Consider the following 62883-nt stretch of genomic DNA (forward strand, 5'->3'; position numbering starts at 1 on the left):
GCCTCTCGCCCTGCCCGCCGGCCCCGCACAGCTCCCGGGTTCGCCCGCTGCCCCGACGCTGCTCAGCCTCCTCTCCAGCACGCTCTCCGGCCTCGCGCGCTTCTTCGCTCTCCTCCTTCGGCGACCCGCTCCTGAGGCTCCCTTGCGGCGCCGGGACTTCTCCGCCCTGATCCCCGCCCTGCCAGCCGCCGGGTTCTCGCCCGGGCACGAGGAGCGGTCGGGTCGCCTCTCGCTCCTGCTCAGGGCAGCTCTAGTACTGCCTGGCCGACGCTCAGGGGGACGCCTGCCCCGGGAAGTGGACGCCAGCGCCGAGCAAAGCTCGCCCATACCCGTGAGTACTGTGGTCTCCTCACAGTCCGCGACCTCACCAGGACGCCAGTATCCCGGGTTCCTCCCTAACTCGGACTGACCCACTCCACGTGGGGCCAGCAAGGGGAGAGCGGGAGGGCAAGCGGGAAGGTCAGACCCGGCGGCGCACGTTCAAGGAAAAGACGCAGGCTGCCCGCCTCAGACCCCTCCCCCCAGGAGACCCTCGAGGCTACTTTTCCCGGACCACTTCCCTCCAGAGTCTAGGGAAGAGGGAGGGGGTCCCCGCCCTCCGCGAGGCGGCTTCTCAAACTCTCCATCTTTACGCGTCGCTCTCCTCCGGCTACTCCAAGCCAACCCGGGGCAAGCTTCCGCCCCCTCCTCGCGCTCCCACTCCCCAGCCCCAGGCTACAGCGGGCTGGGGTGGCCAGGGAGGAAATGACGTGATGTTATTTTAGTGTCAGGTCGGCTTCCAACTTCAGTTTAGCTCTCCGCGCTCGGGCGCACGGCCCCGGCCGTCAGACTGCGTCTCGATCCCGAGGGAGCGCCGGGGTCTTAGGGCCTCCGCACCCACAGAGCCGGGCGGCGGGTTCCCCCCACCCTCCAGGTCTCCTCCTTCCTCGGATTCCAAAAGGAGTTATCTCCCGCTCCTCCCCCCCACCCTCACCCCCGCGCCATCCGGCCAGGTGGGGCCTTCGACTCTCTCGGGCGGGTGGGGAGGGGGTAAGGAACCCCATTTCAGTATCGGGCCGTTGGAGGCTGAGGCTGCAGCCTGAGGGGGTGGAGGGCGAGCTGCGAGAAGCACTCGGGGGAAAGGAGACGGTGGGGACTGCCCTGCCGAGGCGGACAGTCGGCGGCCGGACTCTCCCGGCAGCAGCACCTGGGCGCGCGGCCCACTCCCGCGCGCACACTGGCTCCTCCTTCCCAGCGCTCCATTCACAAGGTCCCACGCTTTTTCTCCGCACGCCGGAGTCCCACTCAGTCCTCGCGAACCCCAGCGTAAGGAATAGCCGAGGGGGTTCTTCGGCGCCCACACTCTCCATACGTCCTAATCAGGGCCTGGAGAAGGGGACCACTGTCCGGGCATGGATGAGGACCTCCAGCTCTCGCCGCAGAGCAGCGCGCCGCCGCAGGAGGGAGGCGAGCCCTGGGATCGCGGAGCCAGGGAGAGGGAGAGAGGGGCGGGGAGAGGCAGAGCCAAGGGAGGGAAAGAGCAGGAGAAGAGGGCGACTGGAAAGGCCGAGAGCCAAAGGCAGAGGAGAGCCAGGGAGGGCGATCGCGGGCTTAACGAGGGCTGCACTTGGAATTATAATAAAAATAAGGCACTCTCGGGACGCATGCGCATAGCGGACGGAGGCGAGCTGGCCTTAGCCACCCCTCCAGCTCGCCCGGTGGACGGAGGAACCGTGAGTACCCGCTAGCTCAGCGGCTCCTTCTCCCTTCCGGACTCGCGCTCAGACCTCGGATCCCGGGGCGGCGGGGGCCGCGTGGGGAACGCACGGGGGGCAGGACCGCGGTGGCGGGAGCAGGCCTGAGTCAGTGCGCAGCGGGTGCCGGGCTTGGACTGTGACCGCGTTTCCAGGGGGCTCCGCCGAGGAGTCCGCAGGATTCGACCCAGGTGGCCGGGCGTCAGTGAGTGGGTGGGCTACTGACACCCCAAGCGGATTTGGGAAACACCGGGCGCCGGAGGCGGGCAGTGAGCCCAGGTGGAGAGGAAGTGGAGACTTCCACTCCCGCGGGCGCCCGCCATGGAGCCGCGGGGGTCTGACTCTGTGTCGGCCCTGAAGCTCTTGAAAACCTACTGGACAGAACTGTCGGCACCCTCTGCCCGCGCCGAGGAGGTGGAGGCGGCGCGGCAGGTGTTTTACTTGCAGGAACCGAGCGGTTAGTCGTCCGCTCTCTCGGGGCTGCGCTCGGAAGTTTGAACGAGTCTGGAGCCCGGGTTACGGAGATCTGACTTGGCCGGGAGCTGGAGTGGACCCCTGGGGCGGCGGCGCGCGGCAGGGAGTGGGCTTTGGGGGGTCGGTGGGCGCCGCGACTCCCCTCCTCGGATTGTGGGGGAGTGGGCAAGGGAGGGGTCGTGGAGGAGGCGGGGCGCAGGCGGGATTGGATTGTGCTCCCGGGGCCCTCCAGCGGTGGGGGCAGCGGGCTGGAAGGAGTGGGCAGCGAGTGTGGGGAAATGGTCTCGGCGCTGCCGGAGCCGACTGCGGTAGGGTCTGGGGACCCGAATGGCTTGCGAGCCCCCGGGACTGGCCAGCGGGCGGGAAAAGCCTGGGCGGCGGGCAGAGGGCGAGGCCGGGATTGCAGCTCTGTCCCCGCGCTCCCCGCGGTTGACCGGCTGCAGGAGAGGGCGCCGAGGCCGAGCTTCAGTCCATGAGGAGGAGGGCGCTCCGGGGGAACTCACCCCGACTTCCCTTCCTCCAGAGAATCCGGCCGAGGCCGAGCGCTCTTTGTCTGCCCCCGCCGAGCCGATTGGCCAGAGGGCGCGGGGAGTCCCGACCGCAGCGGATGCCTGTGGCGCCGGCGGAACGCCCCTCCGCCACCAGCGGGCCGAAGCAGTCATTCACCCGTGGAGCTCGCGCTTTCCCCGGTGGCGGGGGCACCTTCTCGTCACCCTCTGGCGTCAGCTCCCCTCTTCTGGAGCGCAGGGCCCCTGTGTGGCTGGGCTTCAGTTCCCTTCTGGCGGTTCCAGATCGTGGAGCTGACCAAAGGTCCGAGTTGACGAAATGGGTATGACTTTTTCCCCAAGACTTGGCAAAGGAAATTTGTAATGAAACGGATCTGTCTGTAAACTCTTAGCTTTCTTTTCCTTTTGCTCACGACCTGATTTTCTACTGGGCCTCGTCCTGTAAATTTAGTGTCATCTTTTGTATCAGGTATCAGTATTGCGTAGGAGGCACAATATTTCGTAATAGGTAGAAGTCCTGGACTCAAGAACTGTCTAGATTCAGATCTCCCCTTAGCTGTGTGACCTCAGGCAAGTTACTCAACCTCCCTGTGCCATAGTTTTTATCGTCTGTAAAATAGAGATAAGAAGAGTAGGTATGCCATGGGTTGACTGCCAGCATTCAGTAAATTCCCTGGAGAAGCAAACGGCAACCCACTCCAGTATTCTTGCCTGGAAGATGCCATGGACAGAGGAGCCTGGCGGGCTACAGTCCATGGGGTCGCAAAGAGTCCCACACGACTGAAGAGACTTAGCACACATTCAGTAAATTAATGCAGTAGAGCCCTGTTACATACCAACAAAAGCTAGTATTACTCTTGTTGTTATATTGATGCTAAATTGGCCAAGTAGACTTCAAATTATAAAAAGATCAAGAACAAAGTGCACCTCTTATTTGTTAAAAAGAGTATACATAATGAAAGAGAAGATGTCCATCAAAATTAGGAAAATAGAAAATGTTTTCTGTCAGTATCTAAATTTAAAAACAATACATTTCTACATTATATGGACCCTTTTATTTCAAATAATTATTTTGTTTATTTATAAACATCAAATAGCATTTTAAGAATATTATCTCAGGACCTCCCTGGTGTGGTCCAGTGTCTAAGACTCTGTGCTCCCAGTGCAGGGCGTGGAGTTTCAATTCCTAGTCAGGGAACTAGATCCCACATACCACAGCTAAGAGTTCCAACAGCTCAACTAAGACCCGGTGCAGCCAAATAAATAAATAAAATTATTTTTAAAAAGAAGAAAAGATTATCTCTAAACTTCAAAATATTTCACTTCATAAATCAAATATGCATTAAAACTATGTTTTAGGTCATGCTATATTTGGAAAATCCAATGTCTGCATTAAAATACTACACTGAGTCCATTTTACTTAAAAGAATGTGGAAACTTGGGAGCTAGAAATGCTAACTTTCCTAAAATCCAATCAGTCGCTCAGTGTGTCTGACTCTTTTCGACCCTATGAACTATACAGTCTATGGAATTCTCCAGGCCAGAATACTGGAGAGAGTAGCCTTTCCCTTCTCCAGGGGATCTTCTCAACCCAGGGACTGAACCCAGGTCTCTTGCATTGCAGGTGGATTCTTTACCAGCTGAGCTACCAGGGAAGCCCGATATCACAAAGATAGAATGATAAAACTCAGATTACTCACTTACCTCCTTCACTTTACAGATGTGGAAACATTCAGAGAGGTTAAGGGCCCTGTCAGACATCTCCAGCTAAACAGAGGCCAAAATGGGATTGGAATTAGATCTGACTCGATGCCCAGGGCTCTTATACACCAAGCAGATGATTTTCTGTTGACTGCAGATTGATGTATGCGGGTCCTCAGTCCCTCAGTCATGTCCAGCTCTTGCAGACCCCAGGACTGCCAGGCTCCTCTGTTCATGGGATTTCCCCAGGAAAGTACTGGAGTGGGTTGCCATTTCCTTCTCCAAGGGATCTTCCCAACTCTGGGTTCAAATCTGAGTCTCCTGTATTGGCAGGTGGATTCTTTACCACTGAGCCACCTGGGAAACCCTTGCAGATTCATGAACCTCTAACAAATAGGAAACCAGAAGGAAGAAATATACAAGCATGCATTATCTTCAACATAAGAAGGCCCAGGCAGTAATGTTGTTACTATTGTCAGACCCCTTAATCGTGGTCCCTCACCCCAGAAGATATGACCATGTGACTTGCTCGAGGTACGGAAAGGTGTCAGATCAAAGCAGAGACAGCATTAGAATTTCATATCCCACATTTTTTTGAAGCAGTCCGAGCACGGGTTGGAAAAGAATTTCCAGACACAGAGCATTTCAGAAGGGAGAAGTTTATTAAGAACAAAGAGCAGAGATAAAGTGGACACTGTGAGCACAGCGGTCCAACCACCATTAGGGAAAACCAGGGAAAACCGACAGTGTTAGTGGGTTAATAGTAAATTTTTACAGCCTCAGAAAAAATTCCTGCTGGAAGGTTGGCATTAGGTGATTGGTTGGGGTGCTATAGGGTGTTTACTGGAGTGGGCATCTTTGCCTAATTGGGAGTCAGGAAGCTTGTCAGTGATGATCAAGGGGCTTTTGGCAAGGTTACAAAGTGGCTCAGTCAGCTTCAGAGGTGACCTTGATTCTGGGCTTCGCTTCTGTGGCCTTGGTGCGAGGCCTTGCCCCTGTGGCCTTCGGGCCAGGACTCAACATATTTGATTGAATCTTCTGTTAATCCCTTGTAGCAGTTTTACATTCGAAAACATTTTTGACCTTTTCATAGATTTTTAATCTCCTTTCTCCTGGCTTTGAAGGTCTTTAGCCTGTAAGAGAGCTTTTTGGAAAGTCTTCCAAGATTGGGCTGTCCAGGTGGCTCAGTAGTAAAGAACCCACCTGCCAGTGCAGGAGACTCAGGTTCAATCCCTGGATTGGGAAGATCCTCTGGAGAAGGAAGTGGAAACCCACTCTAGTATTCTTGCCTGGGCAATCTCATGGATCCAGAGGAGTTTGGTGGACTACAGTCCATGGGGTTGCAAAAGAGTCATACACAACTTAGATTATATACAAGGAGATTTTATGATTCCAGATTAAGAGTGAGAGAGGTAAAGAAGCTTTCTTATTTCAATGCAGTGGCCCAGGTGGCTGGTTTCATTTCAGACACTTGAACAGTTCCAAAAGTCCTGGTGTTCTGTCAGTTCTGCATGGAGCCGGCTCATGACGTTCACCTTTCACTAACAGATGCAGCTTAAAGGTCCAGACTTCACATAAGTGGTTTAGAAATGACATAACGTGTGTGCATGCTAAGTCACTTCAGTCATGTCTGACTCTTCGTGACCCCTTAAACTGTAGCCTGCCAGGCTCCTCTGTCCATGGGATTCTCCAGGCAAGAATACTAGAGTGGGTTGCTGGGCCCTCCTCCAGGGGATCTTCTCGACCCAGGGATCGAACCCTCATCTCTTAAGTCTACTTGCATTGGCAGGTGGTTTCTTTACCACTAGTGCTACCTGAAAAGCCCCCAGACTTCACATAAGTGGTCTGACGTGGCAGAGCCTTTCAAGTGAGTGGTCTTGCAAAGTTATTCACAGGAATGATGTATCTACCACGGAAAGTACTTCTAGGAACTGCACCTGCATCCTTGAAGAAGGAGACCATGGTTCTGTCCAATTGTGAACTGGATATCTTACCGTCAGTTTTGCATTTCCGTACACTTGTTCATAGATGGAAATCCAGGGCACTAAGGAGTGACTTTCTAGCAGGCTCCAAAGTCAGTTCAGCAGAACTGAGTTTTGAAACCACATGTATCAAGTCAGATCCCCTTATGATTATCATGTGAATCACGGGCCAACTGGGAATACAGCAGATTGGTTTGCTACAGCACCAGGTGACTCACAGGATGAGCTTCTATTCAGATTCGTATAGTGTCAGCAGCAGCTAATAGGGGTCAGAGTCAGAGCCTAGCATTCAGTACATTACACGTGAGTCACTGACTCCCCAGCACTTCTGAGATGGTCCCTGAATGTTGCCTTGAGCAGCCACTTTAAGAGACAGCCCTGCACTGCATGAGTCAGTTCACAGTACGACTGAATGGGCTTCTGCTGCAGCTGTTCACAGTCAAGTCTGATGTGACTGAGTGCTCAAGGTGGTGTTCCGCAATTACGGATTCACAGAACCCAGCTGATTTCCTTCTAGCTGTTTGTGTGGGGAGTTATTTGTGAAAAGTGAGCAATATGCTCTATTACCCGGCAGTGATATTTCACTGGAGTTATTTCAATGATTATTACAGCTGATTGACCTTGCTAGCTTGGGAGTGCTCAATTTCCAGTTATTAATAAACTTTACACTGTAAAATCCTTCTCAAGTACGTATCAGTGTTTGGATTTTAGACAAGGCATCTCATGCAAAGTCACCTTGCAGTTGGACTTCCTAACATCCTGGGTTGACTGTGTGCATCTCAGTCCCACAGTGAAGTGGAGGAAAGCACCTTATTTTCTTGGTTTTCCTGTTTGTGCGCCTGTCGCCTCTGATGCTAACTGGATGCTGTTTGCTCCAGAGCCAGAACACGAGTTTGTGGTACCCATCCATCCTTCTAAGGCAGCAACACATGCAGTGCTCCCAAGCCTTCTGGGGCTGTTTGGCTAGATCCATGCAAGCTTGTATAGCTGTTCCGATGCAAGTTGGTGGAAAGAATTGTTCAACCCACACCCTACCCAACCCTTGTAGATGACTTTCATGTCTGGGGGGAGGAGGTTGATAACGAGATTTAAGGGACCAGTAGGTTTCGTATTTATTTGGCTGTGTTGCGTCTTAGTTGTGGCACATGGAATATTCGTTGCATCATGTGGGAACCTTCCTTCCCACCTACAGATTCTTTAGTTGTGGCACCTAGGCTCAGTAGTTGCAGCCCTTGGGCTTAGTTGCTCTGCGGCATGTGGGGTCTTAGTTCCCTGATCAGGGATCAAACCTATATCCCCTGCATGGCAAGGCAGATTCTTAACCACTGGACCACTAGGGAAGTCCCAAAATACAAATAATTTTTACATTAAGTTTCCTGTTTGGGCTTCCCAGGTGACTCAGTGATAAAGAATCTGCTTGCTGATGCATGAGACACAGGAGATATGGGTTCAATCCCTGGGTCAGAAAGATCCCCTAGAGAAGGAAATGGCAACCCACTCCAGGATTCTATCCTGAGAATCCCATGGACAGAGGAGCCTGGTGGGCTACAGTTCATGGGGTCGCAAAAAGTCAGGCATGGCTGAGTGACTGAGCTTAAGATGGAAATAGTAGTCCTGGGGGGTGGTTGGGCAGTTCCGGAGTTGCCGGCCTCTTAAGCCGCTGGCCAGGGGGATAGCGCTGTGGGCCTGCATTCCTGGGGACAAAGACCCTGCTCAGAGTTTGGTTGTTCAGCGTGATAGGGGCCACTGGAGCTGGCTTTGCTGGTCTAGCCTCCAGACTCCGAGATGTCTGCCCTCCTTACAGCAGTGAAGGCACAAGAGCTGGGGGGGTCTCAGGACTTCCCTGGTGGTCCAGGGTTAAGACTTTGCCTTCCACTGCAGAGGGCACAGTTCTGATCGCTGGTCAGAAAACCAAGATCCACATGCTGTGCAGTGCAGCCAAAAAAAAAAAAAAAAGAATTATGGGATCTAGTTTTACAACAACCTAGAATTTATCAAATTCTCATTTGAGCTAAGTCTCTGCTACAGCAAATAAGGCATTTCTAGACCTTTAAATGACCTGGAAGTTCTGTACTGTACTTGTGGCAAAATGAAGTACTTGCTTATGAACAAAAATATCTGAACAGCATACCAGACCAGGTGGAATAAATGTGGGTTAAGTAAGGGTGAAGAAAATGGTACAAGAGTTATGAAAAACATTCACAAAATCTAATAACATGAACAGCTTGCATCGTTAACTAACCTCCAAAAGATATCTCTTCGTTATCTTCTAGTGAGGTATTCAAAATCCTGAGGGCATTAAGCTCTAAGTTCTAATTGTGATAGAGCACTTATTTGTTAAAATATATCAAATGTAGCCTGAGAATGAGGCAACTGCATAGAGATTATCTTTTAATGGAAATTGTTTCTTTATGAGCCTTTTATGCATCCTTTAGGATGGGGTTTTATTCCTAGTTCCCTATATCTGACTGCTTTATGTGGTCACACAAAAAATAGATGAATGGCTATGGTTCCCTACAAAAAGTCTAAAATGCATAAGCATTAAACATTCCAATTCACTGAGAATTTTTTCAATTTTGGATCTGCTTGTTCAGCATATCTAGCCATCTAATACTTCATGCTGGCAGGGTGTGGGGTGATGGGGAACCTAAAATTCAGGAGATATTTTGGTGCAAATTGTAGAAAACCAAAACAGAGATTCTGTCACACACGTCCTAGGAACAGCAGACAAAAAAATCCCAACACCTCAGCCCCTGGAGAACTGTCTTGGGAACAGGAAGGCAGTGTGGAACCGAGGTGAAGGTGTGCTGGTATGTCTGTTAGCCCGACCTGCAGCCGACCTGCTGGAAAAGGACTCCGGAGGCATCCACTGATGGGCATCAAAAAGCAATCCCAGTCTGTCTAAAGGTGGCCTGCATATAGCTGTGGGGTGAAGAGCGAGACTGTGGGTGGATGGTGTTGATCTGAGTCAGTGTGGAGACTGCCCCATGGGGCAAACAGAAGTAAGGTGTGCTTACTACTCCATCTGCTCGTTCAGACCAAGGGAAACCTGCACATAGGTTGGAAATTATTGAGAGAAAGCAGGCCCTGATTTAGAGTTAAGATTTGATTCTGGTGTCAAGGATTAACATTAATGGCCACAGGAGGGGGACTAACAAAGACTGGATTCTAGATAAAAAGAGTAAATATTTTGGGCTTTGAGGGCCACGTGGTCTCCATTGCAACTACTGAACTCTGTCACTGTCCCTAAAAATCTGTGGGGGAGAGAACTGGAGATGGACTGCTCACCGGCCACCGTACTTACTCTCTAGTCCTTTTCAGACAAAGGGTTACTTCTGATCCATAATCTAAATGTCAGTGTGGAGTACCACTACCAGGTTCTTGTAGGAAACGGCCTCTCAAAAAGTAAGTTCAACCAATAACAGTGACATTTCTTAGAGTGATAAGGCACTCTCAAGAAAAAAAAAAAAATTCAGAAGGACACACCACGAATCCAGTGAAAGACAATCTCCTCTAGGAGATAAAATCAAAGGCTCTAATTTAAGTTTCCTTTTGGTATCCACCATTTCAACATTCAGCATTTTCATATGAATGGGAAAACTTAATGACTGTTAGCAAGTCCCAAAAGTACTAACACAGTGACCTAAATGGGAAGGAAATCCAAAAGGAGTGTGGATGTATGAACACACATGGCGGAGTCACTTTGTTATACAGCAAAACTGACACCACATTGTAAACTATATGCCCTAAATCAATAAATAATTTTTAAAATTGATGCATAAAAAAATGACACTGGAGGCAGGAAATAATTAAGTACAAATATTTTATTAAATTTGGTATAAAATATTTTTTAAAAGTCATAATGAAGAAAGGAGAGAGAAATGATCCACACAAAGATTTTGTGGATGGGTGCTCAGACTGTGAAGGCTCTTAGGGATTCAAGTTACAGCCTAAAAGCTTTAGCTGAATATTTCATATCATTTATAATAGGATTATCATCACAGGTGAAAATTCTAACTGATGATGTGCAAGAGGCCAAGTCTGACTAGCCAACCCTACCATCCAGTCACAGATCGTGGAGAATTTCCTATGGCAACAAGTAGAATTTGTGGGGGGGTGGGGGGAAGAGAAAATTTGCCCAGACAGACCTGAAAGTAGAAAAGCCTGCTTTCCTGACTTACGAACACACCTTTTTGTAACTTTTTATTATCCTTGGTCTGCATGTACATTTCATAACCCATATGCTGAAACTGGTGGAAAAGAAGTTCTTCAACCTGCAAGTATTCCTCCAAGCCTGTTGTGTATGAGGTTTGCGCTCAGTAAACACAGAATGGGTCAGGAGAGCCCGCAGACTGGACCAGACTCCAAGACTGCAGGGAGCTTCGGGAGGACCCTCTGGGTTTCCCTGGTAATCACCATTTGTCTGTTTTTACAGATTGAACTTTTTTTAGATTCCACATGTAAGCAATACAATCTAGTACTTGTCTTTCTGTCTGTCTTACCTCACTTAACACCATGTTCTCAAGGTCCATCCATGTTTTTCCCAAATGGGAGAATATCTTCCTTTCTTGTGGCTGAATAATATTCTGTCCTGTGTATATAGCACCTCTTTATAATTCACTCATCCTTAACGGGCACTTGGGTTGTTTCAACATCTTGGCTACTGTGAATAATGCTGCAGTAAACATGGGTGCAGATAAGATATCCAAATCTTGTCTTCATGTCCTCTGGGTATCTACCGGAGTCGAATCGTTGGATCATCTGGGAGTTCTATTTTTAGTTTTTTGAGGAACTTACATATCGTTCTCCATAGTGGCCACACCATTTACAGTCCCACTAACGATGTGTAAAGTTTCCTTTTTCACCACCTCGGCAATGTCTGTTGTCTCTTGTCTTCTTGATGAAACTGGTTTCTCTCTCAATGCTCTTCTGCTTTCATCAGTATTTCAGGCACTTTCATAGAAGTATGGACTTGTAAAGGCTTTAAATTCACATGGAATTTCTATTCACATTCTCAGGGTTTCATTGAAGCACATGTAATCCATGATACCCTCCAGGCTCTAGTTTTATTTAGATTTTAAAGCCAGAGGTAGAGATGAAATATGTATGAGACTAAACAGAATCAGGACTTAGGAGGCATTCATTGCATTTACCCATTGTCTTCCCTATTAAGTAAAATCTGAAGTGTAATTAGTTACATTCTGTGCATTTCTGTTTCTCAGGGTGCACTTTGGGAACCCACTTCTTCCCTGTTGATTGTAGGAAAGGCTATAAATATCGAAATTCTCTGGGCCAAAGAGCACTCAAGTGCTTTTAACTGGGAAAGAGCTTGCATTCCTGACCTTGGTGCTAACCTGTGTGGATAAAGGAGAGCACAGGGATGCTATGTCACCGACCCAGCATGCCCATCTGGACTCCCCACTGTAACATGACATGCAGGGAAAGGATTTCCATGGCACTTCCCCCCAAATACACACTTAAAGATTTGTGATAAATACCATGGTTCTGGACTGTGATGTAGCATTTACCTCCGGAGCCAGGCTCTGGTCCCCAGAGGGACCAGGCCCCAGTGCCGTGGGATGCTACATTTCTGTCTCCCCAGCATCACCTTCGTTCTTGGCATCACCACTACCCTCCACCGCAGCAGCATAGCACGGGCACTAGTCCCCACCATCTTCTGTCTCCCTTCATCCCTGGATATTTTTCTTTGCTTTTCTGATGTGTCTCAACTTTCAGTCATGGGATGGCTTTATCATTTCCAACCAAATGAACACTGTCCAGTTAGTTATCGTTGTCGTTGTTCAGTCACTAAGTTGTGTCTGACTATTTGCGACCCCATGGACTGTAGCCCTCCAGGCTCCTCTGTCCATGGCATTTTCCAGGCAAGAATACTGGAGTGGGTAGCCACTTCTTCCTCCAGGGGATCTTCCCAGACTAGGGATTGAACCCACATCTCCTGCACTGGCAGGTAGATTCTTTACCACTGAGCCACCAGGGAAGCCCAGGTAGTTACTATACCTGAGTCAAGAGAACTTGATGAAACAGGAAGCAGGGATGACAGCCACCAGAAGCACAGTGCAGGCAAGTGGCTTATGTCAGATGACACCCATTAGACACGTGCAGTTTAAGGACTGTTAGTAGATTCAGAGTGGGTAACTATCGCTGTTATCCACTTGAGAACATTTTCACATTTGCATCATTCCAAGAAGAAAGCCACCTCTGTCAGCTGTCACCCACCAAGTCCCTTTCTTTTGCAACCCCCTTTGATTTTAGACATTCATTTGTGTTGAAAATATTTCCTCCTGTTTTTTTCTGTAATTTGCAATGATTGCTCAGATATTCTTAGAGAGCCAGGTGGCTCAGTGGTAAAGAATCCACCTGCCAATGCAGGAGATGCATGAGATTTGGGTTTGATCCTTGGGTCAGGAAGATCCCCTGGAGGAGGAACTGGGAACCCACTCCAGTATTCTTGCCTGGGAAATCCCATGGACAGAGGAGTCTGGCGGGTTACAGTCCACAGGATCGCAAAGAGTTGGATGCAACCAAACACATGTTCCTTGCTTTGAAAGAAAGCAGTAAAAGTTGGCAGAAATTCTTACCCAAACCTGGCACGTTCTTTACCAGTTTGAAGATTGCCTGAAACAGCCATAGAGACAAAGATTTAGTAAATGCTGAATACTTTCAGAGGTGCCCTGGGCTAAGCAGTCATCTACAGTCTCCTTGAGAAAGTCCCATGGCCTCATGGGGTAAGGAATGCCCACAGTCAACATTTCAATCAGTACTTGCAAAATACACTGTAACTGTTGATTGATATTAAGAAAGAACAAGTAAAAACATGTATAATTCGTTTATTTTCTTCTGATAATACTTTAATTTCCCAAAGGCAGTTGCAAAAGTTGAGTTATACAATATGTTCATTTAATGACAGAAGAAAAGCACATCACTATCATGGTCTTAAAAACCTTCAGTGTGGTTCAAGTTACAAACTTGGTGACAACCAGTTAAACAAGAGAGTAAAGATTTCCATTCAAAGTTACTGAAAAACAGATGGTCACTTAAGTAGTTCTTTTAGAAGGTAAGGACAGATGTAATCATCCATCTGGAAGTAATTATAATTCTAAAAAGTCTATTCTTATTAAACTCTCAGTTGATTTCCCCTAGTAAAATAATGAACCAACTTTTCCTTACAGTAGACCCGAAATTATTTAGGCAATAAAACCAAAAGGCAGAAAAATTTGAAAACTAGAGGACACATTAAGATCTCTTGCTAAAACTGGTAGGTTACTAAACATTGATAGCTTTCTGTGTCCTCTGAAGTGGAAGACACAGATTTGATTTGACTTTTGGTCTATTAACTGTGCTGAAGTCAATGCAAGTAACTCTAACTCTTCATTAATATTTCATGAGCCAGAGTGAGTCGGACTTTTTTCTGGTGATGACTAGACCACAGGCTTCTCACACTTAAAATCAGCTGACTTCAAGATCCCACGAAACAGTAGAAACATCATTGTTGTCAGGATTCTTCTTATTTCTCAGCTGCTAATAATAACAGGTGGGAGCCCTGGGCAGGCAGAGCGCCTGTTTGTGACTTAATTGGCACCAGGTGATTGGTGTTTATGCCTGGAGTATGTGATTTAGAGAAAGCCACGATCACCTGTTGCTATTTTCAGAGTAGGTAGCTAACTCCAAGGAGAGTTGTGCACTGTGATCCACCCTCTAATATCAGTTGGTCTGTTTTTCAAACCCCCCTGTGTAAATTCTCTTTTTCAGTTGATTTACTATATTGTGTTAATTCGAACTGTACAGCATAGTGAATCTTTTGCATATTCTTTTCCATTATGGTTTATCCCAGGATATTGAAGATAGTTCCTTGTGCTCCACAGTAGGACCTTGTTGGTTATCCATTGTGTATATTCTTTCTTCCTCCTTCCTTCCTTCCCTGGGTCTTCATTGCTACGCGAGGGTTTTCTCTAGTTACAGTGAACAGGGGCTACTCTCTGCTTGTGGGGCACAGACTTCTCTTTTCAGGGGCTTCTCTTGTGGAGCTCTAGCAGGTACAGGCTCAGCAGTTGGGGCACACTGGGCTTCGTTACTCCAGGGCATGTGGAATCTTCCTGCACCAGGGATCAAACCCGGGTGGTAGTCGGATTCTTAACCACCGAGCTACGAGGGAAGTCCCATTGTGTAGATTCTTCAATGAAAGACAAGACGAAGCCAAAAAAGACTTCTTGCCAGATTCATCAGCCTCAGAGCCACTCATCCTTAGAAACAGCTCCTCTGGGTTGGCTTACCAGACTGCTCTCTCCTCCCTCAAGAGTAAGGAGGTCTAACAGTTCCTTTTCCCAGCCTGTGCCTTAGATTTCTTCCAGTTCTGCCAGGAGTGAGGGGCTTGGGCTAAGAGGGTCCTGGATCACAGCTTCCTCCACCCCACCCTGGGGTGAGTGCCAGACCCCAAGGAGAACCTGTAGGAGCCCTACCCTGCCCTCCACCAGGTACCACCACTGAGCATTCCCTGGATGCACTCGCCCTGCAGGCGGGGCCGGAGCAGAACCTAGAACTGACACACATCTGCGAAAAATCATCCTGCATCTGGGGGAAGGATGTTATTAATAGAAAGAGCTTTCCCAGGCTGGGAAGACTTAGAAGGCAGAAAGACCGAAAGGAGGCTAAAATTAGGAGCAAATGGGGCTAAGTCTTCAGAAATGTTACTGCAGAGAACAAGGGAAAGCGTGTCTCAGGAGGATGCAGAGAATGTTCCTGGAAGACTGTTCTCTTGATGATGTTACCCCTCGAGGGGAGCTCAGGAAACAGCCAAAGGGAAATGAGCAGGTGTGGCCATGGAGGCGAGGAGCTGTTCTGAATTCAGAGAAGCGACAAAAACCTGGTCCTTTGAACAGGCTCCAAGAAATATTGGGGGAGACTTAAGACTTCCTCTTGCAGTGCAGGGGGTGTGGTCGGGGAGCTAAGATCTCACACCCTACCTCCGGGCCAAAAAACCCCAAACATAAAACAGAAGCAGTGCTGTAACAAATTCAATGAAGACTTTCAAAAATGATCCACTTAAAAAAATCTTTAAAAAATTATTTGTTGTTAAGTAGCTCAGTCTTGTCTGACTCTTTGAGATCCCATGGATTCCAGCATGCCAGGCTTCCCTGTCCTTCACAATCTCCCAGAGTTTGGTCAAACTCATGTCCATTGACTCGGTGATGCCATCCAACCATCTCATCCTCTGTCACCCCCTTCTCCCTTCATTCTTCCCTAGCATCACGTAAAATACTAGGAGAGCTCTTTGAGGGCGAGATAGAGGAAATCAAGCCAAGTTAATGCCCTAGCATAATGTGTGTGCTGCTGCTGCTCACTGTTGTGTCTGACTCTTTTGCAACCCCATGGACTGTAGCCCATCAGGCTCCTCTGTCCTTGGGATTTCCCAGCCAAGAATATTGGAGTGGGTTGCCGTGACCTCCTCAAAGAGATCTTCCCTACCCAGGGATCAAACCCATGTCTCTTATGTCTCCTGCGTTGGGAGGCAGGTTCTTTACCACGTAGCTACCAGGGAAGCCCCATAATGTGTGTGAGAGGTGGTCAGATATTATGGCCTAGGCGGGAGCATCTCCATTTATTAGCTAGTAAACTTTTGTAAGGGACTTCCTTAGTGCTTCAGTGGTAAAGACTCAGCCTGCTAATTCAGGAGACTCAGGTTCTATCCCTAGGTCGGGAAGATCCTGGAGAAGGAAATGGCAGCTCACTCCAGTATTCTTGCCTGGGAAATCTCATGGACAGAGGAACCTGGCAGGCTACAGTCCATGGGCTTGCAAAGATTTGGACACGACTGAGCAACAACAAGCAAATTTTTGTAAAGAGAAATTTCTCCGTATCAACTCTTAGGTTACCCTGGAGTCATGTTTGTGTTGGAAAAGACAGGATAAAACCTTGATTCTCTGTCAGTATTTACCAGTTTTCAAAACCAGTTGGTTCCCTAACATTTTCTAAAAAAACAGTGAGTGTTTTTGCATCACTGTGAAATCACAGATTCACACACATCTGATGTTTTTTTCATTGCAGTTAAGATTTTCTTTCTGATACTTAAACTTTCCCACACTTGGCAGGCGCAGCCTTGTTTATATTAGCTCATGGCTCCCAAGTTTAGAATTTTTATATAGTCAAATCTGCCAATCTTTTATGGTCTCTAGGGGGAAGAGTAATTGTGTCATGATATGTCGAAGCATCTAAACTATGAGAGCCTAGTCACCTACTAAATGAAGGAGTCAGAGCTACATGTCCCATCCAGTAAGATTTCTGATATATTTTTAAAGCAAAAAACATAAGGCACAGAGTCATATATAGCATCCGAGGCTGTTTAGATACTAAACTAAGATACTAAGCATTACTAAGACTGTGTTTTAAACTAAAGTTAATTATGTGTTCTTATCTTCATAGCAATGGTGCTGGAGGGACTTCCCTGGCACTCCAGTGGTTAAGATTCCTCACTTCCAATGTAGGGGCTGAGGGTTCAATCTCTGGTTGGGAAACTAAGATCCCAGATGCTTCGTGGCACAACCAAAAAAGAAATAAAGAAATGGTTCTGGAAAGAATCACATTGAAATCTTAACACTGGTTATTTCTGGGGCTGGGAGAAGGATTGAAGAGTTCAGCGGAACTCTGATTTCTCTGTGTGCCTCTGTGCTCAGCATGGAAGCCTGGTTGAGGGTTCACCAGCATGTATTCCTTTTTTACTGGGGATTTTCATTTTTTAAAAAATTGGTTTTATTGGAACTTCCCTGGTGGTCCAGTAGTTGAGACTCCATGCGGTCGCAGAACTAAGATCCCATATACCGCCCAGCAAGGCAAAAAAAAAAGTTTTGTTTTCAAGTTTGGATTTAAAGTTTTGCCTTTGATGAAATCTTATATCTGCAATTATATTTGCAAATGGTTTCTGCATTTGGGGCCAAAAGAAATGAAAAACTGATGGAAATATCTAAATACCTGCTGCTGCTGCTGCTAAGTCTCTTCAGTCGTGTCCGACTCTGTGTGACCCCATAGATGGCATCCCACCAGGCTCCCCCATCCCTGGGATTCTCCAGGCAAGAACACTGGAGTGGGTTGCCATTTCCTTCTCCAATGGGTATATATTAATGTTTATAAAAATATCATATTAAGTCAGACAGAGAAAGACAAATATCATATGATATCACTTACATGCAGAATCTTAAAAAATGATACAAATGAACTTATTTACAAACAGAAATAGAGTCACAGATGTAGAAAACAAACTTATGGTTACCAGAGGGATCGGGAGAGGGATAAATTACGAGTTTGGGATGAACATATACACAGTACTGTATATAAAATGCACTCCCCTGGTGGCTCAGATGGAAAGAATCTGTATATAAAATAGGAAAAAAGGACGTACTGTATAGCACAGAGAACAATATTCAATATCTTATAGTAACCTACAATGGAAAAGAGTCTGGAAAAGATTATTCAAAGTAACCGAATCACTGTTGGGCACCTGAAACCAACACAACATTGTAAATCAACTATATTTCAATTTAAAAAATGGTTCAAGTTTTTTAAGAAGATGTAAATATGTACAGTCTGAAGGGAAGCAGCATAATGTATCTGAGAGAACATGAGTCATGTGTGTGTGCGAGCAGTTTGTAGAGTCTAGTCACTTACACACTATCAACTAGCCAAGGGGCCGTGGAAAAGTCACTTAGCTCCCTTGGCCTAAAAATTAAGTAGATTAGATCACGTACAGGTCAAAGTAAACGTCATAACTGGAAATATTGTCACATTAGTGTGTTATAAAATGCAGACATCTGAAAAAAATAAAATGCATGTGTCTGTGCTGAGCTGTCAAATTTCTGCAGAAGGCCCTTGGATTGACAAACTGACATGAAGAAAGACAATGGGCTTGGCCACCCAGGCTACAGGTCATCAGAGGCACCTCAGGGATGAGGTAAGCCTCTTTGAGCCTTGGTTTCTTCACCTGAGAAACGGAACTAATAACTGTCTTTCTTGGCTCACGGAAATGTGGGGAAAAATACAAATGAGGTAATACATATGAAAGTCTCCTGTAATCTATGAAGCCCCATAAAAATATGAAGCATTGTTCTCTTAATTATCCTTGAATACTATTCACACTTGTAAATGTGGCCTTATTTGGGAAAAGGGCCTTTGCAGATGTAATCAAGTGCAGATGAGGTCACACTGGACCAGAGTCTCCTTATAAAGACCAGGGTGTCCTTGTAAAGGGTGTCCTTATAAAGAGAGAGCACTCCCGACTCGAGGGGGAGTTTGTCTCTCAAATTTCCTTATGTTCTGGCTTAACTCTTTCAGGGCCCATCACTTCCTACTGATGGTAAGATCATCCTGGGGATGGTTTTAATGTTATGTCCTTGAAGGTTCTTGGTTCTCCTTCATCGGGACCTTGTCTATGATTCTACATAGAATCAGGCCCTTTTAAGAGAGATTTTTTTTTTTCCCGCGCAATGCTTGTTCTTTCATCATATTCCCTACGTGTAATTGAATAATGGCCATTTTCAGAATTTGGAAACCATAATGAAAATAAATAGCTATTCATGGAATCCAACTGCCAAGTTTAAGTTTACAAGAAAATAACTTTTCTGAGAGAATCACTGTTAGGCTAAATTTTTTTAGACCTAGTTACTCCTTTCAATTCCAAATTACCAAAGATTTTGATCAAGATTAAGAATTTACATTTTTTTTAACTTGATCTTGAAAAGAGTTCTCTTAAATGTTGTGTTCCTGGGAATGGAAAAGCCATGTTTGAGTAGGATGATCTCTTAGTTAAGATCTAAATATTTAATAGGGCTTCCCAGGTGGCTCAGGGGTAAAGAATCTGCCTGCCAAGCAGGAGACACGGGCTCGATCACTAGGTTGGGAAGATCCCCTGGAGAAGGAAATGGCAACCCACTCCAGTATTCTTGCCTGGAAAATCCCATGGACAGAGGAGCCGAGTGGACTACAGAACATTTAATAAACTGCCAACATGTTTTTTACCATTTCCTCGGGCTGCCATAAATTATAGAAACAGTTTCTGAGGTCACTGACATTGATTTTACATTCATCTAACTTCTAAGCCTCTGGACCCTTAAACAAAGGCTAGTTGCTGGGGCCTCATGCTTAGATCATGCCAACAGACACTGAAATTATGGCCAGTAGTCTGCGCCACACATAGCCCACAAGAAGAATAGAATGGCAGTGTCAAAGGAGTACTGATTCTGTGTTGCTTAGAGCAGATGGAAATGAAATGTATTCAGAGTTCTCCCACACATGATGGAGGCCAAAAAAAAAGATGCACAAAGCTCATTTGGCAAATCAGACCACATATCAGTGTCTGAAAGGATGAGCTGAACTAACCCATATGACAATGGCATGTTTTTTAAAATCTTGTATATAGGCAGGTATTTAATATATGTTGTTAGCCTTCATATTAATTAACTATGAAATTTGAAAAATTAATTCTCTACAAATACTTAGTGACACTTACACAACTCTCCCATAAGTTACTACATGTTTGCCTGTTGAACAGGCCTGCAGTAATTTAAAGCGTCTCGATCAAACAATTAAGATAACCTATAATGGTAAGTTCCAGTAAATTTGAAAACACAATGAAAGGGATGGCTTATATTTCAGGAAATGAAAAATACCCATACTGACTCAAAGAGAGGAAGAAAGTATGAAGAGAACAGAAATCAAATTTTAAGAGCCAGTCTTGCAAACATATTGAAACAGGAGTCTCTTGAAGCCTGCTGACATGACCATGTCACAATCCTTTTTTTTTTTTTTTTGAGAAACAACTGATTTTTAAAAAAAAAAATTTATTTATTTGTTTTTGGCAATGCAGGGTCTTTGTTGCTGCTCAGGGTTTTCTCTAGTTGCAGCGCTCAGGTTTCTCATTTGGTGGCTTCTCTTGTTGCAGAGCACGGGCTCTAGGACACATGGGCTCAGTAACTGCAGCTCCTGGGCTCCGGGGCCCGGGCTCAGTAGTTGTGGCGCACTGGCTTCGTTGCTCCGCGGCATGTGGGATCTCCCCAGACCAGGGACTGAACCTGTGTCTCCTGCACTGGCAGGTGGATTCTTGACCAGTGAGCCACCAGCGAAGGCCTGGGATTTTGTTTTTAATGAGGCAAGTTGCATCAGTATCTTTGAGAAAATAACAGTTACCTAGAGCATCCGCGGTTCAAAGCTGATTAGTCTGGAGATTGTGCTGGCTTGTCTTTGCCCCTCCACGTCCTAAATGAAGTGAGAGCGTCGTCTGTCTCTGACGCCACTGAAATGCCACTGATGCGATGAGGACTGGGTCCACCTGGGAGGATGGACTGCCCAGGCTGGGTGCTCTGGACAGGTGTTGTGAGCGTCGTTCTGCCTGCGGATGAGGGACAGAATGCCCCTCTGATGGGTCTCTCGTTCTGTCCTGGAACTTACATCCCTGTGTAATCAAAAGACAAGGGCTAATCCAAAGCTGTTGTTAATGAGTCCAGGCTCAGCCTGCTCATGACCAGGACAGGCCAGTCAATTGAAAGACCAATTTTGGGGGCAAAGAATAGTGACTTTATTCAGAAAGCCAGCAGGGGCTTCCCAGTGGCCCAGTGGTTAAGAATGCACCTTGTAATGCAGGGGACACCGGTTCGATCCCTGGTGAGGGAAGATCCCACATGCCATGGGGCAGAAGATCTCACATGCCATGGGGCAGAAGATCCCACATGCCATGGGGCAGAAGATCTCACATGCCATGGGGCAGATTAGCCTTCAAGCTGCAACTACCAAGCCTGTGAGCCGTAACTGCTGAAGCTTGTGCTCCTAGAGCCTGTGCTTCACATCAAGAGAAGCCACAGCAATAAGAAGAGCAGCAACAAAGACGCAGCACAGCCAAAAATAAATACGTAAAACTAAAAACAAACAAAAAGCCAGCACACTAAGATGATTGACTCTGTTGCAAAGAGGGTGGGCCAGGTCAAGATGTTTCCTGTGAGCAGAACAAAGGTATTTTAGCTTAATGCTCATTACCTAGGGGGCAGGGTGCCCAGAGGTGGGCCATCGCATATAATTAAAGCTTACAGACTACACGGTTTTAATGATGAACTTGTAATAGAACAAAGTCTATGACGCGGTCATCCTCTATAGGTGCTGGAACAGGTGGCATTTCTCACAAATATTTCTTGTAAATTCAACATGGTCTTAACCAGAATTCCAAGTGGGATTGACAAGCTGATTCCCCTGAAAGAACAAACAGGCAAGAACAGTCAAAAACCTTTTTTGGTTTTAATTCATAAAGAGAATTTAGCCTACTCAATATGAAAACATGTAATAGAACTATGATAATTAAAACAAAGTCCAATAACACAAAAAGATAAGTAGTAGTAAGAATAGATAAATCTAATGTTGGAGTGGAATAACAAATACAAAATTTAGTTCCAAAGACCTATTTAAGGTTCTTTAATGGGGCTTTGAATCTTTTTTCCTTTTACTCTGCCAACAATTTTTTAACCACTGTATCAAAAGTTAAAAATGGATTCAGCAATTTCTCTTTCTTATGCTGCTTTTATAGTTCTCTCCTCCAGCCATTCCTGTAGTTCTCAGGAAATGGGAGGGTTGAAGGGGTTTCCGGGGGCGCCATATCCGGGGAGGAAGGCCAGGGCATCACAGGTGGCAGCACATTTGTGGGCGGGGGGTCACTGTCTCCTGGGTGTGCCCAGGGCATCACTGAGCAGAACACAGGTGCGGCTCCAAGAGCTTTGCCACTGTGATCCAGTCAGTGCAGTTGCCCCCACATGCCCCGCGATATTGGTCCAGCAGGGGTGGGGTTGGGGGGACTCAAAGTGGGAAATGCACCTGTGGGAGGTCCTCACTGTGATGTCAAGGGATGTCCTATCAGCATCTACCTCCTTGACCGAACTGTGAGCAACTTAGCCCAGGGACCTCCATTCATTGTTTCGCTCCTAGAATTTATCACAGCACATGGCAGATTCTAGACAGTGAATAAATGGTAAATGAATGGATTCTAAGGGTTTCCCAGGTGGCGCTAATGGTAAAGAACCCACCTGCCAATGCAGGAGACGTAGGAGACATGATTCGATCCCTGGGTTGGGAAGTTCCCCTGGAGGAGGGCATCACAAACCACTCCAGTACTCTTGCCTGGAGAATCCCATGGACAGAGGAGTCTGGCGGGCCCAGTCCATGGGGTCACAAAGAGTTGGACATGACTGAAGTGACTTAGCACACACACACGAATGGGTTCTAAGGACCAACTTTTACCAGAATTAGCAGAGATGGTGGGATAGAGTCACACTGCATCTTCTCAGTGACGCAAACAGTGGAATCTCCAGCTTACCTGATGCTAACTCTGCCCCCCACCTCACTTCTGTTGCAGCCAATGGGGTCAGAATGGATGGAGATGCGGAAGCGGCCGGTGTGCGCAGCCCAGGAGCCTGCAGCCTGTGCCCCCGGCCAGCCTGGAGTGGAGAACCAGGGGTCCAACGCTTGCTGCTTCTGCTGGTGCTGCTGCTGCAGCTGTTCCTGGTAAGCTGGTGGCTTTGTTATGACCATGCTCCTGATAAGAAAACGGTACCTTGATCAGTGCCAGCTTATGATGATTCAATAAGTGCTTTTTAAGCAAATGCTATATGGCTGACACTGATATGGGTTTTATAAAGGACCACAAAAACAACAAAACAGATAAAAAACCAAGATGAGGGCTTCCCTGGGAGTCCAGTGGCTGGGGCTCTGTGCTCCCAATGTGGGGGCTGGGATTCAATCCCTGTTCTGGGAACTAGATCTCACATGCCGCAGCTAAAAGATCCCACCTCCCCCAGCTAAGGCTGGGGTCAGCCAAGTGAGTAAAAACACAAGGCCTTCCCTGGTGGTCCAGTGGTTATGAATCTGCCTGCCAGTGCTGGAGACATGGGTTTGTTCCCTGGTCTGGGAAGATTCCCACATGCCATGGGGCAGCTGAGCCCGAGAACCACAATTACTGAAGCCCATGGACTCTAGGGTCCCCATCAGGCAACTACTGAGCCTGTGTGCCTCAACTACTGAAGCCAGTGCACCTAGAGCCCACGCTCCACAAGAGAAACCACCACAATGAGAAGCCCGCACACCGCAGCTAGAGAGTAGCCTCCACTTGCTGCAACTAGAGAAAAAGCCAGCGTCGCGACGAAGACCCAGCACAGGCAAAAATTAATTAATTTAAAAAAATAAATATTGGAAAAAAAACCCGAGACAAGACTGCATCCTAGCTCTGAAGGGACATAGTCAAGTCCCTGAAATCAGGCTAACTAATGTATATCAAGTGTCTAAAGAACAATATAAGCCAGCTGATGATTGAATATTAATATCTGGGCAAAAATGGTGCCTAGATTGTCAAAAAACAGTGAATTCAAGGCCCTCTACTTGGGGATAAAGACTTATTGGAGGAGTTACAATTTAATCTGGGTCCTAAAGATTAGGGTTATGAAAGAGCATGAGCCTGCATTTTATATTCTCCTGCTTCTATTCTATTAATATTGCTTTTGATAAAGAAAAGTATTAAAATTTATGCTGGACAGAGAGAGGAAAAGCTTAAAATACAGGCTAACTTACTTGGAGAGGAAGATATACATTCATTGCTTAAAAAAAGAGATACAACTTGACTGAGTCACTGCTGAAAATCTGGAGAAAGGGTATGATTTACCCTCAGAAATCACATGGGCATTAGATTGCATCTCTGAAGTCTTGTATATGAAACATGCCTCGTGCCAACCAAATGTGCGTGTAGCTTTAGTCAATAAAACCATTGTAATGTACTTGGGCTTGACTGCGAGTTAGACCCAGACCGTGGAGAAGAAACCCTGGAATAGATCAGTGACAGAATCACATGAGGCGATGAGGGGAGCTGAAGGTTGAAAATGAAATGTCCAGGACAGTTTGTTTGGTTTGCTCCTGCTTGCCTCGGGCTGGCATTAATTTCCAAGAAGTTCCACTCCAGTGAGTGTGACCCTCTGAGGACTGATGGAACCCAATGCTGGGAGGTCTGTCCATTTGGGACAGAACCCCAGACTCTGGTGGGAATACAGGGCTGAGCAGCCTGTCATTCGAGGCAAGCCTTCAGCCCTGAGTAGGAGTCTAGAGGACCCAGTAGGGGACTAGAGGAAAGGGTGTGTTGGCAGCCCCTACACCATGAGTGTCCAGGATGCCCTAGTGGGAAGGAGACCCACCAATGGAGAAGAGACCACATTTAAGCCCCTTTTTCTGCACTTTTCACTCTGCTCATCAGGCTCAGTGAGATGGTGCCTGAAAGATGCTCAGAGATGTCCCCATGATTGTGGGATGCTGCTGGCATTTATCCTATCTACCCAGTCCTCGATCTGCTGCCTTGAGAGGCATAGGAGGCAGGATCATGGCCTGAACAAAGTCTGGGACTGATGGTGTGTTGGGGGGCAGGTGGTGGCAGGCCCCAGAGCAGGCTCCTCCTACTAATAACAGCTATGGTGAGTAAAATATAAATCTATGCCTGGATGTCATCATCACAGTCAGAAAGCAAGTATCATGTGGTATGTGCATCTGTGAAAGATGAGAGCAGTGTCTTCAAAGTATGAAAGCAAAGTAACAGAGAATTTAGTCAAACTATAACTCAAGAAGGTGTCTCCAAAGAAGATGGACAAATAGCTGATAAATACTTGAAAAGAGGCTCAGTGTCATGGGTCATTAGCAAAATGCAAATCAGACACACAGCATGATACCCTTCGTAGCCACCTACAAGACTAGAATTAGAAAGACAGACAATAGTAAGGGCTGGTCTGGGTGTGGAGGAACAGGAGCCCGCCAACATTGCTGGTGGGAACGTGACATGGTGCAGCTGCTTTGGAGGAGAACAGTGTGGGACTTCCTCAATATGTTAAAAATAGAGTCATCATGTGACAGTATTTCCACTCCTGAGTGTCTACTCAGGAGAAGTAAAAACAGACATCCACACAAAATGACTACAAATAGCCCCAAAGTACAGACAACCTAACTGTTCATTTGTTTTATGAAAAGAATTATTATTCTAAATGTAAACTGTCCCTCATTCGTGTAGACCAGAGTATTATATGTAGAATTTATTTTGCTAATACTTGCTTGTCATACTTTTGGTTTTCTTAAGAAAACAAAGCAGAGTCAGTTGTGTCAAGAAAACAAGGAACTTGTTACTTGATACAGAGTGATCTCAACCCTCACGTGTACATCTCCTTTCATGCAGTCTCACTGTAAGAAACCAGGAGGAACAGAGACTTAGAAGGACTTCCTATGAAGTCAGAACCGAAGACCTTCCCACCTGTGAAGAAAGGTAAAATCTCATAGTGTTTAGCTCACTGAACTGACAGAAATGCCAGCCTTGCTATTTTTAATTCCTTATTATTTTTTCTTTTCTTCCAATTATTTTTTTTGAGATATAGTTGACATCCAGTGCTGTATAATCATAAAGTATACCACGTAAATATTTAACTTGCACATGTTCACGTAAGTTAAGTGAACATCCATCATCCTATGGATGCCCAGCTGTAATTTTTTGGTGTTTTGCATTACATGTGTCACTAGAATAGCTTCTCTAACTGCAGTTTAATATCAGATCATAATGTTGTATCACATTTTCACTCAGCAGAATTCCTTTTAATTATTTTTTTTAATTTTAAAAAAATGTTTTGACCACATTGCATGTGGGATCTTAGTCCCCTGACCAGGGATTGAACCTGTACCTGTGCTCCCTGCATTGGGAGTTTGGAGTCTTAACCACTGGACCACCAGGGAAATTCCAGCAGGTTCCTTTCAATTTATTGTGTGACAGGGAGAAAAGTTAGTTCCATTATTAATCTAATGCCTGTTAATCACAAATATAAATTGATGCTTCTTGGCAAAACATGTGATATATTTTATTTTTATGTGATTCACCTTTTTAAATAAAAGAATATAATGAAATACACATTATGTTGAGGTTCAGGAAAATTTTAAAGGTCCATTTTTTCTTAACTCTTCTTTTATACTTTAGCTAATATGTTATTTTTTGAAGTGTTTTTTTAAAAAAGTTGAGAAAAACATATAAATTACTTTCCATAATGCCAAATTTAAAAGTGTCTTTTTCTTTCTGTATTATCAATGGACTTATTTTCACTTATCGACTCATACCTTTTCTGCATGTGTCTGTCTGTATCCAAATCCCCCTTTTTATAAGAATACCAGTTATACTGAATGAGGACCCTCCCTAACAACCGCATCTTAACTTGGTTAAACCTGCAGAGGTCTTACTTCTAACGCAAGGTCCAGGGTCAGGACTTCAGCATCTCTTTTTTAGGAGACACAATTCAATCCATGCTCATATTTTTGCTGAAGGCTTGAGGAATGAGGACAACTCTTTCTCGGCCTGAAAGGGCCTGGGTGCACGTTTTCATTCTCAGAGGGAAAAGGACATCTGTCCAGGGCTGAATTCCCATCAGCCCCCCAATCCCTCAGCTCCCCACACCCGTTCCTCCCGCCCCCAGCCCGGGTCCCACCCTGGAGGAGGCCAGCGCCTGGGCTCAGTCCTTTGACAAGCTCATGCTCACGCCCGCGGGCAGGAACGCCTTCCGGGAGTTTCTGCGGACCGAGTTCAGCGAGGAGAACATGCTCTTCTGGATGGCATGCGAGGAGCTGAAGAAAGAAGTGAATAAAGCCATGATTGAAGAGAAAGCGAGGGTCATATATGAAGACTACATTTCTATTCTCTCTCCTAAGGAGGTAGGTGCCCGCCAGAGGTTGAGGCCATGGGCAAAAAGGACCCCTTCAGTGTCTGGTCCCCTGGCCCGGTTACTGCTGCTCCAGAATATGGAACCCCCCTGCCCCCACTCATCATAGACTTGAGCAGTGGTCCCACCAATGGGTGCCAAGTACCCTCGAAAATCTGTGAAAGATCGTGAGCATTTTCCTGGGGAAAGTGTGTATAACTTTCATCAGATTCTCCAGAAGGAGGTGTCTTTGTGTCTGGCTGTAAACACTGTTACAGGGGGAAGGAGAGGGGGGTGGGACAAATCGAGGGAGTAGCATGGAAACATATGTATATTACCGTTTGTAATAGATAGCCAGTGGGAATTTGCTGTGTGGCACAGGGAGCGCAACCCAGTGCTCTGTGACCACCTAGAGGGATGGGATGGGGAGGGAGGTGGGAGGAGGTTCAAGAGGGAAGGGACACAGGTATACCTGTGGCTGATTCATGTTGATGTTTGGCAGAAACCAACACGATACCATAAGGCAATTATCCTTCAATTAAAAATAAATAAATTTAAAACAAAAAGAAATGCAACACCCATAAGTATTGCCGAGAACTCTTGGGAGATGCAGATTCTCACTCACCTGCACCCAGATACACTGAGCCAGAAGCTCTGCAGGGGCCCCACTCGGTTTAACCAACCCACCAGGGGCTTCCAACGCCTCTGAAGTTTGGGACCCCTGTTCTGTGTTCAATTCCTCCTTTGGCAGCTTAGCACTGGGGACAACCTTGCTTGGTTGGGCTTTTTAAAAAGTCGAACAAGCTGTGGGAGTCGGGGGTGGATGTCCAGAGAGGACCATGTCTGATGAGCCTGGTGTTTCCCCCGCCTCCGCCAGGTCAGCCTGGACTCGCGCGTGCGGGAGGCCATCAACAGGAGCATGGCCGAGCCCTCCCAGAACATCTTTGACGATGCCCAGCTGCAGATCTACACGCTGATGCACAGGGACTCATACCCCCGCTTCATGAACTCCGCTCTCTACAAAGACCTGCTCCGCTCTTTATCCGAGAAAGCAGTGGAAGCCTAGGATATCAAAGATATTTATTATGAATAAAATAATCCAAGAACTCGTGGGCTCCGTCTAGGACAGGGACTTTAGAGGCGGTAGTGTCTTCTGCTGGTCGTACTCGGGCTGTTTTAATAACAGATGCTTTCTTCTGCAGAAAACTGATACATTCATCAAGAAAACTGCAGCCACCTTTCCTGATCCTTTTGGAAAGACTGGGGTATGGCTCTGTAGAGAGGTTGTGTAGTTACATTTACAGTGACAGTAGTTTGTTCTCAAGTGACAAAGGATACACAAGACGCCACATTGCCTTCAAAGGGTACATCATGGGAACAAAAGGACCCAGATTCCCATGTTATAAAAATGTGACCTCTACTTGTAAAATTGGTATCCCACTGTATCTTAGGATACATCTATGTATTGCTAAATGCATATATGTGCATTTGTATCTTACATAGTTGATGTAAAGCACCGTGCTCTTAACTGGATCAGCATCAAAAGTTTGGTAAGAGTAGCAGTGTTTAGAAAATCCTTTTGTTGACAAGTTACCTTTATTTTTTATTACCAGAGCCTGCCAACCTAAAGAATGAATTTTCAACTTAGTGGCATTCATCAAAAACATTCAAATAAGTATATTTCCTTTTTTAGTACTGAAAGAAACATGGGCATTTTCACCCTAAAAAAATAAAGCACAAGAGTTTTATCTCAGCCTTTTTTTTTTTTGCACATATAACTATTTGGGAAATATAAGATTAAGTAAGTACAGACACACTCAAGATTCTCTTTTAGTTCCCAGACCAGGATTTCATTTTTAGATCCCACTGTTGTTTATCACAGGTGAACAGAATAAATTCATAGCTCACAGGTGAAAATACAGCCTTACAGATCTAAACCATCACTATAATGAGTGGGGAAGAAATGCATCCAGAACAAAATTTGCATGAAGCTCAGTCAGGAAAGAACCCGGATGCAATGCAGGAGAGCCAGGTTCAAGCCCTGGGTCAGGAAGATTCCCTGGGGAAGGAAATGGCAACCCACTCCAGTATTCTTCCTGCCTGGAGAATCCGATGGACAGAGAAGCCTGAGGTCACAAAGGGTCGGACACAACTGAGAGACTGAACCACACTTGTGCCTCAGCCTTCACAGGACGGCCTTCCTCTTGGTCACCCGCTCCCTGGCCCTTCAGTCTGAAGATTTCATTATACTCTTCAAGCCCCTGGTCTTCATTCTCAGCAAACACCTCTTCTCGTCCTTTACTGTGACCAAGGTGCCCCTCAGCCTCCATCTTCCTGATGACCTATACATCTGCGTGGACCAGCATCCATGCTCTCTCCTGAGCCCAGCTCCTGTGAAGGTGCTCCTTCCTCCTTTCCAAGACGTTAAACCCTCTCATGTACTTTGTTGTTGTTAAAGTATAGTTGGTTTACAGTGTTGATTGATTTCTGCGGTACAGCAGTGATTCAGTTGTACCTATGTATATTCTTTCTCACTATGGTTTATCCGGATGTGAGAAGTGGACCATAAAGAAGGCTGAGCACCAAAGAATTGATGCTTTCAAACTGTGCTGGAGAAGACTCTTGAGAGTCCCTTGGGTAGCAAGGAGGTCAAACCAGTAAATTCTAAAGAAAATCAACCCTGAATATTCATTGGAAACACTGAGGCTATGCTGAAGCTGAAGCTTCAGTACTTTGGCCACCTGATGTGAAGAGCTGACTCACTGGAAAAGACCGATGCTGGGAAAGATTGAGGGCAGGAGAAGGGGACGGCAGAGGATGAGATGGTTGGATGGCATCACTGACTCAGTGGACATGAGTTTGAGCAAGCTCTGGGAGATGGTGAAGGACAGGGAAGCCTGGCATACATGGGGTCACAAAGAGTTGGACAGGACTTAGCGACTGAACAACAAATGGTTTATCCCAGGATATTGAAGAGTTCCCTGTGCTCTACAATGGGATCTCATTGCTTATCCTTCCTATATAATGATAGTTTGGATCTTGATTCTGACTCCATCTCCTAGGGTCTCATGTTTTCCCTTAGACAAAGAGGATGTCTTCGGGATTGAGGCATCGATGCTGCCCTGCTGTCGCTTACACCTGAGTAAGGACGACAGATGTGTGGGGTGGATACAGCAATAGCCGTGAGTACTGGTCCAGAGAGGAGCTGAGCTCTGGAAGCCCTCTAGGTGACGGGGAGCTTGTGAAGATGACCCCAGAGCTCCCACCAGGCTCTGGTCCACCCCTTCTCACCTGGGAACCTGGTACTGGCTGACATCACCCGAGAATCCCCAGGGGAGCAAGCTCATGTCCAAGTGCTACCTGCCTGCTCTGAGCCCGCCCACCTGGCCCTCATGATCTGTGTGCCGCCCCCCACACTCTTCCCTGGGTTCACTTGAGCTCCCTTTCCATTTCTCCCAAAAGTGTCAGTCGTGTCCGACTCTTTGTGACCGCATGGACTGTAGCCCACCAGGCTCTCCTATTCATGGGGCTCTCCAGGCAAGAATACTGGAGTGGGTTGCCATGCCCTCCTCCAGGGGATCTTGCTGACCCAGGGATTGAATGCCCATCTCCTGCATTGCAAGCAGATTCTTTACCATCTGCATCAACAGGGAAGCCCACCATGAACAAATCCAATGTGTGAATCTGTAGGGCCATCTGTGTATATGAAACAATCCTGAGATAAATCAGCCTGCTATTCCCCTGGGACTTCAATGCTTCTCTGGAGCAAAAACACTTCTGTAATTAACTGGAAATCTTAGCAGTGTTCCCACAGGTTTTGATGTTGTATTATCTCACTTTTACTTAGAATCATGCATTTACTTTGAACTCAAGAATTCATCCGAAACCATTTAAAATGAAAACACTTCTTTTTCCAGTTGCTTGTTATAGAAATCTATCTTAAACTAGCATAAACAGAAAGTAAATGGACTGGCTTCCATTAGCAGAAGTCCAGGGTAGTTGCAGTGTCTGCAGGGCAGGACCCTGACCTCCCTTCCCCATCCCAACTTCCCTCGGCTCATCACACACAGAGGGTCTCTGCACACATCGGGTACAAAGTACAGGGAGCCCGGGGGGCAGCTCCTCCTGGTGCAGCTTGTCCAGTGGAAGCACTTATCTATCATCCCACCTTTCATACAGTAACCCCACGGAGGAGCACAGGTGGGGTGGGACAGGACCCTGAGCGACAGACCCAGCAGGGTCACATGGGGATGAGGTATCCCCTAAATGAATCAGATGTTTGGGAACTAGTCCCAGAGAGACGAGATACAGCAATGCCCTCCCTTCCCAGGGCTTTCACAATTCTGCTTTTCTATCAGCTACACTTTCTAACAGCACTATTACAAAGGTAACTTGGATGCATACTGTCAGCCACATATAAGAATGGAAAAGCCCTTTTGTGTCAAAGCAGCTCAGTCTTCCAATTATGGAAACACCTGGGCTAATTTGCCCGGACTCTATGGCACATCGCATATGAAATGTTGTTTCTCTCTGCAGTTGGGGCCATTAAGGAAAAAAAAAATAATTAGTTGTCTTTTTATAGCACTGGGGAGATGAATCAGAGCAAGTCATTGGAGGCAGTCATCTGTGCTTTCATCTTCCCTCCACCACTTAGATAAACAAGTACCAGAGTACACAGGTTGATTTGAATAAAATTTTTAATTAATAATAAACCTGTTGCATCACTTTACAGAACCGAAGTATCAGAAGAGACCTCCCAAGGCTGGAGCTTGTTACTTCTTCCTGGAACCGAGTCCACAGCATTGCCGGCACTGGTCACCTGCCCTCCTCCCCCAGATCCACAGTCGTGGGACAGCCTTCATGGCTCAGCTCCCCCAGTCGAGATATGACACAAACAGAAGCAAGAAAACTATTCCATGAGCCCCCACTGGGTGCACCCATTCTCCGAGGTGCTGAACATAGCAGTGAACAAGTTTCTCATAGAAACGCATGGGCTCCGCCTTCCCTAACAGCTACTCGTCACAGCTGTTGCACTGGACTGGTTTCACTTGTGTCATGCATCTTAGGAACTATGTTGGGGGTGAAGGGAGCCCCCACCACCAGTTTGACCTAGGAACTCATCAGGCAGTACCTCTGTCCTACTCATTGTGAAGTAGTGTCTTCAATGTTGGCACTTTGCTTATTTCTGAAACTTGGAGAAACACGTGGATTTTTACATCAGTGACTATTCACCTTACGTTTCCTGGTGGGACATTCTTGTTTCACTTTTTGGCTGTATCCTACAGCATATGGGATCTTAACTTTCTTACCAGGGACCAAACCTACATCTCCTGCAGTGGAAGGTAGAGGCTTAACCACTGGACCACCAGGGAAGTCCCTCAATTCTTCTTGAATGGCTAATTTTCTACAGCTAAATGGGGTGGAGGTGGGGGGCTGCAGGGGGCAGGAAAGAGTAACTGTTGATTTAAAACACCTTAAATCTCACCACTTTTGTTGTTTTTGATACCTCAAATCCCCAAACTATACTTTGAACTGGAGGCAATCATTGTGGAAGTCTAGTGTTAATACTTTAAACATTGTTCCATCTGTGAGGCATGTAGATTTTGATGCACGTATGTTTGTGTGTTGAGAACTCTTGCCATGGCTTCCCAACACTTACATGAACGCTCATCACTCTCAGGAGAGCTGGAAAACCAAGGTGGTGATTTTCTGCCCTCTGGGGATGGTTCTTCATTAACTGTCACTACATCTAACTTTATGATCCAACTCTCACATCTGTACATGACTACTGGAAAAAACATAGCTTTGACTCTATGGGACTTTTGCCAGAAAAGTGATGTCTCAGCTTTCAATAATATGCTGTTTAGGTTTGTCATAGCTTTCCTGTGAGAGTTGGACCATGAAGAAGGCTGAGCTCCAAAGAATTGATGTTTTGGAATTGTGCTGGAGAAGACTCTTGAGAGTCCCTTGAACAGCAAGGAGATCAAACCAGTCAATCTAAAGGAAATCAACCCTGAATATTCATTAGAAGAACTGACATTGAAGCTGCAATACTTTGGCCGCCTAATACGAAGAGCCAACTCATTGGAAAAGACCCTGATGCTGGGAAAGACTGAAGGCAGGAGAAGGGGGTGACAGAGGATGAAATGGTTGGATTGCATCACCGACTCAATGGACATAAATTTGTGCAAACTCTGGGAGATGGTGAAGGACAGGGAAGTCTGGCGTGTTGCAGTCCATGGGGTCACAAGGAATTGGACACAACTTAGCAACTGAGCAACATCTTGGTTCCTCCATGTTAACACAGTTGCTTTGTCCTAGAAATAGACATTATAAGATATTACCCTTGAGAACTGTTTACTTCCAGTTACTTTATAACTGGCTGACGTTTTCCAATCTAAGACTCCCTGTTTGGTTTCTCATATCACACTGAGTGCACACACAAGGATGTACGCATGTACTCTGCTCTGAACCAGCCTGAATCCCTCACCGGGGTCCAGGGAGGAGACTACAAACGTGCTCTGCACCGCTGCTCGATACTAGTCCCTTCATACCCACAGCCAGGCAACCATTAGTTAAAACTGCACTTTAAAAACACCTTAATAGTTGGGAAAGGAGAACTTTTTAAACAAAAAATAAAGCAAGTATAGATATCCAAACAAAATGACAAAATGTGATACATGTTTAATAACAAGAAACTTTATTGAATTACAAATTTAAAAATGGCTCACTTAGAAGTGGGACTATTTTATTCTCACACTCACTCTTTCAAAAATTCATGTTATTTTCCAAGTGATAAAAGGTTACTCTGTGACCTGACAAAGTGGAGGTGGGACGGCACCAGTGGCCAATTCTTACATGTGGGGTCTTCAGGTGGACTCCTGGAAGTTTTCTCTACTGCATCAAACTGACCTGCGGTGAGCAGTGGGGAAGGGGCGGTGGGGGTGGGGGCGTGCAAGCTGGTGCTGAAGTCTTTCCATAGGGGTGGGAAAGTGGAGATGGAGCAGGATGAGATGTGGTCCTCGTAACTGGGGACTCAAGATATGCGACAGCCAGTGTGAGATCATTCTTCCTTATTCCCAACCAAGCAGATGGCACACACTTAACTGCAAGGTCCGTCCCATAAACATGGGCCATGTTACAGCCCACGCACTTGTCTGTCCCTCAGCCTTACTCCTGTGTAACAGAGGCAGCAAGTCAGTCAGGACAGAAATGTACCCTGTCAGTCTCCATATGGAAAGACCACAGCTTAATGATCTCTATAAGCCTTAAAGTCCTCAGTCAGGACAGATTTCCAAATCAAAGTCAAGTCAGGAACTGTTCACAGGAACCACACTATTCTAAAATGCTAACATCTTCCTCCCAGTGTGTCTTCCTACAAAAGGAAAAATGGTCCAAACTTTCCACTCTTTGCCTGTCTGGGATTTATGAAAAGCATACCAAATTACAAGGGTGTTCTGAAAAACTAAAATACACTACAAAGTCAAACAGGTAAATAAACAACAAACCAAACTGATTTCAACAAAGTCAAGTCATATTTCCAAAAGCCAAAATCTATTAAGAACAAGTAATACACATGTACAAGAAATTACAAGAAATGAGGATCACAGTTAGTTACAAATGCAAAATAATATCTAATTATCCCAGACTTGTGAACAGAATAATTAAAATCAATTTCATATGCTAGTTCAAATATTATATACAATTTAGATAAGCTGGTCAAGTATTACTTGAATACACACCATGTCTGATAAACTTATAATTACACTGCCTCTTATCCTCTTTTAATATTTGTAGGTACATGCCAATATAGGAAAAAAAAATGTAATTTCCACTTGTGTGTTTACTGAGAAGAGTAACATTCTACTGTGTATGTTTCATATTGTAAAAAAGTTGTTATATTTTCTTTTAAGAAGAAAAAAAAAAGGTAAAAATTAACTGCCAAAAGTTTAATATCAACTTATAAAACTGAAAAAAAAAAGTTTTGAAACAGATACCATTATGTGGTCTCCCTACTGACCTGAAACTACAGAAGGCGTTTAAGAAAGGGACACTATGTCAAAACCAGAGACTAACCCAAGGGAGGCAAGTTACTTTAAAAATCTGATTTGCAGGAAAACTAGCTAGTTGACCTAGTCTTAAAGCTAATTACAAAATCCATCTTCTTAATGGTCCAGATGTTGTGCCAATGCTTCCAACTCAACAGAACTGTCAAAAAAGAGGAAATATTTTGTGAGACCTTTAAATACAGACAATGGGGTGTATCTCCTTGCCCTGTTCAACATAGCATACAACATGACACTGCTAAAGAAAGAAGCATTTTTGAAAAATATGCTGTATTTTCCAGACATGAACAATCACCTATATTGTGTTTGACTCTTCCAACTTAGGACTGCTAAGCATACATAAAGAAATAGTATCAAATATTTTCTTATTAAGCACTTCTCTCCATAATTCTTAGGTTAAAAAAATTAATTCCAAATTTGAACTTCCAGAGTAAGCCACCATAGGCATCAGCTTTCTACATTACACTGAATTTTCTTAAATCCAACAGGAACTATGTCAGCACTTTGCAGAAAACTGCCTGTATTCAATACAAACTGTTATATACCCAGTCTTCCTCCTCCTCATGATGCTAAACAAATCCAGGAGAGTGCTGGAAAAACCAGGTTTGCCCAACAGGATTGAATAGCATGAACATCCCTCCTGTAGACCAGTTAAAGAACCTGCCAGCTCTGGACAGGAGACACTGCTTCAAGCCATGAAGACACTGTCAGCACCATACCTCCAGGCCCAAGAACAGAATCTCTGTGTGTAACAAAATGGGCACTGGCCTCACACCTGGAACACTGCTAGAGCCCTCCTCCCACTGTCTTTTTTGTTCACTTCTGATCTCAGGAAATGCTTTAACCTCTGTGATTGTTTCAAAGTAAGGAAAAGTCTAAGGTAAGAATAATTTGAAAAGAAGCTTGTAGAATTTTCACACACACACACACACAACTAATCATAAATCGAAAGCATTTTGGGAGCATTAACAATGACCAAAGGCAGTTTTAAATTTATCATTTCTACTACTCAGCATGACCTGTAATATGGGTCTTATTTATATTTATCTGTGAGGATATTACAGTTCAGCAACAGTAAGGGGCAAAGGAGCCCAAAGCATGTCTGGCTCCAAAGCCCACCTTCCTCCCATGGGAGCCCCCAGTCACACGCTCCTAGTGTCCCCACTTCTGTTTTAGGTGTGATGTTTCTGTGACTCACAGAAATCACTGAAGAATGAATCATTCATGTAACATAATTTGCCTGTGTGGGGCTAATTTAGGAGAACACAGGCAACACAAAAAAAGGCTTTGTGAGCCTACCAGATCATGGCGGTACTCATCTGGATTTCCTAGAATAAACACTAAAACCAGTGGGCTGGATTTCAACGATGTACAATAGTTTTTCCAGAAAAAAAGTTTACGCAGACAATCATGCACACGTGCAGGTGTTCTGGAAGAAGCAGCATGGGAGCACCTGGGTGGACACAGGAGCTGCACCTCTAAGATCCAGCCTTGTGACTGCTGCGCCAAGACCCGGCGGGGGGCGGCGTGCGAAGTCACCGCTCTAGTTCTAGCAGGGCACCAGTGTGACCCACGGCAGACGCCAGCCTCGGCCTCCCCAGTGTGGGGCAGTGTGGGCATGGGACACAGCACAGCCCCCAGAGAAGGGCCGGGGGAACCACCCCAGGGAGAAGCCACCCCACAGAGCCGGGGGAACGGGAAACCCGCGGGGCGCCCCACCTTCCACCGGTTTCCACACTCGTTGCAGACGACAAACGTTGTCATGGGTTCATCAGCACTCCGCGTTTGTACCTATGGCAAAGTTGGGTGAAAAACACTGCTTTTCACAATACTACAGAAAATCCAACCTCAACCAGAATATCCTACATGAACTACAATGGTAGCACAATAAAATGTGTAACAGTCCAAAACAAGCTATTAATAAATTAGCGAAATAATAAGGAAAGAACACACATTTCCAAACAAAAGTCCTTGTCTTCTCATCTTTATCCCAGATAAGTGGGAAAATCATCTAAACTCACACATTATACTACTGATAAATGGCTAACAAATATGAAAAATTTTCATCATAACTAAGAAGCACAGAAATGCTAATTAAAAGAACTCTCAATTTTCTTACAAATTCGCAAAAACATAAAAATTACAAATACTTCATTCTGACAAAAACTGCCAAAACCTTTCTCAAAGTCAGACAGCAACAAGAGCCTTAAATACCCATCCGCTGTGACTGAGGAACTTGACATCTGCTCTAATATAAGACCGTAACTAGAAACACAAAGTTCTCTTGATATGTTTTGAGAGAGATCTCAAGTATAAGGATACATTCTTAATACTAACAAATCCAGCTAACTGAAAGTAAGTTGGTATTTGTCTTGTAACAGGAGCTGTAAGCCTCTAGTCTGAGTGAGCCTATAATAGCCACACACCTGTGTGTAGGTGCAGTTCTTCTTCTTACACTTGCCGCACGTGAACAAGTCCGTCTGGGTCCCACCCGTCTTGGCCATCTGATGCTCTCTGATGGCTTCTTTGGTCAAGTTTTTCCGCATCTCTTTGAGCTCATCACTAGCCATCTCCTGTCACAAGGACAGCAATACCACCCAGTTATAGGCACCTTCTATACACATGCATAAATGCTCCAAGAGTTTAACAGTAATAGGATTAAAATCAACTTTTAAAGTTTTGAAAGTGAAACATCATATTCTTCCTCAAAGGACTCATCAGTTTGCTTAATCTTACATTTCCCCAAACACTCTGAAGTCTATATGTGAAAACAGCATTTAATGCAATCCTATGGTGATGAGGGTATCCAGACCACGGTCTCTACTACTGCACCCACCTCCTCTGCCGGAAAAGGAACCAGGGCCCTCAGAGGAACGTCTGGTTCCAGTTTTGAGTCAAGAAATGCACAAGACAGGCAGGGTATCTCCTTATGCCAGGAAGCGGGGGAGCTGCCTGACCACTGTGAGCACATCACTGGACAGAGGGGCTACGTGACAGAGCTCCACTGACCAGACAGAGGATGATTTCTTCAGCCATCATGATAAATCATTGAAAAGACCAACCCCACTGGATAAATAAAGTCACAAGTCTGTGACGACACTTAAAAAAGTAGAGAACACACACATGCAAAAATGGCAACAAAAGCCCCCATTGGCGGTTAGTGGGGTGCCAACCACTCCTTCTGACAACTGTTAACCAAAGGGAAGAATTACACACTCACCTGCCTTTCCTATCCTAACCAACAGCCTTAAACTCAGGGCAAGTGCTCCTTTATCAAAGAAATCTAGCTAAGAAAGGTGAAAGGACTTTCAGAATTCTAGAAATCTCTGTTTTGCAACTCCTAATGGCAACACCAGTTCAGGCAAGGATCATCAGAGGGTGAACACGCAGATGAAAGGCCAGTGGAGAACCTCACAGAGAAGTGATGAGACTGTCCGTACAAATCCCTGATAAATTTCCACATCCGAAGAGGAGAACAAGATTCGTGTCTCCTGAGGTGATGCAGTATGAAGTAAGAAGGACCACTGATGAAGCATTTGTGCAGGGAAAGTTAACCTATACGTAATCTAAGCCTACAAAACTAGCTTCCAGTTCACAGAAAAGAATGGAGACAGAAAAGTTAGCATAATGAGGAAGAAACGGGCAATTCAGTGTGAGATACACAAGAGATAACCCAGTTTCTTCAATAGGTCAATGTCATGGAAGAAAAGGGGGCTGGAAAAGGAGACTTAACTATGTTCATACAGTCTTAAGAGACCAAGCTTAAGATGATATCTAGACTTCGGATCCTGATACAAAGTAAATGCGCAACCAGGAACATACAATGACTATAAACCAGATATTGGATACACCAAGGAATCATCATCATTAGACTTGCTGGATGCAGTGATGACAGTGTAGTTACATAAGAAGAATGTCAGATTTTTAGAGATTTCTCTCAAGGATAGAGAGGTGGAAAGATATAATGTCTGGAATTTGCTTGAAAATAATTCAGGGGAAAAGAAAGAAAATAAAGAAGGGATAGATGATAAACAAGTGGTGATGGGTAGATAGGACTTCATTACACTATGCTCTGTACCTTGTGAAAGTTTACAATTATTCTAATGAGGTTTTAAAAAATGAATCTTAAAAATATAACAGTTTTTATTATATAGAAAGATAAATTCACTTGGATGCTCAGTAAGACAGTGAGACTGTAGACACACTTCAGCTTATATCTATAAACAGTGACATCTAAAAACAGCAAACAATGAATTTCATTTTCTGCATCACTTTCTAAATAAATATAAGGATAGTCAATAAGATGTAGACAATCTTATAATATTTAACCAAGAAAAGAGCTTAGAGGTTACAAAGTCTGTTTGCAATTAGAGATTTAATTCTGATTATACATGAATCTATAATAAATAACATTTTTATTTTTGACAATAATTTAATAAGGCAACCACTCAGATAACGGTACAGTTATGAAAGGGACAAAGTACTGATGCTAACAGATTCAATCACCTTAAGTTCTTGTCTAGTATACTGTATATACTGTGTATAAAAGCATATTAGGATAGTTATTACATATGTAGTATTTATACAGTACTTCATAATTTAAACAGACTTTACACTTGACATCATGGAATACCATCACAGAAATGTTCTATTCAAATACACTCACCTCTGCTGTCATTCTAGCAAACAAGTCAGGAGGAATGTTCCCACACAGCACGTTTTTCCTTAAATTTGGATTTTTGGCATCCTTAAGATTTGATATCCTACTTCGTACTCTATTTTTGTATTTCATGTCTGTATTCCTTATTTCTTGATAGATAGGTACTAGGCCGTTAAAGAAAAAGGTTAAATTATAAAGGTCCTAAGATCATTTTTTTCCTATTCTGCTACGATAAGAATTTCTGAAATATTTATGCAGTATTTCCAATTCAGATTAAATTAATAAGGCACTATTTCTGCCTGATTTCCTGATCAGTCCTGGCAAAAAATAGTGATTGTATGCTATGTCATTTTATGCTAAGAATGAGCAATACTTTCTCAATGTTTAATGCCAAGTGACACAGATTAAAAGGGTTTAAAAATGTTAACTCAGGTATTCAATCTGAGTGAGAAAACTTTAGGAAAAGAGCTTGAACTTGTACATGCTTTCCCTGGTCCAAATCTGCATTCTGCCAAGGATCCTAAAAGCCTCAAAAAGACCACACAGCTCCCTGGAGGGCCTCCTGAGAGAAGACAGTTCACAGTGGCCTGGAGGTTCATCTCCTTCCGGCTCAGCAAGAAGCCAGGTTAGCATGTGGTTTTTCTCAATGGGACAGGCTCCAACAGGGGCCCAGCCCTAGGGCAGCCACCCCTCAGCCAGGACAGGCCCGTGGTACACTGTCATCTGTCACCAAACGGTCCCTGCTCCCCGGACCCATGTGTAAGACTCCCTCGACTCCACCAGAGCTCTTTCTGAGGCACCCAGTGTGAACGCACAGGACGACGAACTCAGGGGATTTCTATGCTTTGCTGAGGGCCCCCCCTCCACAAGGTGAGACCCCACTTTACACTTGCTAGCATGTGTCCATGAGAAGTTACAGTCTCAATTTGCAAGGTGGAAAAATAAAAACACTATCACTATTATGTGTCTTACTTTTGCATAACAGAAAAACAAGAATAACATGTTCAGACAGCCCTCCCCTTTCCCACCAAAACAATCAAGACAGAAACTGTAGAATAAGATTTTCTATTCTTTACAGGAATAAAAAATAATCTAGTGGATTCCTGACACCATTATGAATATACATGCAAAGGATATCTTCCTCGATCTGAGAACCCAATTCTTCCTCGTCAGCTCCAATGGCGATGTAGTCATCTAAACACAGACACAGAGAAGTGTCATGAATGAATGATTACAACATATTAAAAGAAAATTTCAGTACAGAGCCAATTAAACTGTATTCCTATTTCTTCAACCCCACTTGCCCTGTACAAAGAATCCTTTCAGTATAGCTTCCTTAGAATCTGGTCTCCTTTGTGACCCCTTCAGCTCCTCCTCTGGATTCACCTAGTGTCCACAGGGCTCCTGCATGGATGATGCCTTATCCCTCAGGAGTCGGGGAGTCATGAATCCAGCAGGCAACCCCTCATTGCACAACTCCAGAAATTCTGGCTACTCCCACAGAGAGCAGAGAAACTTATGCAAAGAACTGTCTTGTCTCCTTCCCGCCTCAGGCTTCCATGCAAAGAAACCATTCATTTCATCTGCCAATCACATATATGGACACATTCAGAAGACTACTAGGCAAATGTTCAAAGTGACAGAAGGAAACAAAAAGAAACTAGGAAGAAACAAGAAAACATATATAAAAAGATAGTAAAGGAATCAGAGTAAAGAAAAGGCAGAGTAAGATGAGAAATAGGTCATACTAACCAGGGCTCAGTATAATAGAAAAGGATGAAGTTTTAGTAGACAATAAATACATGTTCCTATATATGAAACTTTAAAGCCAAAATTTTACATAGGAATGAATAACTCCAAATTAAATTAAAGCTCCCATATATAAACCAAGATCTCTTTCCCTTTTAAAAAAAGTAGGAAACGAAATTATGAATATAAAACTTATTATATGTCATAGTAACATTTAACAACAGGACAATAATACAATATCATTAACTCTCAGTATGAGGGGGGGGATACTGAGTTTGCAGACTAAATGTGAGGGGAAAAAGGATTGTGAAAAAGAGTTTAAATAACTGTGACTCGGGGGAACATTCACCACAAGGAGGAACCTATTGTTTCTGAGAATCACATGTAATAAGCAGAGCCCTGGATGCCTGCGCCTTTCTGCTCTCAGTAGTGCCCGTCGCAACACCCTCTCCCTGGGCTGGGTGGTGGGGGGCAGCGACCATCGGGATTCCACCTGGAGGATGGCACAAGGTGGGCAGGGCAGCGGCGGCCTTGCTCAAAGGACTGAGCGGCGACACTTACCTCCCGTTCGTAGAGCAGCAGCGAGCATCTCCCTGCACTTTAACCGCACAGAATCTGAAGTGCTCGGCGCCCGAGGAAAAGATGAGACGTACGTGTCCCGGGCATTGGTCTCGTCCTTTCTGCTGCTCATGTTGCCGCTAGAGCTGCTAGAATATACACACACACACAGACACACAGAAAAAGAAGTCAGGAAAACTCTCTTAAAGTCAGTATCATTACCATTACTTTCTAAAAACAATAATTCTGGGCCTAAATAAATGAAATAGTATTCCAGTGACTCTTAAATGGAAAACAAAACAAAACACCTGCCTGTATATAGATTAAAAAGAAGTTAAAACTTTAGTAAAGATGAGACAAGTCTTATTTTTTTTAACCTTGATTCTCCTTTTAAACATTAAACAATATTTTTAATACAGAAAACACACATTACAGCTCAATACAGCACATGTGAAAAGACAGGATCTCAGTTACGAGCAGAGTGGGTAAGGGGAGGGCACAAAGGCTATGATCACTCTCAACCAAAACCAGAGAGAAAAATGCTGGCAAACCGTGCTCCAATCAGACAACCAGTGAGGTTTATACATGAGACACCGCTTCAGGATAAAAACCACATGTAGTCAAAAGTAGTCGTGAAAATACAAACATCTCATAATTTCTCCCTAAAAACATCAATACCATTGGGACAATTTAATAACTTTTCCAGTTGACCTAATCACTTCAACCACTCCTGATTAACTTCCTGTGTGAGATTCTTACTGAAATATTTTCTGACTGGTTTCAGTTAATTTTTGCCACAGTAAAGATCTCTGCCAATTAGTTCTGCCAAACTAATCCTGCCTTTCACTCCACGGACCTCACTTGCTGCTCTCTGCTGGCAGGTAGCCCTTGCCCTCACCCGTAACCCAGCCGACATCCACACACAGCCTGCATGGGCCCGGCGGCCACTCTGCAGGCCTTCTGAGGTCAGTCCTGTGTTTCCTGAAGCCTCCGTGACCCCTGTCTCCCAAAACACACGAGCTTCCGTGAAGTGAAATACCTTTCCTCTCTTGCTTCAGGGCTATTCTGTGACGTAACTGCAGTATCTTTTTTCTTTTCTTCAGAGTCTTTATCTGTTGATGGTCCATCTGAAAATTTATGAAATTCCTAAGTTTCAGCACTTGTTAAAACGAAACAAAAAACAGGACTACTGCATGTTATCAAGCTATTTATGCAAGCGAAAAAAAAAAAACCCAATAAAATCCTAAGCTTTTAACAAGTAAATGAAGTTTACGCAAGCTGTTCTATTAGCAAATGTACATGGAAAAAACACTGCACATTAAAAAATTTAAGTGCAAAGTATATATAACAATGTTGTTTTGACAATTTTTCATGAAGTAAAAAAATTTGAGGTGGTACTCAAAATACAAATAAATATTTCCTAGATAGTAAATAAAGATTTTCTACTTCAGGATTATTAGTTAGGCCTACTCAGCATCTCCTCTATCTTAAATAATCTGAAAACTAATACAGGTTATTAATACTAATAAAGCATAAGCTTTAAGACTTAAGGAAGTGAGTAATCAGACACGGAAAAATAAAGTACATAAAATAGGTTGGGCGAAGGCAACAGTTTAGCACTGGAAAGAAACATTCACGTTTATATCAATCAAAACAGCTTTGAAGCTGGGTTCAGAAATATTTGGACCCACTGTCTGAACTACCCCAGTTTGGTCTACCTTTTAATCCATACACAAGTCCTAGAGCTGCATGAATAACTCAGCTCTCCACTGCTCTCTGTACAGAACACGGAAGAACATTCACCCTTGAGGCAGGACTGCACAGGTAGCCCTAAGCTCCCATCTGAACACTCCATTCAGCTCCCAGCGGAGAAGGGGGTTTGAGTGTCCCCAGACGACGCTAACATGCCACTCTGGAAGGGACTGACTGACAGAGGATGGTCCCAACCACAACTCCAGAACTATCATGGGAATCCAGTCCTCATGACACATGTCAGTTCTCAGAGACCAACTGTACTGCCCCTTTTACTCTATGATTCCCTGGAAGGCCTGAAGATGCTATGGTATCATGAGGAAGAAAGCACGGATCAGCGATGACATTTCAGAACAGAGCAAGGATCAAGACATGTTCCCACAGCAACAGGGGGTAGAAGGCTTCAGAAAGGTGACATGATGCATTGTGTCTGACTCTCTGCATCCCCATGGACTGTATAGCCCACCAGGCTCCTCTGTCCATGGGATCCTCCAGGCAAGAATACTGGAGTGGGTTGCCGTTTCCTTCTCCAAGGGATCTTCCTGACCCTGGGATCAAGCCCAGGTATCCCACACTGCAGGCGGATTCTTCACCATCTGAGCCACCAGGGACAGGTAATACAATCAGGCAGTACCGTCTAACAAGGGCCAGTGGTGGTGGGGGAGCAGTAACGCTGCCATGGTGCACTGTACACTAGGGTGGCCCTCTGAGAAGGCAGGGCAGTAAGAGGCAGGAATGGTCGTAAAGACACTCCAACCTCTGAGCAGAGGGTGATGAGCCACGCAGCAGAGCCTGGCTCAGAGGGCTCAGATCACACCCTAGCTCGGCCGCTCAGCACCCCTCCTGCTGCTGCTGCTAAGTTGCTTTAGTCATGTCCAACTCTGTGTGACCCCACAGACGGCAGCCCACCAGGCTTCCCTGTCCCTGAGATTCTCTAGGCAAGAACACTGGAGTGGGTTGGCATTTCCTTCCCCAATGCATGAAAGTGAAAAGTCAAAGTGAAGTCACTCAGTCGTGTCCGACTCTTCGCGACCCCATGGACTGCAGCCCACCAGGCTCCTCCGTCCATGGGATTTTCCAGGCAAGAGTACTGGAGTGGGGTGCCATTGCCATCTCCGCAGCACCCCTCCTACTGCGCACAAACAAGGCACCTGATCTCTCAGTCCCTTGACTGCCTCAGCACACATGGGGGTTACAGCAGGCCCTCGACTGTCTCAGCACAATGGGGTTACAGCAGGCCCTCGACTGTCTCAGCACAATGGGGTTACAGCAGGCCCTCGACTGCCTCAGCACAATGGGGTGACAGCAGCCCCTCGACTGCCTCAGCACAATGGGGTTACAGCAGGCCCTCGACTGTCTCAGCACAATGGGGTTACAGCAGGCCCTCGACTGTCTCAGCACAATGGGGTTACAGCAGGCCCTCGACTGTCTCAGCACAATGGGGTGATAGCAGGCCCTCGACTGTCTCAGCACAATGGGGTTACAGCAGGCCCTCGACTGTCTCAGCACAATGGGGTGACAGCAGCCCCTCGACTGTCTCAGCACACATGGGGTTACAGCAGGCCCTCGACTGTCTCAGCACAATGGGGTGACAGCAGCCCCTCGACTGCCTCAGCACACATGGGGTTACAGCAGGCCCTCGACTGTCTCAGCACAATGGGGTGACAGCAGCCCCTCGACTGCCTCAGCACACATGAGGGTTACAGCAGGCCCTCGACTGCCTCAGCACACATGGGGGTTACAGCAGGCCCTCGACTGCCTCAGCACAATGGGGTGACAGCAGGCCCTCGACTGTCTCAGCACAATGGGGTTACAGCAGGCCCTCGACTGTCTCAGCACAATGGGGTTACAGCAGGCCCTCGACTGTCTCAGCACAATGGGGTGACAGCAGGCCCTCGACTGTCTCAGCACAATGGGGTGACAGCAGCCCCTCGACTGTCTCAGCACAATGGGGTGACAGCAGCCCCTCGACTGTCTCAGCACACATGGGGTTACAGCAGGCCCTCGACTGTCTCAGCACAATGGGGTTACAGCAGGCCCTCGACTGTCTCAGCACACATGGGGTTACAGCAGGCCCTCGACTGTCTCAGCACAATGGGGTGACAGCAGCCCCTCGACTGTCTCAGCACAATGGGGTGACAGCAGCCCCTCGACTGTCTCAGCACACATGGGGTTACAGCAGGCCCGACTGTCTCAGCACAATGGGGTGACAGCAGCCCCTCGACTGCCTCAGCACACATGGGGTTACAGCAGCCCCCCGACTGTCTCAGCACACATGGGGTGACAGCAGCCCCCCGACTGTCTCAGCACACATGGGGTGACAGCAGCCCCCCGACTGTCTCAGCACACATGGGGTTACAGCAGCTCCTCAACTGTCTCAGCACACATGGGGTTACAGCAGCTCCTCGACTGTCTCAGCACACATGGGGTTACAGCAGCTCCTCGACTGTCTCAGCACAATGGGGTTACAGCAGCTCCGAGCACGCGGGACAGTTGGGAGGACTAAGTGCATTAATACAGGCCCTCGCATGGTGTGTCTTAAGTTTTCAGAGCTGTGCTACCCAGAAGCAGTAGGAAATCTCCCAGAAATCTAGCTAACAACCTAAACGGCAATCCTTTCTGGCTTGGAATCTAATACAGGGTCATATATTTCATTAGTTTTCTTAAGGCTAAACTTTCTAAATTTCACAGGCTTTATAATTTTTGGTTACTAGTTTCCAACTTCTTATATGTAATAAGTGTTTTATTATTACTGCTGCTATCTATGAAGTTTTAAAAGCTTCACTTTTTTTATTTTCTCCTCCACATGAGGCTGGTAACTGCTCAGGAGATGGCTGGTTCCAGGGCTGGGATAGATAAGCCCAGCATGTTGCGTGGTGCCAGAAAGCAGGAAAGAGGTTAAAAAACAAACAAAAAAGCAAGGAGCCTGTCAAAGAGACACAGAAGCAAGTTTGAGGGGTGCCCGGCGGTCACAGCTGGGACAGTGTGAATATCAAAACAAATATGAGCAGGAATGGACTATAATCCATCATACAGAACAGGAACCTATGCGTCCACACTCACAACAGAAAAAGAACTGGGAGGCAAGATGAGGATTCTTATAGAATGATGATGTGTGAAAACTCAAAAAGTAGAAAAACTAGAAAATCATAATTTTGCAACTGTCACTGGAAAGAATGGTTTGGGCAATAACTGGGGGATATCAAATGGGGGTGGGGGAAGGTCTGACAGGGAGCACCATGGTTTCAGGGTCCTAAAGTGATTCCCACAGACCTCCTATTAGACATGAGGCGAAATCATCAGTGATGCAGTGTACACCTTGGCTGGGTCTCAGAAATAACACCATCCTATCTCTGTACACCACACCCCGGAAGGATACGACACACATGCGCGGTACCTCAACTGTCAACACTCAACCGGGTCTGATCATGAGAAAATGCCAGATACAGCCCAAACAGGGGACACGGCGGTCCAGTGGTTAGGACTCAGCACCTTCACTGCAGTGGGCCCAGATCCAGTCTCTGGTTGGGGAACTAAGAGCCTGCAACATGCACTGCGCAGACCAGAAACACACAAACCCCCCCCCCACAACAACAGAGGGCGGGGAGGAGGGGGGCATGTGTTCTTCAGAAGTCAATGTCCTAAAAGACATAAAAAAGCTTAAGGATGAGAAAAAAGCTGGAAAAGTAATTACTGGGACAACTGACAAAACTGGAACAAATGTGCACTGCAGATTAAGGTAACTGTACCAATGTTAAATTTCCTGAATTTCCTGTATTAGGATTACAGAAAACACACACTTAAGTTTTCAAGAGTAAATGAAGAAGAGAAATCCACCTATTCTCAAATAGTTTGGAAAAAATAAAGTGTATGCGTCAGGATATACATAAAGAGAAAAAAAGGAGAGAGACTATGACAAAAGAAACATGGCAAATACTAAAGATGAACGCCCTAGAAAAATGACACGTGAATTATTTTTATTATTTTTGAAAATTTTCTCTTAGAAATAGTTTTTTTCAAAAAGTGGGACACCTTCCCCTTGGGGAAAATTTTTCTTCTTAAAGAGGCAATCCAGGGGAGAAGGGAGGGAAGATGCATGGAGAGAATAACGGGGAAACTTAAGCACCATATGTAACATAAACAGGCAATGGGAATTTATTGTATGACTCAGGGAACTCAAACAGGGGCTCTGTGACAATCTAGAAGGGTGGGGTGGGGAGGGAGGGGACATGGGTCTACTGATGGCTGATTCTTATTGATGTATGACAGAAAGCAACAAAATTCTGTAAAGCAATTATCCTTCAATTAAAAAATAAAGTGGCAAAAAAAAAAAGAGGCAATCAAGTTGTAAGCATTAAAAAAAAAAAGAAAGTTAAATCTGACTAGCTTGAAAAGCAGATCCCTCAAGGAGGTCAGACTAAAGCCCCCTCCCAGATTATAAAGTACTGATTTCAAAACACCTATATTCATTAAAAGAAAAAAAAATTCAACAACTCAATGTTTGAATAAACCAGATCATAAATATATGTAAGGGAAGATACCTAATAACTTTTTCCAGGATTTGATGAGGGACTTTGCTAAAGATGTAACTTCTTCATCTGTGCTCTGCTTGCGAATAGCATTCACTGACATTCCAATTCTTGTGGACTGCAAGGCAACGACAAAAAAAATGTATACAAGCAATTTTATTTCAAGCAATTCATTGTTTGATTTTCTTGTTTTCCAAATGCCGCTTCATTTTAGAACAGAAAAAACATCAACTGTATGAATTCTTTTAGCAGTAGACTTAAGACACACACGTCAAGGGTCTCATCACTGAGATCTGCTGGCATGTTAACTCGCTACTGAAGAGAGGGTGGTCAAGTAGTAAAATGAAATCAGTCTCTCTCACAAGAGAACAGAACACAGAGTGTCTGTGTGTATACGCAAGGCAGGCAGATGCAACCATGGCCCACACACACACCCACTTTGCTTCTTCACGTTCTCCTGCACAGATTACTATGTACATCACGTGCTGCACCTTATAGAGAGGACATCTAAACAAATACTACCATCCACACAAGGTTAAACACCAGCACATAATCACAGATACTAAAAATGGACTTCACAGAATACAGACAACTTAACTTGAGGTGATATAAGTGCTCAGGGTCGTGCTGGGAGCACCCATATTCATCAGCCTTCCCAAGATCCTTTAAAATCAAGATCATCATCCCTATTTTTAAAGATAAGAGACTGGAAGTGTCAATAAATAACCTGGCTGGCATCACACCATTACTAAATGGCAAAACTGGGATTTTAATCCAGGTCTGTTGCCTCAAAATCTATGTTCTTTTCCCACACATCAACTGTCTTCAAACTGTGCTCAGAGAACATAAAGGCTCTGATGGCCAATTATGAATGATAAATAAAAAATGGTGACTTAATTAGTAAGTTCAGGTTGTCAGTAGACAATCTCTCAAAATATGGTTATGGAAGAAATAAAATAACAAAAGGAACTGTTAGCGAGATACAAAAGGGAGCCCCTGCTATAAACTTTAAAGCTGAGAAATAAATGGATCCTTAAGATTTCCTTTTAAATTACTCAATGTACTCAACAAAGAGATTTGGGGCAGCTGTTGAAGAATCTAGAATATGTGTCTGACTGGACTGCCCTGTGTTGTCTCTCGGAGAGTGGAGCATGGCGGAGGAAGTTTCCACAGCAGACACACACAAGGGACTCACCACCCTAAAACCCCAAGGTGGTTTGAGATCAGCATTTGGGGGATGTTTTCCCCACAGAAAGTGGTTTCTTTCTTGTAGAAGATAGTATGTTCTAAGAACTTTTTTCAGTGAAGAAAAACTGTTAGAACTTTAGAATGCTTTAGAACTTCTCTAAAGCACTGCCTTCTCAGCTGGTGGGGCATGCACTTGAATGCAGAAGCAGGCAACATTTTACTATGATGGTAACTCAGCAGATTACTAATTTATGTTACCATCTTTAAAAAAAACAAAAATAAGTTAATAATGTTTTACACTATAAGAGGAAAATACAAAAAACTTATATTGGTATTGAAGATGTTTCAGTATTTTATGACAATTACCTAGTCAAAAATTATGACATGTTAGCACATACCTGTAATAGTTCCAGGGTCATGGGAATATTCTTAAGCTCCTTCAGTAAATCCAATGCTCCAGCCTATAAAATAAAATAATTTCAAACTAAATTCTCCAGAGAGTAAAGCAAAGACTAACCAGAGATTTAAAAGTATATTTTCCTATCCATAATTCACTGAGAGTCATTTATTCATGTGAGGAGAATGGTATATAGAGATATAGATACATAGACGAAAGAGGAGAAAAAGAGAGAGGAAAGTTTTCCAAACAGGCTGCAACTCACTAGAGGATCATAAAATCCATTTGCTGGGTTGTTAACCAGCACCTACGTGTTGTCTTGTGAAAGGTTACTTTCAGTAGTATTTGTTTATGTGTCCCAACTAGAAGTATGCACTGTTTCTCACTGTGGTGGTACAATACCCCCAGACTTCCATGCAGGGCAATTAGCTATGGAAGCAGGAGTGGGAGAGTGGTGGTTGTGGGGGCACCGCTTCTCTAGAATTCTCACCATGCCTCTGCACCTCACAGCTCAGACTCAAGGACACTGCTGTCTACCTGGTTCTTGCATGGTAAGAAGCAAATTCTGAAAGGAAATCCAGAAGTGAGATCTCTGTTAAGCTCGCAGGCCCATCTTCTGCCAGGGCTCTGATTCCCATCTAGAATCAAAGGCTCCCATGCAGCTGATGAGGATGAGACTTAATACTGATGCTAAGGGGGCTGGAATTACATGAGAAGCAACAGTGCCACCTACAGCTTGGGGCCAACGTTCCAACGTGATACTCATTCAACCAACCACATTTCAATTCAGTTCAGTTCATCTAATACATTTAACTTAATCAATCATATTTCATTTAGTCTAACAGTGACTTAATATACTATATTTGGACAGATCATCATTCAATATACCACTAATAAAAAAAACTATTAAAACTATCATAAACTTTTCTTATCACTTCTTTTTTTTACTTTTGCAGTTCCTTTAGACTTGGAATTTTTGTCATATTACCTTTCACATATAGAAAAATATAATCAAAACTGGCTAAGGTGGTGGTTCTAAAACTATTTTGCAGACTCTAACACTTATGAATTACCTATTGACTCAGATTCAATAATATCTGATTTTAGCCCACAAAAAGCTGTGTCAAAACACTAGTAACACAACATTTCACAAAAGAATCCATAAAAGAGCTCCGAGCTCTGAGCCATCAGCTCTCTGCAGGCACCAGGGTGGGCTCTGGATGTGTGAGCCTGCTGCCTTTACCCCACTGCTCTTCTCCCACTGGCTTCTTGGGGGGCCAAGAGCACCCCACTACTCTCAGATTTCTTTCCAAGTCACTGACACCTGCTCCGCAATGTCAATGCTGGGCTGGATGTTCTGTCTGTGAAAGTACACCTCAACAGCCATCCAGCCAGCAACACATGTAACTCATTCTGCTTTCTGAAATGTTAAAATATGAAAACTAGGCACTCCACGAACTAGTGAAACACAGCACACCCTGGGAAAACAGAAAGCCCAGAGCACGGAACAAGCATGGAACCTCATGGTATCACTGTATTTCTTAAGTCTAAAATCAAGCAAAGGTTTCTAGCCAGATAATTCTTCCATTTAAAGTTGACAGATGTGGCCCTGGAGAATAAAGCAGTATTAACTTTTCTTCTGGCAACAGACACATCCTTTTAATTTAACCCAGAACCTCCTAGCTAAAAACAAGTTCAATAGAAATTATGAAACAGGTCATTATAAAGGATTTTTAAGGATCCACCTCTTAAGAGATTCCTCCTGATCATAAATTCTATAATTTCTTTTTATTTAGAGGCAATTAAAAATAGAAAAACATTAGAGTTGTTAAAAAATAAAACACTGACTTTAAATTTACTGTTAATCAAGAATTTTTATATGCATGCCATTTTTGTGAGCAAGTGTCTTCAATCCTCTATCTGCAAATCCCCAAACCAAAATCCTTTAAAAACCAAAAGATTTCCCATAAATTTTCAATAAACTCATTTGGCAGTAACAGCTAATCTCGACAGATGTACAGAGCTATTTAGTTCTATTTATCCTACTTAATGTGTGAATGTTACATTTCACTATAGAAATGCCAATGTCTGATTACCGGAACTGCCCAGCTCTCACTGACGATACTATGAAATATGTATCGTCATATGATGTTTGTACTATACCAATATCTTTATAAAACTGAAAAATTTGTATAAAAATTTTGTATAAACTTGTACAAATTTTGAAAATTTTGTATAAAACTGAAAAATATGTATCATCATACGATGTTTGTACTATACCAATATCTTTATAAAACTGAAAAATTTGGAATTCTCAAATACGTTAAATAAAGACTCTGAAGATTCTGATTATGAGACTGTTTGCCTGTATCCTTATCTACTGTAGATATTTTTCTTCTACTCACGTCTCTGTGGTCTTTTTGAACAATTTCTGACCTAGGATCAATTAAAAGTGAAGAAAATCACAATTAAGAGTTCCTTAAAAAGCAGGGTCTCCTTAGGTTTACATAAAGCTTGGTTGCATATAAAGTTGATTCTTCTAACACATCAGCAATGTGGCTTAAGGTCTAGGCTGTTTTTCAAGCAGAAGGAAGCAACAGATTTGCATTAATTTCATCACACTCTCCTTTTTCACTCGGATCTCTTTGGTGAGACTGGGGTTAGAGATATAGGCTATGGAAGGAAGGAAAAGTTAAATAACACTTATGGGATAAATTTCTCAGAATTACAGTGTGTTCCAATCAAATAAGATGAGTAGTTCAATCAAGGTTCTTTAGGAAATAAGCAACTATTAATATGATGATCTGGATGGGTGAAAAGGGCAAAAAAGAGATGATCATATTTTTTTTTAATCATATGTTAATTCAGTGACAAAAACTTTTTTGAGGGTTACCATGTGTCAAGCACTGCATACAGTATCTCATTTCATCTTTACAAGGAACCCTATGGAAGTAGGAATCCTATTATTCCCATTTTACAGATGAGGAAATTAAACTTTTTTGAGGGTTACTATGTGCCAAGCACAGCATATAGTATCTCATTTCATCTTTACAATGAATCCTATGGAAGCAGGAATCTTATTATCCCCATTTTACAGATGAGGAAATTAAAGCCCAGAAAAGTTAAGAAACTTGCACAAGGTCACATGATTACTAACCAGAAAAAGTGAGATTTACCCCATTCTGTCAAACGATATACTGCCCCTTAACAAACACCCATTTACACCACATGCCAAGCTCTCTGCTGTGCTGAGGACACAGCAATGGGCAAAAGAGAAACCCTTTCTGACCTCAGGAAATCCAAAAATAAGCAGAAATCTTTGAGCCTCCACTTCAAACCCTCAATTAAACAAGAAAAAAAACCAAAACCCTGAATTCAGAGAAGGTAAGTAATTTGCCTGAGGCGACACTGATGGGTACTGCAAAGGGACAAGAGCCCAGTTTCCTGGCCTTACATCACTGCTCTGTCCATTCTGTAGCCCCACCCTTGCGGCAGTTCTGCTCTGTGTGAGCTCCAGCCAACAGCACTACTAACCAGTCCCTAATCATCACCTGCCTCTAAAGGTCAAGTCTATTCGATTGCAGCATCTCCTACAGACAATGATGCAAGAGAAAGAAAGAGTCTGCCTCAATTTCCAGAGTCAAATTTAGTTCACAGTACTGGCTAAAAGATAAACAGCTACAGACTACTTTATTACAGCCTTGGTACTCCTACCTGTCATCAGAGAGAAGTGCTTTATAAAACATGATGAGAACCCAGTACATATGAGACTGTACAGGATCCAAACAGCCTTGTTCAAGGAAGAGGGAAGGAGCAACAAAGAACACACATGTCTATGGCAGATCTAGATTAAAGTCCAGGCTCTGTTATCAGATCTTGGGCATGTTACTTTGCTTTTTCAAGCTTCAGCTTCTTCATGTGAAGATAAGCATATTACACTAAACTTCAGTTAAGATGATCAAATGAGGTAATATAACACATAAAAAGTATCAAATTAGAGTCCCTGACATATAAGAGATGGTTGGCAAGATACAAAATTTATACATAAATTCAACTTTATAAAAATTAAAAGCTTTGGGGGATTCCCTGGTGGTTCAGTGGTTAAGATTCAGTGCTTTCATGGAGTGGCCTGGGTTCAGTCCTTGGTTGGGGAATTAAGGTCCTGCAAGTCACACAGTGCAGTCAGAAAAACAAAAGTTTTTATCTTTCAGAAGACACTATCAAGAGAGTGAAACAACAGCCCACAAAATGAGAGACAATATATGCAAATCCTATCTCGGATAAGGATCTAGTGTTCAGAATTTAAAGAACTCTCACAACTTAGTAATACAAGCACTCAATTTAAAAAATGGGCAAAGAATCTGAACAGACATTTCTCCAATACACAAGGGCACCAAGTACTGAAAAATGTTCATCATTAGTCATCAGAAAAATGCAAATCACCACAATGAGATACCACTTCATACTCACTACGAAGGCTGTAATCAAAAAGCCGTAATAACAAGTACTGATGAAGATGAGGTGAAATTTGAACCCTCACACTACTGGTGAGAATGCAGAATAGTACAACTTTGGAAAACCGTCTGGCAGTTCCTCCAAAGGCTAGATAGATACAATTATCAGATGACCTGGCAGTTCTACTCCTACAGAAATGCACACACCCGACAGAAATTAAAATGTATGTCCACACCAAGACTTGATCAAGAATGCTCTTAGAATATTAATAATAGTAAAAAAGTGGAAAATGACCAAATGCCCATCAAACTATAAATAAACAAAATGTGGTAATTCCATCAGAATAAAGGGATGCTACTCAACAACACAATGGAACATAATATTGACATGCTGTTACAAAGACGAACTTGGAAAACACCAAGCGAAAGAAATCAAAGGCCACTTATTAAATGATTCCATTTACACGAAAAGCTCAGAATAAGCAAATCAAGAGAGAAAGGACGTAGATTAGTGGTTGGGGGGAGACATGGTGACTATGTAAGGGGCTATTTGACAGATAGTTTCCACCTGGAGTGATGAAAACGTTTTAAAATTAGACAGTGGTGATAGCTGTACGAATCTGAGAACATATTAAAAACCCCTGAATTGACTTTAAAGGGTGGACTGTACTGTACAGCCGTACAGAGCTGTTACAAAAGATGCTGTAGTCATTCTAAATTCTGACTTATGCTAATTAATCCAACCCTGATATGGAAACCAGTTTTTTTTCTTTTTCCAGCCCAGGTAAGACTAAGACTTAGAAATGTACTTATTTCAGGTATCCCTGCACCTAGGAAAGTCTAACATCTAATTTCAGTTTCTCTCTTTGAATAAATTTCAAATTAAATATTCTACTCAGCCCTGAGCCTTCAGTGAAGAAAAAAAATAAACAAATCTCAACATCACTCATTAAATGTGTCCATGAACTTGAAAATTTTAAGTTCTCACTTGATTCCTCTAAGTCTGGTGTTACAAATCCTTTACAAAGATAAACCAGAAGATTTTTTTCAGTTCAGTTCAGTCGCTCAGTCGTGTCCGTTCTTTGCGACCCCATGGACTGCAGCATGCCAGGCCTCCCTGTCCATCACCAACTCCTGGAGTTTACCCAAACTCATGTCCATTGAGTCGGTGATGCCATCCAACCATCTCATCCTCTGTTGTCCCCTTCTTCTCCCACCTTCAATTTTTCCCAGCATCAGGGTCTTTTCCAATGAGTCAGCTCTTCGCATCAGGTGGCCAAAGTATTGCAGTTTCAGCTTCAACATTAGTCCTTCATATCCTAGGCACTGCCAAGAGTTTTATATTCATCTAATCTTTACTAAATTATATCCAATTTACTACCAAAAAACATTTTAGACGCTAACAGCTAAAGTTTAGAAGAGTCAGAATTTGAACCAAGATTAGGAGACAGACTTGTTTACTGACGTTAAGTCAAAATGGCAAGAAAAAAAAAATCTATGTAAAAAATTGCTAATATCTGAAAATTTGGAACTAATTCATGTGATTCATCATGGCCTCAAAGCGCGCCCTATTTAAGATTAAGTGCACACACGGGGCAACATTCTGGGTAGCACCAGGGTCAGGATATTGTGGGGATGTTCAGAGAAACCTGTCTGCCCCACAACAGCAAACACCCTGGTTGCCCAATGTACCCAGACAAGGTTCATGATCCAGATCTTCTAGAGAGATGTTTGGAGTGGTAGATGCTTGAACAGAGTGGTACTGGCTTTGACACAAAACAGATTCAGATTACACCTTCATTTGGCCACTCTGTAGCTATTAGACTTGAGAATTCACTCAAGAGCCTAAATACTTAATTTCCTCATTTTTATTTTTTTAAATATATTTTTATTTATTTATTTTTTGGCTGCACTGCATGGCATGTAGGATCTTCAGTTCAGTTATTCAGTCGTGTCCGACTCTTTGCGACCCCATGAACCGCAGCACACCAGGCCTCCCTGTCCATCACCAACTCCCGGAGTCTACCCAAACCCATGTCCATCAAGTCGATAATGCCATCCAACCATCTCATCCTCTGTCATCCCCTTCTCCTGCCCTCAATCTTTCCCAGCATCAGGGTCTTTTCCAATGAGTCAGTTCTTCACATCAGGTGGCCAAGTATTGGAGTTTCAGCTTCAACATCAGTCCTTCCAATGAACACCCAGGACTGATCTCCTTTAGGATGGACTGGTTGGATCTCCTTGCAGTCCAAGGGACTCTCAAGAGTCTTCTCCAACACCACAGTCGTAGGATCTTAGATCCCCAAAAGGGATCAAACTCATGGAGTCTTAGCCACTGAACTGACAGGGAAGCCCAATTTCCTCATTTTTAGAATAGAGATTAAGACTTAGCTCAGTAAACTGTCTGAGGAATAAATCAGAAGAATTCCTAGCTCAGAGTAATAGCTCAATAAATGGAAGCAGTTTTTATTATTACTTAAAAGTGACACCTATGATTTTTACTGTGATAGTAAAGCACTATCTAACAACGGCATTTAAACTTCAATTCAGAGGACAACTATTATTTTTCCAGCAAAGTTCACTTTTTCATAGTATAAAAACAGTATAAAAAATAGCTTGTAGTGAAAATCTGGAAGCCACACACACGAAAAAGAGAAACAAACCTATCATAAAGAGAAACAAATCTATCATAATCCTCCAATTCCCCAGAACAGCTTCTGTTAAATTACTGAACAACTTAAAAAGCCTTCACGGGCTGCTGCTGGGCCGAGAGGGAGAGTCATTTAGACTGTTTTCCTTTCTCTATTTCATTTGCCTATCTGAATTTCTGTAACACAGACAGGAAAAGAGAGAAGGAAAAAAGTAAAAGAGCCAGTCAATTTTACCTTTCTTTGGTGGGGGCGGGGGGGGGGGGGGGAGCAAGGTTTTATATTGGTTAAGTTTTATACTACTAGAAAAATAGAAGATTTGAGAAGAAAAATGAGACTTGAGGCTTATTTGTGGTACTTCTCATTCTCCTATTGAAGCATTATGTCTTTATAATTTGAGAACTGCAGATAAGCAACTGGTCTTCTCAATACTTGCTCACTAGGAAAGTCCTCAGTTTTAGGAAACATCTATTACAAGGAAAGGAAACAAACACAAGCATCACTAGATGATTAAAGGATACACTATATGGCCCAAGTTAGAGAAAAAAATTATCCAACTAACAGCCTTTTCCCCTAGGTTACGCTTCTATTGTGGGAGTCTAGCGTTCCCTAGGCAGAGAAAAAAACTTGCCAGTTTAAGCAAAATAACAGAAATGTCCAGCCAATGAAATATCGAGAATTCATCACTTGCACCGAGCAATGAATGGCCTGTACCAATAGAAAAAACAAATAGCAAAGGCAACTGTCTAGAACAGAAAACAAACAGGAAATACTTTAAAAGCCTAAAATTGCAAATGCAGATTAACAGTCTATGAAATCACATGCTAGGCAATGCACCTGTGAAAGGAAAAGAGGAAGAGACTAAGTTTGAAGCCTGAAGAATTCGGTGTTTAAGGTTGCTTCCTGCTCTGGCATGCAGTCCAGCAGAACACTCAGCTCCTGGCTTAATCCACAGTGTACACTTCATGGAAGCTGGGAACTACTTGGCCTGACTTGGTTTCTTACTCTGTAAAATGGATGCAGCACAGTTTTGTCTGGAGTCCCAAAATGCTGCTGCATAGATGAAACACTTTGTAAAGTGTTTTCTCTAAGTGCTGTAAAACCAGAGCATCCCTTTCCTCTCTCCAGTTAGTCTGAGAATTCAGTTTAGCTGAAAAATGACAGCTTTGCAGTGAAGGACAGGGAAGCCTGGCCTGCTTAAGTCCATGGGATTGCAAAGATTGGACACGACTGAGCGACTGAACGACAGACAGCTCTGAAGCAAGGGATTCAAAGTGGCACAGGCAGGTGGACAGAAATGCAGGAACTGGGACATCTCATACAAATCACAAGAGGACACGTCCACATAAACACTTTATTCGTGACAGAAAACGCTGCTGGCATCAACAGTAAAGCACCCAGAGAGGCAAACCCGCCCAGCAGCGCACACTCGTCACGGTGTGTGCCTTAGACGGAGCCCTTCTGCACTCTACTGCCTGAGGAGATCCACTTTTTAAAAAAAAAAAGTTTAGCAGCTTGCCAAACACACCGGCATCGTTTACCTTTTTAATTGCTAAACAAACATGGAGGACAGTTGAGATAATAGAGGGCATGTTTAGCCCTTAAAAAAAAAAAAAAAAAGATCCGGGAATTTCACGTTTTGCTTTATCAGCTTCGTGTCTCAAGCAGATCACAAACCGCTGTTTGAAGTTCTCTCGTTTTTAGCCAATGAGCCCGGAAAAAGAGAACGGGTTCTTTCAAACGGCGAGGGCTGTCTGTACTCTTGGGCTAAGCCAGCGAGGCTCGGCCACCGTCAAGTTTACAGTGAGAACGCCTCGATCAAGTTCACCCAACTGCACCGGCCCCAGGGGCCTCGACGCTCAGAGCGGGCCCTCGACCGCGGGATGGAGCCCCCCACCCACGAAACCCTCTGCCCGGGATGTGGGACAGGACACCCCCTCGCTACCAAAACCCTCTGCCAAGAACACGGGATAGGACTCCCGCCCTGGGACCCGTTCCCCGGGACGTGGGACAGGACACCCCCCAGGATCCCCAGGACCCCACCCCAGAGCCCCCTCCCCGCGAGGCGGGACAGAACGCCCCTCCCTCCCAAGACCCCTCTCAAGGACGTGGATAGGACTCCCGTCCCGTGACCCCCTCCCCAGGATGTAGGATAGAACATTCCACTCCACCAGAACCCTCTCCCAAGAACGCGGGATAGGACTCCGCCCCGGGACCCCTCCCCAGGATGCGGGACAAGACACCTCCCCAGGACCCCTCTCTCCAGGGCCCCCTCCCCGCAATGCGGGACAGGACACCGCTCCCAAGACCCCCTCCCAAGGACGAGAGTTAGGACTCCCGTCCCAGGACCTCCTCCCCAGGATGTAGGACAGGACACCCTACTCCATCAGGACCCTCTCCCAAGAACGCGGGATAGGACTCCCGCCCCGGGACCCGTCCCCAGGAGGCGGGACAAGACACCTCCCCAGGACCCCTCATCCAGGGCCCCCTCCCCGCGATGCGGGACAGGACACCGTTCCCAAGACCCCATCCCAAGGACGTGGGTTAGGACTCCCGCCCCGGGACCCCCTCCCCGCGACTTTGGACAGGACTCGCCCCCAAGGCCTCCCCTACCAAGGACGCTGGCCAGGACCCCTCCCCCGGGACCTTCTCCTCAGGACGCGGGCCAGGACTCCCTCGAGGGCCCCTGCTCCAGGACGAGGCCTCGCCGGCGTCGCGCAGGGAGGGCGGGCGGCGCGGGCCGCGAGCCCCGTCAGGCCGCCGGGCTCCCGCGTCCGGTCCCCGCCCGCCGCCCGACCTCGCTCCGGCCCGCGCCGCCCGACGCGCTCACCGCGTTCTTCTTCTGCACCATCTTGTCCATTTTCTTGGCAATGCGGATCACCTCGTCCTCCATGGCTCCGGCGGGCCTGCCCCGCGCCCGGCCGTATGGGACGGGAAGTGCGCGAAGCTGGCCGGCGGTGGGCGAGCCCAGGCGTCTGCGAGGCGCCTCAGCAGGCCGGGCCCAGACGCTTCCTCACCCACCGAGCCGGCGGCAGCGGCGGCGGCGGCGGCGGCGGCGCTCCTCCCCCGCAGGCAGAGCCAATCGAGCGGCGCGCGCGCAGAGCAGGCGTCACCAATCGACAGCGACAAGCTGGGCTACAGGCCCGCCAGGCTGCACAGCTTCGCCGGCTGTCGTGAAAGTGGGCGGGCTGCGCGACCGAGCTTCGAGCGCGCGCCCTGCGGCCCCGCCCCCAGCCCTCCCCACTGCGGTCCCCTGGTACCCGCGTGCCCCTGGTCTGCTGGTCTCCCGTCCACGAGCCGTGGCGCCTGCAGAGACCCCCGCCCGGGGTCCCCCAGCCCCGGCGGCTTTGGAGGATGGAACGTGGTGAGAACCTCAGCTTTTTCCCCGCCGTCGACCGCTGCCTGGAAATTGGATTTTCTATTCCCCTCAATAGATCGTTGTATCGTAAGGATGTGGCCGTTGTAAGAGTTTCCTCTTTAAAGCCGTTTGTAAACGCCGTGAGGACGGGGACCCAATCTTGTTTTGTTTCCTGACTTAGAATGTTGGACGCTGTACCTTGAATATAGTAGAATAATTGTTGACAGCAACGTTCTCATCAAGGAAATTGATGAAGGCGTTTCACCTGCTCTGAAGATAAATGAGGAAGTTGAAATGTAAGAAGCTATGACTAACAACCCAAAACCGAGGTAGAAAATCGAAATAATCAGTACTGGAGAGTGTAGGCTTCTTCCGTAGGTCTTTGCCCAGTTAATACTCTGGACTACCATCTCGTGCAGTTTGCAGACATACCCCACACCCAATTTAACTATCACTAATCAAAACTCACCACCTAATAATGTTTCCTCTATACTAGGATGTGAGGTATTGTTCTAGCTCAGTTATTTGAGCGAAAGAGTAATTTGAACCATGCCCCTTCTCTTTATTTCGTTTTAGTTTTAAAATTATCTTTTCATCATTGATTCCTACTTAGATATACACCTAGGTATTTTTTCTTCTTTTGGGGCAATTGTAAATAGTATTGTATTTTTAATTTTGGTTTTCACATGTTCCTTGCTAGTTCCTTGACCTATAGGTCATTTTTAACCATGTTTCAGCTCCCAAGTTAGTTAGATTCATGCAGCCATTGCTTGTTGAGTTACCCAAATGTTTATCACTCGGCCCATTCTTTGCATCTCTCCTTTTCTCTAATTCATTTTTTTTTCTGAAAGAACATGGTTCTTTCACTGTTCTTTTTTCTCATAAACTTTCTATATCAAAGTGGTTTTCTTTTGCCCTCACTGTAAAATGAGTTCACCTCTAAGTTAATCAGTTATCCTTTCTCTTCCACTTTTATGTTATTCCATTATCTTCTGACCTCTGGTGGTGGTCTTGTTAAGTGTGATGTGCGACTCTTCAAGTAGGCTCTCTCTGGTTGCTGTTAAGATCTTTTTCTTAAAAAAAAAAAAAATCTCTTTCTATGGTATTCAGTTTTGCTTCTCACCATGAAATGTCTCTTTAGAGACTTTGGGTTTTGTTTTTTTTTTAATTAATTAATTAATTTTTTGGCTCCGCTGTGTCTTGGTTGTGGCACACAGGCAGGCCGCATGTCATGTGGAATTTCAGCTCCCTGCCCAGGGATGGAACCCACATCCCCTGCATTGAAAGGCAAATTCTTAACCACTGGATCACAAGGGAAGCCCCTAGAGCCTTAGTTTTATTTCTTCTGTTTGTAACTCATGTTGTTTCCTGACTCTGAGATTTCTTACCTTTCCTGAAGTCTGGAAAAATGTCAAGTCATTTTATCTTCAAGTATTGCTTCTCTGCCATTCTGTGTTCTGCAACTTCCCATGAAACTTTAGGTTGGACCTCTTCATTTTACTTTTCCAGTCTCTCACCCTTCCTTTTGCTTCCTCGAATTTCTTCTAATGTTTCTTTCATACATAGTTCCACGCATACAAGTCTTCTGTGTTTAATATACAGTTTAACTCATCTATTTGAGTATTTTTTGTAGGTCATATATTACAATTCAAACTCAAGAACAAGGTGTGTGGGGTTTCAGTTTGGGAAGCTGATTAAAGTTCTGGAGGCGTATGGTGGTGACGGTTGCACACGCTACTGAACTGTATACTTTGAAAGTGGTTAAAATGGTAAATTTTGCTATATTTAACCACAATTAAAAAAAATCTGAATAAAAAAAAAAGTATATCCGAGGCTGGCCTGCTCTCCTCCTGTCCTTACTGGCTTCACCCCTGCCCCAGTCATGCTGTGTAACCTGTTTTATTAGATTCTTCACATCCTTCTCACATATGGGTTTCTTTTTTTTAATGCAAATCCTAGCCTGGTGAAATATATGGTTGTTATTTTCTCCACCCCTTTGTGTTTCACATTTCTTCATCAATAATGTATTCTGAATCCTTTCCAAATTAGTTTTTTTTTTTTTAACAGCTGTGTAACAATCCATTGTACAGGTGAAGAGTAATTTATTTAGCTGGGCCACTTTTATTCCACATGGGGTCGTTTCAAGTATTTTACCCCATCATAAATACCATCATAAATAATCCTTCTCCGTGAAGATTTCTCACTTGAGTGTTTATTTCTACAAGTTTTCTTTTTCAAACCTGCGTTTTCTGATACTGTGTCGTTTCACCTGTCTGTTCTTTTCTCTGGTTGGTCGAACTCTCTCACCATCACTCTCTTCTCGTCCTGAGAACCCAGCGAGCCCTCTGCCTTCTGTGTCACCTGGTACTCACCTGTGCACGTAGTTCTCT

At 44.7% G+C, this 62883-nt stretch overlaps 2 protein-coding genes across 9 annotated transcripts; one reads left to right on the forward strand and one right to left on the reverse strand.

Moving 5' to 3' along the window:
• Positions 1–1527: 1527 nt before the first annotated feature.
• Positions 1528–32986, forward strand: RGS20 (regulator of G protein signaling 20). Of its 7 annotated transcripts, XR_006336431.1 has the most exons (6): positions 2551–3036; positions 22793–22941; positions 25637–25723; positions 26913–27147; positions 28012–28399; positions 31867–32986. XR_006336431.1 is itself a non-coding variant. In XM_043880332.1 (5 exons), exons 1-5 carry the CDS (start codon positions 1644–1646, stop codon positions 28198–28200), a joined length of 729 nt encoding a protein of 242 aa, XP_043736267.1. In that variant the 5' UTR covers positions 1528–1643; the 3' UTR covers positions 28201–28887. The 7 variants fall into 7 exon arrangements, 6 of the variants coding, with proteins under 6 accessions (XP_043736267.1, XP_043736270.1, XP_043736268.1 ...); XM_043880332.1 differs by lacking the exons at positions 2551–3036; positions 31867–32986 and adding an exon at positions 1528–1712 and having other exon boundaries at positions 28012–28887; XM_043880335.1 differs by lacking the exons at positions 2551–3036; positions 31867–32986 and adding an exon at positions 1818–2190 and having other exon boundaries at positions 28012–28887.
• Positions 32987–33811: 825 nt separating this feature from the next.
• On the reverse strand, positions 33812–60316 carry TCEA1 (transcription elongation factor A1). 2 transcript variants are annotated; one of them, XM_043879100.1, is made up of 10 exons: positions 59966–60316; positions 50035–50097; positions 48461–48566; positions 43207–43294; positions 42171–42316; positions 40998–41054; positions 39867–40021; positions 37627–37773; positions 36920–36991; positions 33812–35342 (listed from the first exon to the last, which is right to left on the reverse strand). In XM_043879100.1, exons 1-10 carry the CDS (start codon positions 60026–60028, stop codon positions 35334–35336), a joined length of 906 nt encoding a protein of 301 aa, XP_043735035.1. In that variant the 5' UTR covers positions 60029–60316; the 3' UTR covers positions 33812–35333. The 2 variants fall into 2 exon arrangements, with proteins under 2 accessions (XP_043735035.1, XP_043735036.1); XM_043879101.1 differs by having other exon boundaries at positions 42171–42313; positions 59966–60195.
• Positions 60317–62883: the final 2567 nt, after the last annotated feature.

The sequence above is a fragment of the Cervus elaphus genome, chromosome 21, assembly GCF_910594005.1.
Source record: "Cervus elaphus chromosome 21, mCerEla1.1, whole genome shotgun sequence".
In the NCBI taxonomy this organism is placed as follows: domain Eukaryota; kingdom Metazoa; phylum Chordata; class Mammalia; order Artiodactyla; family Cervidae; genus Cervus; species Cervus elaphus.

Coding starts and splice junctions, on each gene's coding strand:
- TCEA1 (XM_043879100.1), bottom strand. CDS start 60,028: ATGGAGGACGAGGTGATCCGCATTGCCAAGAAAATGGACAAGATGGTG. Junction 50,098..59,965: donor TGGTGCAGAAGAAGAACGCG/GTGAGCGCGTCG, acceptor TTTATTTTATAG/GCTGGAGCATTGGATTTACT. Junction 36,992..37,626: donor AGAACTGCACCTACACACAG/GTGTGTGGCTAT, acceptor ACTTTGCCATAG/GTACAAACGCGGAGTGCTGA.
- RGS20 (XM_043880330.1), top strand. CDS start 2,680: ATGAGGAGGAGGGCGCTCCGGGGGAACTCACCCCGACTTCCCTTCCTC. Junction 22,942..25,636: donor TGCTGCTGCAGCTGTTCCTG/GTAAGCTGGTGG, acceptor CCTTTCATGCAG/TCTCACTGTAAGAAACCAGG. Junction 27,148..28,011: donor CTATTCTCTCTCCTAAGGAG/GTAGGTGCCCGC, acceptor CGCCTCCGCCAG/GTCAGCCTGGACTCGCGCGT.